Source organism: Ananas comosus, linkage group 3, assembly GCF_001540865.1.
Source record: "Ananas comosus cultivar F153 linkage group 3, ASM154086v1, whole genome shotgun sequence".
Lineage (NCBI taxonomy): Eukaryota > Viridiplantae > Streptophyta > Magnoliopsida > Poales > Bromeliaceae > Ananas > Ananas comosus.
In genome coordinates, this window is record NC_033623.1 from 8929875 (window position 1) to 9001963 (window position 72089).

At 39.3% G+C, this 72089-nt stretch overlaps 1 protein-coding gene and 1 long non-coding RNA gene across 2 annotated transcripts; one reads left to right on the forward strand and one right to left on the reverse strand.

Annotated features, from left to right (window-relative positions):
* LOC109707787 (trans-resveratrol di-O-methyltransferase-like) lies at nucleotides 48849-50746 on the reverse strand. The gene is made up of 3 exons (XM_020229320.1): nucleotides 50060-50746; nucleotides 49713-49817; nucleotides 48849-49260 (listed from the first exon to the last, which is right to left on the reverse strand). The coding sequence occupies exons 1-3, from the start codon at nucleotides 50678-50680 to the stop codon at nucleotides 49063-49065; spliced, it is 924 nt and encodes a 307-aa protein (XP_020084909.1). The 5' UTR covers nucleotides 50681-50746; the 3' UTR covers nucleotides 48849-49062.
* LOC109708176 lies at nucleotides 66639-68102 on the forward strand. The gene is made up of 4 exons (XR_002215679.1): nucleotides 66639-66724; nucleotides 66822-66889; nucleotides 67009-67070; nucleotides 68068-68102. It is a non-coding gene; the product is annotated as an uncharacterized LOC109708176 (long non-coding RNA).

Below are 72089 nucleotides of genomic sequence, written 5' to 3' on the forward strand. Positions count from 1 at the left end.
TAGTCGCGAGGATCTTAATAGTCGGTCGCGACTGTTGTCATAGTCAACGACGGTTGAAACTCCCAGGAAAAAACTTCGAATTGGGAGGGCGATCCTCCCGGTGAACTGACCGTACCCCAAACCGACACAGGTGAACAAGTAGAGTATACTAGGGCGCGTCGAGAGAACCATGTCGAAGGAACTCGGCAAAATGACCCCGTAACTTCGGGAGAAGGGGTGCTCTCCTATCTTTTGATATATATATATATATATATATATATATGCAAAAGAGGGTGAAAAGAAATTTCATAAGTTAATTTTATTAGTTTTTGTTTTTATTGGGAGCTCTCGATTTGTTGTCATGTATGAGTTTATTTTTATTCAAAAATTATTATCCTCCTATTTAGAAATTTTTGGATGGAAACAAAACTGACATGTGGCAGCGAATCCAGGACTCTCCAAAAAGACGCTGTTAGGGAGCGACGACTCACTGAAGTATTTTTTCCGTATATAGAGAAGCCAAATGAAAATGGTTTTGTTTTTGCTTTTCTCCGGACACTCAAATTGAAAACATTTCATGTTCTGGGAGTTTTAAACATATATGGTATAAGATCTTTAATAGAGCCACACCAAGCAAGACCTGGATCCTCAATTTTTTTTGGTTGGTCCTGCCTGCCCTCGCCAAGATTTTATCCTTATTTTCAGACACGCCCTACTACGCAGTCTTGACCTTGTTTGGTCCAATCTTTGCTTCGGTCTTTGTAATGCATGCACAGAGAGTGGCAGCCGGGTGTCGGAATTGATATAGCTTTGACACCAATTATGGATACTAGCTAGTATTTGGTATAATACTTTTTTTTCTTTGAGAGAGATAGGTAGCACGCTATCCGGTTCGTTTATTTTATTTAGAAATAAACTTAGTTAGAAGTGTGAATCAACTAGAATTCGAACTTGGATCTCGGATACCAACCACCAAGCTCTTTGCTACTTGCTCTAGGGACAGTCAGTGTATCTGGTATAATACTAGTCATATACTTTATGATCTAAATCATAATAAAAAATTACATAAAGATAGCATAAGAGATGAAGAAAGACGATTCACCGATTGACAAGGTAACTACGGCAAAGACGGTTAAACTAAGGGCGCGTTTAGTTCAAGTTACGTTATATTACAGAGTATTTCGATATATCCAGATATCTTGAATTTCTAAATAAGATTACTGTTAGGATTTGGTTAGATTTGTAGTTGAATCCTATTTTGGATTAGGATTAATATTTAAATCTGTTGGAGATAAATTAAAATTTAAATATTAATTAGAGTATGAATCTAACTAATTAGAATAAATATTTAAATTTATTAGAGATAAATTAATTAAGATTTAAATATTTATTATAATAGAATTCTAAATATACTAGGATTGAATACGTTTTAAGTTGAGCATTATAAATAATGCATTGTGGCTAATTAATTAGTTGAAACAAAAAAAAAAAAGAGGCTGAGAAGGTACGGCTCGCAGAGAGCACCTTGGGTGTGCCGTACCACAAAGAGAGAGAGAGAGAGAGAGAGAGAGAGTTAATGAGTTGATACACCTAGTGCACGGGTGTACCAACAAGAGAAGTCTTCTTTTGGGTTTATAGAAGACGAGAGAAGAATAGAAAAGATTCAGAAAGGGGGCTCGGGTTTTAGCTACTCTGTTACAGAAAATGAGTCAGGTGTAATCTTCTTTTATTTAATGAATCTTATTTTACCTGCATATTTTTTTCTTTTATAATTGTATCAGCTTTTGCTGACGAGACGGGTTTATGGTAAAAACCCGATTTGATGCTTCCGTTGCGGAATCCCAACAATTGCATATCGATACCGGATCCACAGTAGTCGATATCGGAGAGTGTTGCGGATTCACAAGATCCAGTACCGGGGCGAGTACCGGATTTCCAACAATTGGTATTAGAGCTGAAGGTTACCGATTTGCGGGAAAGATCGACGGAGATGACCACAAAATTCGAAATCGAGAAGTTTGATGGCAAGAACAATTTCGGACTATGGCATATTAAAGTACATGCGATCCTCGTACAGCAAGAGTTAGATGAAACGTTGAACGGGAAGAAGGCGAAGTCGGCGAAGGTCACGAATGCGGCATGGATGAAGATGGAGCGGAAGGCGTTGAGCATGCTTCATCTATCATTAAGCCAGCGAGACGACACCGGCGGAGGTCACGGATGAGGTTCTTTACAATGTAGCCAGCGAGACAACACCGGCAAAGTTGTGGAAAAAATTAGAAGATCTGTACATGACCAAATCCTTGACGAATAGGTTGTATCTGAAGCAGCGACTGTTACGCTGCGGATGCAAGAAGCGGCGAACCTATACAAGCATCTGAACGAGTTCAATGAGGTGGTGGCCCAGTTGATCAGTATCGGAGTCAATCTGGATGATGAGGATAAGGCACTGATTTTACTATTTTCCCTAACGGTGACATATGAGCATCTGGTGACCACGTTGTTTTATGGCAAGGAGACCATAAGCGTGGAGGCGGTCATAGCGGCGCTTCTCTTGAAGAAGATGCGGTAGATAACTCAGGAGTCCGGCATGCAAAGTCGAGATGTAGGGCTGGTGGTGAGTGCGAAGAAGGAGGTGACAACATCGGCGATCGGAGATAGACAGAAGAAGCCGCTATCCGAGGTGGAGTGCTTCTACTGTCATAGGAAAGGACATATAAGGCACAATTGTCGAAAACTTTAGGATGATCTGAAGGAGTTAAAGCGACAGAAGGAGAAAACTGTCGTGAAACAGGATGAGACGGTATCAGCGACGACGCAGGCAGCAGAATCGAAGATGATCGATTTTGATGTGCTGTATGCGGCAACCAGAGGTACGAATATTTCGGATGACGCGTGGGTGCTCGATTCAGCATGTTCCTTTCACGTATGCCTGAAGAAGGAGTCTTTTACCACCTATAAAGCGATCAAAGGTGAAAAACTCTAATGGGGAACGGGACGGCATGCAAAGTTTTGGGAATCGGCACGGTAAAGATCCGAATGCACGATGGGGTTGTGAGGATGCTGGCAGGTGTGCGACATGTTCCTGGTTTGAAGTGAATTTTGATCTTGTTAGGCGCGTTGGACTCGAAGAGTTGCGATATTTCAGCTTCAGGTGGAGCTATGAAGGTCCGAAAACGAGATCGGGTCGTGTGCGAGGCGAACAAGCATGGAAACTTGTACGTTCTGAACGAGAGCATAGTCAGAACGGAAGCAAAGACGGTTTGGGTTCCAAAAGTTCGCGGAGGTGCAGTTGCTCGAGGCGGAGTGGCGGATGCGGCGACATTGAGTGGAGGAGACAAACTCAAGGTGAAGCTTGCATGGTGAGCTCAAAGCAGTGGTTGAAGATTACAAATCAAACCAAGGTGGAGAATGTTAGGATTTGGTTAGATTTGTAGTTGAATCCTATTTTGGATTAGGATTAATATTTAAATCTGTTGGAGATAAATTAAGATTTAAATATTAATTATAGTATAAATCTAACTAATTAGAATAAATATTTAAATCTATTGGAGATAAATCAATTAAGATTTAAATATTTAGTGTAGTAGAATCCTAAATATATTAGGATTGGGTACGTTTTAATTTGAGCATTATAAATAATGCATTGGGGCTAATTAACTAGTTGAAACAAAAAAAAAAAAGAGGCTGAGAAGGTACGACTGGCAGAGAGCACCTTGGGTGTGCCGTACCACAAAAAAAAGAGAGAGAGTTAATGAGTTGATGCACCTAATGCACGGGTGTACCAACAAGAGAAGTCTTCTTTTGGGTTTATAGAAGGCGAGATAACGGTAGAAAAGATTCAGAAAGAAGGCTCGGGTTGTAGCTACTCTGTTACAGAAGAGGAGTCAGGTGTAATTTTCTCTTATTTAATGAATCTTATTTTACCTGCATATTTTTCTCTTTTATGATTGTATCAGCTTTTGTTGAGGAGACGGGTTTATGGTAAAAACTAGATTTGACGCTTCCGTTGCGGAATCTCAACAATCGATATCGGATCCACAGCAGTCGGTATCGGAGCGGGTTGCGGATTCACAAGATCCGGTACCGAGGCGAGTACCGAATTTCCAACAATTACTACTTATGCTGCATTAGCGCGTTTGGTTTAATACAGTAACGTAATGCTTTATTGCAATGTTTATAGTTTTACTATATTTGGTTCTGTGTATAAAATTCAGTAATCTACATAATAAATTTTAGTCTATTCCAAAATAATCCTTAGCCATATTTTGCAAACTTTATTTTTACTGTTTACAAACAATATTTTTTTACTAAATATTTTTTTAGATAATTTATTTTTTAAAAATTTAAAATTTAAATCTTAAATTTTAAATTTGAACAAAAATATAAATTTAATATTTTAATTTAAAATATAAATATGAAATTCATAAATGTAAAATCTAAAATATAAATATAAAATTTAAATTTAAAAAATCTAAATTTAAATTTTAAAAATTAAAATTTAAAAAAATTAAATTTTAAAAATTAAAATACAAATTTGAATTTTAAAATTTAAAATTTAAAATTTAAATTTGAACTCTAAAAATTTAAAATTTAAAATTTGAAATTTAAAATTAAAATTCAAAATTTAAAATTTAAAAGCTAATGATTCAAAATTTTAAATTAAATTTTTTAAAATGACGTATTGAAAAGGTTTCATGAGTTAGAGGGGTAAAATTGTCATTTTAGATAATATGTAGTATTACTGACTTTTAGTTATCTAAGATACACACTTTCCTCTTGTTAATATTTTTGGTTTAATCCTGTGCCATTTGTAATGCTACATTACCAACCGGATTACATACCGGATGAACCAAACACAGTAATTCTGACAAGATTGTCCGTAATCCTGTCAGGATACCTGAATCAAATGCACCCTAAAAAAATTAATGTGCCAAAACATATTAGCTTAGGAGGTAAAGAATTTTATAGTAGAGGCATAGCTTTTGGGTTTGGTTTGCAACAAACATCTGACTCGTAGTTGGCCTCTCCGCAGTTGAGTCAATGGACGAGATTTTTTCGATGGGATTGTTTTGAAAATTGCCAGTTTTTATATATTTATATTTATAGTAGAGGCAAAGCTTTTGGGTTTGGTTTGCAACAAACATTTGAATTTAAATAGTTATTGATAGTACGAGTCTAACTATCATTTGATTTTTTTTCTAACTTCATTTTACATTCAAATAAATGTTTATATATTTTCAAGTTAGTCATACCGTAAATACNGCAACTTTGCAATCCTTGGCTAATTGTGGGTATTAGTATAGAACACGGTGAACCAGTCACCGTGTCTAAACGCGGTGAACAATTCACCGTGTTTAGACACGGTGATTGGTTCACCGTGTTCTATGTATTATTGGCCCCTTCGATATGGGATATAGAATACATTGAACACGGTGAACCATTCACCGTGTTTGAATACAGTGAATGGTTCACTGTGTTCAACTTAAATATCTGGCCCCAGCCCGGCCTGCGTGGCGCTGACGTGGCGCTGGCGTGGCAGGGTCAGGGCCATTTTTGCAAATAAATTTTTAACGGGGCTAGTTTTGAAAATAAAATTTGTTAGGGGGCTATTTGCAAAAAAAGCCTTTTTTTCCTTTTTTTTTCCCCTATTCCTATTTATAGAAAGCCCCTCCTTTTTCTCCAATATTACAAGGAGATTCAACTTCCAAGCACAATATTTCCCATTTTGCGGCCACATTCAATAGCTCAAAGCACCAGGACGTTTTTGGTCATATCCAAATGGTAAATTGTAGGGAGAAACCCTCAACAACAAACGATTTTGAAATGGGTCCTCTACTTTTATTTTATTCAATTAGATTGAAAAAAAAAATTTATGCTAGTTATAGTGCACATAAGATGCACGTCATATTTAATTAAATTAAATTTATATTTATATTTTGAATTTAAATAGTTATTGATAGTACGAGTCTAACTATCATTTGATTCTTTTTCTAACTTCATTTTACATTCAAATAAATTTTTATATATTTTCAAGTTAGTCATACCGTAAATACTTTTTATATAAAACTTTTTTTTTAATGTATATCTAAATTTTAAAATTTTGAATCAATTCTAAATTTTAAATTAGTAAATTTAGATTTAAATTTATGAATAAACTCAAAATTTGAAGCTAATTTGTAACCATAATTTAAATATAAATAGTTATTGGAGACATAAATTTATTTATCAACCCATATATCTTTCAAATTTGATATATTTTCAAGTTAATTATTTTTTTTTGAAACGGTCTATTTTTGACCCAAATATAAAAATTTTATATTAATCTTAAATTTTGAATTGAAATATGGATTCACGTTTGAAATTATGAATCAAACTTAAAATTTAAAGTCGATTTGATAGACTTATATTTATATCATTCTATTTTTCAAACCTAATTTGTTTTTAGTTAGTTAGTTGAAAGATAGTGGATACTATGGTTATTTTAATGTGCGTTTCATCGTGATTTTTTTTTCAATGAATATGGAATATTCTTTTACGAGGCGCTTGTGAAAAGTATTGTATAGTAAGTATCCTTCGATTGATAGAAATTTAGATAAGTATAAATACTTTTTTCTATTTTCGCAAATAGGATGCAATGTTTTTTTCTTGCTAAAAACTTGGTGTGTCAACAACTATTTTAATAGTTATCTCAAATAAACATAAATTTATCAATCATATTTATCCAAAAATTTAAATTTTTAAAAAGTAAATTCATCTATTATATTTTATTCGAAATTATCTCATACCCTAATTCAAATTTAAGTAATTGGTGCCTACAATAATTATATGGTTCTATTTTTATATATATACATTAAATATTTTTCTATATTTTTTGAATTCTGACAAATTTAAAATTTAAGTATATCTTTTAAACTAAAAGTGTCAAAATTATAATTAATATTTAATTCAAAATATCACATTCAATTTTAAATTAATTTATATTTATATTTTAAATTTAAATTGGCCCTTGTGGTATGTGCCTATTTATTATTTGATTTTTTTCTAATTTTAAAATATTTGAAAAATGCATAGATGACGGATATTACGTATGGGAAAATATGATAGTAATGCGAGGAGATTATGTTATAAACAATGACAGATACTTTTATTTTCAACTGATTAATTATTATTATAAAGATGACGATATTTTCATAAAGGGTAGAAAAAAGTATTATCAGATAAGCATGAAACGTAAAGAGAATTATTGTTAGATAAGATATTAGATAAGATGGAATAAGAATATTATATAGGCAGTACTTATTAGGAGATAGTTTTGTTTTGTTTTGTTTTTTTTTTTTTGAGGAAAAGGTAGCATGCTATCTGCTTTATTCAATGGAGAAGTGAATTAAGCTACATGAATGAAGCAACATAGGCCTCGAAAGGGGCGAAAAAAAATCCCACGTTACTGATATGTTAGCTGATTAAACTTACTAATGTCTAGAAAGAAATTCCACCCATTGATACGTTAGCAGATTAATCATACGGATTCCAAGAAAAGGGTCTGGTTTGGTCATTCTGAAAATCACACCATTTTTAATCTTCCAAGTGACCCACCAGCAGGCAGTTAAGCCTATTATCCCGGAGCTTGACGGAAGCGAGCTTTTCCTGCTCATTCATCTATCCCAGACCAAAATCACGTCATGGGCCAAATCTCTTAGCTGTATATTCTCCAATGCCAAAGCCATTAGATATCTGGAAAACACACACCGAGTAAATAGGTGGTTCACGGTTTCTTCTACCGTCCCGCACAGTACACAGGTCGTGTTACCAGTCCATCCTCTCTTAAGAAAATTATCTGCAATCATGGGCTTTTTTTTGAGAATGAGCCACCAAAAGACTTTCACTTTTAAAGGTATACGGAGTCGCCACAGCTTGCTTGCACGAGCGTCCCTCGTGCCCCCGTCACATAACGCCATGTAGGTTGCCTTCACTTAGAAACGCCTGGCCGGATTCCAACACCAGTGCGCACAGTCAGGCCCTGGTCAATTCGGATGTTACTGATCTTTGCCTTAAGTGCTGCAATACTAGCAGTTAAACCGTTGTCATTAATATTTACACACCCCAGAATCTTGCGCCAATTCTATCCGTTATTCCTCAGGCAATCACTGATTTTCAAGTTTTTTTGAATTGAAAAATGTAACACCTCCGGGAATAACGATTGTAATGTAGATTCCCCACACCAGTGATTTGACCAGAAATCGATATTACGACCATTTCCCAACTTGTGGTAAGTTCCTCATTTGAAGATATCCTTTTGACCTAGAATTTCCCTCCACCAAAAAGAGGGAGGTTTAAAAGATCTTCCCTCCTTCAGTGGTCTCTTTTTTTAATAAAACAATGCGTGAATTATCTTGTTCTAATGCAACTATGGCGAAGTAAAGAATTTCCTCCACTATTTGACAAGAAGAGCTTGGTTGATCATGCTAATATCCAGGATGCCGAATCCCCCCTCTTTCTTACTCCGACAAACACTTTTCCAAGATATTAGACAATCCTTACTCGGTAAGTTGTGTCCTCTATTCTAGAAGAAGTCTCTCAGCAGTGCCTCAATACATTTAACGATTCATTTAGGTGCCTTTAACACCGAGAGGAAGTAAATGGGAAGGTTAGAAAGTACAGCTTTCACTAGAATGAGTCTGCCCCCCCTGACAGAAGTTTTGCTTGCCATCTGTCGATTTTTCTTTGTATTTTACGCATGATCCCTCGCCAATCTTCCTTTGCAGGAGCTCTGGTAGACAGCGGCAAACCCAAATACCTGGTAGGTAAACTGCCAATTCGACAACCAAGGATAGATGCCAACCTTATCGCTTTCCCCTCGATCCGGCCAATATAATCAAGCTCCGTCTTTACCCTATTGATCCTCATTCCGGACGCCGATTCAAAAGGTTGCCACAAGAATTTTAGGTTTTTCACGTGTCTCTTTTTGGTCTTCATGAAGAAAAAAGTATAATCCGCAAATTGGATAAGAGAAATCCTGGATGCATTATTAGGGCCAAGGCCTTTAAGAGATTGTTCAAAATTGCCTCATTCGTCAATCGGGCAAGACACTCTGCTACCGATAGGAAGAGAAAAGGGGATAGTGGATCCCCTTGTCTTATCCCCCTCTTCATTTTAATCCATTTGGTTGCCTCACCATTAGATAATACGTCAACTTTGGCATAACAGACGCATAACTTGATCCAATTGCATCACTTATCATTGAAGCCCCACCATTCTAAAACACGAAAAAGGAAAGGCCAATAGATTCTACCATAAGCTTTTTCAAAATCCTCTTTAACCCCAGCTCCCTTTACAGATTGCATATTTCCCCAACCAATCAGTTCACGTACAGCTGCAGAAGCATCAGTGATGTTCCTTCTCTTAAGAAAAGCTAATTGGGAGGGGGATATTAGATCACTCATAATGCACTCCAACCTATTAGCTAAAACCTTTGAAATAATCTTCTGTATTCTATTCAGGAGACTTATAGGTAGGAAGTCATCCGCCCACTTAGAACTTTCGGGATTAAACAAATGAATGCGTAATCAATTGGGCTGGAAGACAGCTTTCCAACCTTCATCTCCTGGAATAAATTCAAGATGTCCCTTTTAAGACTGTCCCAGAATGTTTGGTAGAAACTTAACAGGAAACCATCGGGACCCGGAGCCTTTTCACTCCCTAATTGGAAAACTGCCTGTTTTATTTCATCTAATCGGAAAGAACTCGTGGCGTGCGCTAACTTGATAGGGTCCGCACGGTTCGAACTGAAAAGCCTGCTCTAGTCCCCAAAGGAAGTTGGGGTCGATTCGTCCGATGTGAAGAGGTCCCTAAATTTTCGATAAAGGTAGTTCTTCTTGTCCTCTTCGGATCGATACACAATATCACCCTCTTCTAACGTATCGATCATATTAGATCTCCTTCGACCATTAGTTATAGCATGGAAGAATTTGGTATTACCATCGCCCTCACGTAACCAATGTTGCTTTGCCCTGGTTTTCTATAACACTTCTTCGTCTTTCAGTACTCTATGTAGTTTACCCTTTATCTCCTCTCTTTTATTAAGGACTTCCTGCTCTAGCTTCCTCTTCTCTTCTTCCCTATCGATCTCATGTATTTTCTCCATAAGTTTGCTCTTTGCACTTCTAATACTTCAGAACTCATTCGTACACCACTCTTTAATTCTCCTCTGACAGTGTCTCAGTTTAGCCGTAAACGTTTGAACAACCTTATTTTTCTTTCCCCTTCCTACCAACAGCCAGGCAGTTTGGAGATCAAATCCTCATGGTTAAGCGAGGCATGTTCAAACTGAAAGATCTTCTTTGGTCTAGGTGTATTTCTCTCTACGGATAAACGGATAGGACAGTGATCCGACGTTACTCTAGGCAGACTTTCAACCTTTGAGAACGGAAATTCCTGTTCCCATTCGTTTGAAATGTGGAATCTATCGAGCCTAGCAAGGGTCGGGTTCCTTTGCAAATTGGACCACGTGAAGGCTTGGTTTATCATGGGTAGATCAAGTAGTGCTAGGTCCTTAATAAGAGTGTTAAACAAATCCGTCGCTCTGGAACTCTATGTCCCNCCCCCCCCCCCCCCCCCCCCCCGCGCTCCTCTTAGCTTCTAGTGTTGTTGAAGTCTCCACACATAATCCATTTGCCTTTACAGCTATCCTCAACCGAAACAACTCCAAATAAAAATCTTACTTGTCGTCCCAGGTGGTCGGCCTGTAGACATAATAACATAGAATCGTGATCCGTTGTTGACGAGAGAAAGGAGAACAGTGATGGAATAGCGTTGCACGATGACCTCGTGATAGAGAAAAATACGAGAACTCCAACATGTAGTCAAAACCCCTGAAGCTCCTTCGGATTCAATAAAGACACATTTGTTTAGAGAAAAGCCGCCAAAACTGCGTAAGATGGACCCTAAAATACTATGAACTTTCGTTTCCTGGTGACAGACCACTACATTACGTAATATAGAGATTACATCCCGAACAACAAAACGTTTAGAAAGGTCATTAGGCCCTTGAACATTCCAACTATAGGCTCGAAACATCACAAACAAAGTGACACTGACCCCCACCAAAAAGCGAAAAGGTGTCCACTCTCCCAAGCACCTATCCAACAGTCGCTCATATCTTCGCGAAATCAACGAATTTCTTTATCTTGGCACCCTCCAATATCACCCCATAGCTTCAGCTCATTCGAACGATCATCTTTAAGGTGGACTCGTTTGGGAAAACCATTCCACCTTTACGCTGTTGCACCTTCTTGGACATAGCTTTGCTTAAGATTGAGATCTTTGACCTCTTGGCGGTGCGCGCAAGGCACACACTGACTCGTGGAGGAGTAGGAGTTGTTGTCGGTGGCGGCTTGATCGTCGTCATCATCAGGAATCCCCAGGTCCTGTCCCTTTTCTAGATATCTGCACCAACGGCCAATTCAAGTATAGAGAGAGATGATTCTTTGATCAACCGACCCGGATGCGGCCCGCTGCCATCCAGATCCCATCCACCCATCTCGCGTAGTCACATAGTCACCATAATGGCCCGCATTACCTCCTCTGGGCTCTACAAGATGTGTCCCCAACCCGAAGTAGTCCACCTTAAGCCCCGACCCATCTCCCATCCGTCAACGGTATGCCGTTTCCCCAAAAGATTCAAACCTGTAGTTCCAGGCCCAGGCCCAAGTCCAAGTCCAACTACCATTCTCCACCTGGGCCCAGTCACAAGGTATAGACGTTCCCCATACCCATTGAGTACCACATGGTCACCCCGAAAAGTCAAAAAAAGCCTGGCTGGCTTTAAATGCTGCAGCTGATGGAATCCCAAGGAAACTTTCGAATCCTCTGGAAGCGTGGAAGCAAGGATCGGGAAACCCACTTTCCTCGACCTCCTCCCTGGCAACAGAAATAGTTGGGGTCTTTTGTATAGGGCAAAAGCCTTGTTGTTCGCCAATGCATCCTTCGAGTCCATTCCCAAATCCGTGCAAACCTTCGGGCTCACCTTCATCTCCTCGGTCCTTAGCTCCCGGCGTTGCACCCAACGCATCATAGACTCGGGTTTCCCGATGCCCTTGTTCGTAGAGAAAAGAATCCGCCGGCTGTACGCCGATCTGCATCCCTTTTTCGACAAAATGCGCGCGATTGTCGTGGTTTGTGGCACCTGATTCACAAATTGATCGAATCTATCCTCGTCCAACTCCCCCGCGTCCTCGCCCATCACCTTGTTGGCGATCGCACGATCCCCATTGCACTGGGGTTTATCTTCTAAGCACCTCAATACTTCGTTACCGTTGTCGGGACTACCGCGCGGAGGTGCAGGAGGATTCTCTTTTTTTTTTGAACTGAACTGTTCTATTTTGTTATATATTTTGTTTGATTCAGTTTTTCACTTCTTACTTGAACCGAATTGGGTTCTTCTTTTATTTTTTTTTTAACTGAACCAGTCTACTTTGTTATATATTTTGTTTGATTCAGTTTTTCACTTCTTACTTGAACCGAATTGGGTTCTTCTTTTTAATTTTTTTTACTGAACCAGCCTACTTTGTTATATATTTTGTTTGAATCTGGTTCTTCACTCTTTACTTGAACCGAACCGGCCTTTCTTATTTGAACCGAACCGGCCTTTGCTGAATCGACGTATTTTGTTTTATATTTTGTTTCGAATCCGATTCTTCACTGAACCAGCTCATCTCTTCCTTTTTTTTTTTTTTGAACCGAACTCGTCTACTTTGTTATATATTTATATTTTGTTTGAATCCAGTTCTTCACTCCTTACTTGAACCGAACCGGACTTTTCTTCTTTTTTTCTTTTTTTGAACGGAACTGGTCAACTTTGTTATATATTTTGTTTGAATTCGATTCTTTGCTCCTTACTTGAACTAAACCAGTCTTTCTTATTTGAACCGAACTGAACCGGCTGTGAACAAGGTTCTTCTTCAGTGTGAACCGGCTGTGAACATGATTCCTCTTCAATGTGAACCGATCTACTTTCTCTCCATTCACTAATTAAACTAAACCGGCTGTGAATAGGATTCTTCTTTGAATCTTGTTCATCTTCATCATCAGTAATTTTTTCTCTTCAATGTCACCGTTTCCTGTGTGAGATTTAATCAGGAGAAGATGGAGAGGCAAAAGGTTAGCGGAAGGAGAAGAGATTCACCTTCTTCAGAAATTTCTCTTTCTTTGGCCCTCTGTGCACGATGCGCTCTCTTCCATAGTGTCGTTTGCTATGCGGGATTTAAGTGAGGAGAAGATGGAGAGATGAAAAGTGAGCGAGATGTTGGAAAAATCTTTCTGATCTTTTATTATAATATTCTATAAAAATCAAATCGAAAATTAAAATTCAAGTTTAGAAAAATTCCGAAACAAAATTAAACAAAAATATTGAAAAGATAAAGTTTAGAAAAGGCCTGTGGATCGAGGTGTGCAGAGCACTGTCCTAGAAGCGAAATTGCCCCTCCACGTGCGAGGCTTTCCGGCAATTACTCCTAGCGATACAACGACCACGTTCCACCCCGTCGGCACGCTTCCAAGGTAGCGCAAGATGAACCCAATGAGCTTCAGATCCAGCAACGAAAATTCGGCGAAAATTAATAGCGAGAAAGTAGAAAAAGACGAAAGGGTTTAGGTATGCTCGGATTATTATTATTCATTAAATAACTCGTGCACCCTCGCCCCATATTTATAATCAAGGCCAGAATCTTGTTCTATCGCCTTAAATTCGAGTAGAACAAGATAAGCCTAAGATTATACCTAAAAAGATTAGGATTAGGATAAATATAAAGATACGAATTAAAATAAAGATAAACTGAAAGAATAAATCATAACAAACCCAATAAAGAAATCCAATCAAATGGTTTTAATAAGTTTTAAATCATAACAAACCCAATAAAATCCAACATTCTCCCACATGATTTAAAACTTGAAATAAAAAAAAAAAAAAACCGAAATTCAAAATAATTCAAAAGAATGCTGGATCTTTTATACCATGTATTCGGTAAAGGTACCTTTCGGGTTTGAACCTTCACTTAGCGCTTGTCAATGTACATCCGAGGGCACAATGGTGGACTTCGCCTTGAACCAAGACGGTGAATCAGATTTCCACGAACAGTATACATGGTACAGCCGTTTAGGTTCTAAGCGGGTGAGCGCTTTTATGGCCATGTGCTAGTATCGCTTCGTGTGTGTTTTAGGGAACCGCCCTCTTCCCATAGTCGCGGCCTCACGACTCCACACATATAGTAGGTCCTCAAAGGGTATCTGCAAGGTCATACCCTGCCTTATAGGTCTCAGAGCCATTCAGAGCCAATGCTCTTCCTATCCGCCTGCATATATGAGCACTGTCGCCATAAGGATGAGGATATAAAAGCAGTGCTCCTCACAGCTACCTGTTCGACTTATTTCTACCCATTGAACTTGCAACAGGTTGGGTTGCCATCGCCGGTAACTTCTATTATCGGCTCAACCCTATCCCCCTCGACGAATCTAGGATCACTATCCTAGATAATCTCTTCGTATGCTGATCAGACAGATTTTTTGTAGATTTCACAAATTTCAATCCAATCACATTCATGTTAGCACAAAAAAAAAATTAAGATATCATCAACATATAAGTATAAAATCCCTATCTTGTGCATAATCCAGAAAAACTGTATCCACAGTCTTAGGTTCAATCTTTCTCTTCTTATTCTCCGGTATCTTTACTTTAGCTAGGCACCCCCATATTAAAATAATTCAGATTAAACTTCCTATCTTTCCAAAGCTCATAGGGAGACATATTAGAATTCTTGTGGGGAATTCTATACAAAATCACACATGCAGAAATCAAAACTTCCCCCCACAAGTTTTCGAGTGCACCTAAACTAACAATCATCGAATTCACCAAATCCATCAAAATCCTATTTTATGTTCAACAACTCTATTAGATTGATATATATATGGATAATCATTATTTATTCTAAATGAACTAACTGTCACGCCCCGGGGTCCCTTTTTGTTTGGAAAAACAGCGGAAACGACTGAAATTTTTTTTTTTTTTTTTTTTAAACACCTGACCCCAGGGTATGTCAGATCCGCCACAAATACAGGGAATCCACTGTTCACACGGACAGAGTCTCCCCTGTATTTGCACGGCGTCGCACAAGTACAATTTATACAACCAGAGTACATCCAGAATACAACCACAACCATATGAACATACAACCTCATCCGCACATACAGACGTCCATACATTCACCATTCACAACACGACGGTAATCATAGTTTTTAAACATAAATCCAAATCTATCATTTGAGACGTTTCCTTCCCGAAAACAAGTTTTGAAATGCTAAGTCTCAGAAATCCATTGAAAGCTCCTTTTAAAATTGTTTCTCACACAGAAACCTTTATCTTTTAAAACGCTACCACGAGGAGTAGAAAAACCATTGAAAACTGTATCGAATATGAAAACTCTTTTCTTTTAAAAAAACAAGCGCTACCACGAGGGGTAGAAAACCATTTTACTTGAAAAGCCCATAAATCTCTTTTTATCACGAAAACCCAGCAGAAAACTGAATATTCAAGTACCGAATGAAACTGAACCGTAATGAAAGTTTACTANGATCGCACCAGCGCGATCAGCACGACAGAGGCCTCGAATCTAGCATCTCGTTTCGCCCGAAAAGATTCCCGATTTGCGACAAAACCTTCCTTCCTAGGTTCCACCAAAAACCACATATAGACAACTATATGCAAAAACCATTAAACCCCTTTTTCTCGAAATTCGTGCATCCAAATCCAAATCTGTCAGTGCCATTGGGTCCAGGATAGTTGAGCGGTTGAAATCGAGCTATTGGAAGGCTATATTCGGAGTCCGATACGCGTTGAAAGTCCACTTTACTCCGCGGCCTCTCCGAAAAACCGGAGTTACTATTCACTTAAGTCAGACTTCCGGGTCGCGTAACTTCTCCGTTTTAACTCGTTTTCTCCTGAAATTTGACGGGTACACTTATAATTATATTACACACAAGAACATCATCAAACAAAAGGGTTTAATCAATAAATCAAAAATCTCAGTTATTACACTAACATAAACAGAATATATAAGGAAAAATTCTAGAGTCCAAAAAAAAACATATAGAATAGAATAAAATAAAGAAAAGAGAGAAAAATATATCATTAGCATATACAAAGCCAGAGCAAATTAAATACCTTGCCTAATAGATTCAGGAGATGATTATTCAATTGCAAAAACCTAATAATGTGCAATCAATAAACATACCAAACTAGGGGATTTTAGTTAGCACGCCACAGATTTCTTATTGTATCTAATTTTTTTTCAACTCATCCCTTTTCTAACCAACCAACTAGTAGGCTCAGCAACTATACAAGAAAATTTGGAGACTCAAATAGTGTTCAAGTAAAAAGTTCAAGGACCAAGATGTAACGAGATAGTACAAGGAATAACCATACAGTTTTACACAGTCGATAGGTTCAGTCAGAGCTATAACAGAAGGGGGAAATAACAAATTAGCAAATTAAAAGTATGAAGTGCTGGTATGATTGCATCTAAACAGTTGAAGCAATAAAATTAATCTGACTTAGTGCTGCATGATTAGCATGAAAATTATCCGTAAGCGTTACTTTAAAGTAAATTAAATTATTATTTTTTTTAATTAGGGCCGCTTTGGCATGCACCTAACTAATCGAAATAATAAATTAATTCAACTTAGCGTCGAACATTAAATAATCGGAAAACAATTATAATTATATGATTTTCATGTTTATCCGATCAAAATAAGAATATAATTGTGATAATTTAAAACATGATATCGCAATCAAATTTTAAACTTTATATATTCTAATTTGACCACAAATATAAGATAAATAAATCTATAATAAATTAATATTACATGACAGATTAAATTCTTATATGAGCAGATTCTTTATGATCACAACACTTTAATAAATATGCTCATAACATATTTGCAGAGCATAACTGCTCTTACTCAATACAAAAGCATTAAAACCAGAAGCTATGTACAAATCTGTTGTACCAAACTCCGGTACTCTTGCAAAATAATCTCAACATTGGTGGGATAAAAAGTAAAATACTTTTAATTTAATTCCGAGTCAAATAAGGCGATATAAGATAATGAAGCGAATACAAAAATAAAAGTGGGTCGATGTTAAACTTACCAAGCCCAGATATAGTTAACAAAATTGATAAATACGGATTTTGAGTGAACATATAGGGCACAACTAATTATAACGTGATTGAGCCAAAATTAAAAATTCACATGCGAAAGAACATATATCGGCATCAATTAACTGGTCCATATATGTACAACAACCAGATCCAAATTAAACGCACGTTATTGGCCGTCACGCGGCAATGCAACGGAGGTATACATGCATGCAGCAATAAAACTTTATGCATGTGAACATGTGACACCCCAATAGTCCCACATCGGATGGGAATGGGATTATCATTGGGTTTATAAGAGATTTAAACAGTAGTAATAATAACTGGGCTTAAGCATTTTGGGCCGGTTGTTGGGCCCAACGAGTTATTGTTGCTAGTGGGCTGGGTCGTTACATTTAGTATCAGAGCCGGTTCACCAGCTGGACATGTGTGGCGAGTCTCGGCTGATCCAGGGTTTGGATGACGAGCTAGCGAGACGAGTCTCACATCGCTTGGTGATCTTGGGCTGTGTGTGATTGGACTGACGAGGACGTCAGGGCCGGGGGGAGTCTGTGACACCCCAATAGTTCCACATCGGATGGGAATGGGTCGTTACACAACACGCCGCAGCCGCCGCTAGATCAAGCCGCAAAGGATGAAAAACATTAGACGTTAGCGTAAAAATTAATATGCTCAGCATGTGAATAATAATTTTATATGCAATTAGATATTGTGCAAGATACTTATCAATTTTAATCTGTTTCTGATATCAATTTATAGATCTCTACTCTAGATTGGTAAAATAAAAAAAATAAAATAAAAATTAAATACATATCAAGATTCAGGATCAAAATAAAATAAAATAACTCACAGAGCGCCATAGAGAAGAAATTCTTTATCAATCTGCGGAAGCGTGAAGTCCGGCTATGATCTGAAAGTCACGAACCGAACTTGGGTGATTTGGTTTCTCCTCCTACCTAAGGCACTCTACCGTAGGGTGTGGAACCGATGGTAATTATTCACCAGAATGCGTATAATATATTTTAATAATTATAATAAAAGAAACAGAAAGATAAAATCAACAATTAAATAATTTCACTTCTAAATTATTGGAAAAATCTTTCTGATCTTTTATTATAATATTCTATAAAAATCAAATCGGAAATTAAAATTCAAGTTTAGAAAAATTCCGAAACAAAATTAAACAAAAATATTGAAAAGATAAAGTTTAGATAAGGCCTGTGGATCGAGGCATGCAGAGCACTGTCCTAGAAGCGAAATTGCCCTTCCACGTGCGAGGTCTCCCGGCAATTACTCCTAGCGATACAACGACCACGTTCCACCCCGTCGGCACGCTTCCAAGATGGTGCAAGACGAACCCAACGAGCTTCAGATCCAGCAACGAAAACTCGGCAAAAATTAATAGCGAGAAAGTAGAAAAAGACGAGAGGGTTTAGGTATGCTTGGATTATTATAATTCATTAAATAACTCGTGCGCCCTCGCCCCATATTTATAATCAAGGCGAGAATCTTGTTCTATCGCATTAAATCCGAGTAGAACAAGTTAAGCCTAAGATTATACCTACTACCGTTTGGTTCGGGGTTAAGGAAAAACTAGTTATTCCAGGGATAGGGTTAAGTTTAGGGTTAAGGTGGGATTAGAGTATGTTTGTGTTTGGTTGGGGATTGGAGTTAGTCCAGGATAGTGAAAAATAGTGTTTGGTTGGAGTAGGTGGTATAAGAAGGATAGTGGGTTATTATGAATAGAAAATAGTGTTTGGTTGGGGTTTGGTGGGGTTAAGTGGGGTTAGTTAACCCGGGATAACCCATTTGAGGTGGGGTTAGCTAACCCCACCCATTTTTAGAAGTGTTTGGGAATAAAATGGGGGTTTAGGGTTATTCCACCCCTTAACCCCCAACCAACGGAGGACAGGATTAGGATAAATATAAAGATAAGAATTAAAATTAAGATAAACTGAAAGAATAAATCATAACAAACCCAATAAAGAAATCCAATTAAATGGTTTTAATAAGTTTTAAATCATAACAAACCCAATAAAATCCAACACGAGAGGGGGAAGATAGATATGCTTATATAATAACATTGGCATTTGCTTTATTCCAGGATATTTTCCAATAATATTTTCTCGACGGTAGATGGTGGTTACTCTTTTTTTTCACTTTACTATTATAGAATTGTAGATGTACAGTTTTTTTTTTGACGTTTTTGTTATTTTTTCTCAGAAATCCATCGACGATCTACTAAGTTGATTGATCTTTTGTTTGGTATTGGCTTCCTTCGGATCTCCGGTAAGTCCTAATACCTATGTGCTCATATTACTATTACTATGCACGGATTTTATTTTTTTTGACGTTTTTGTTATATTTCCTCAGGAATCCATCAGCGATCTACTACATTGATTGATCTCCTGTTTGGTGTTGCCTTTCGTTGGATCTCCGGTAAGCCTAGTGTTGGGAATCTGGTACTCGCCCCGATACCGGATCTTGAGAATTCGCAACCCACTCTGATACCGACTGGTGTTGATTTGGTACTGATTGTTGGGATTCTGCAACGGAAGCGTCGAATCAAATTTTTATCATAAACCTGTCTTCTCAGTAAAAATTGATACAATAATAAAATTAAAAAAGAGAACAACCAAACAGAAAATATGCGGGTAAAATAAGATTCATTAAACAAGAGAAGATTACACCTGACTCCTCTTCTATAACAGAGCAGTTACAACCATAGTTAGTTAATTCGGATTCGGCAAAAATTCGGTACGCGTATAATTCGGATAAAATTCGTTTGCTAATTTTTAAATTCGTTAAAAAATACTGCTAAAAAACGGATTCGTCAATTATTCGGATACGTGATTTATACAGATATTATACGTTCATCAATTAAAAATTCAAGATCAAAAATTCGGCTATAATTAAGTTTTTTTTCTCTCAAAATTTATGTTATTAGCATAAATACTCATATTTCTTAAGAATATAAGAATAAATAGTTACAAAATTAAGTTAATTAAGTAAAAAAATTGAAAAGGGTTTTTTTTTCTGTAATTAAATTAAGATTTTTTTTCTGTAACTTAATTAAAATAAGTTAGTTAATTCAGTACGGCCGTATGGGCGCTCGAGGCGCTAGAAGCGCACGCGGGCCTCGCGCGCACCGGCCTCACAGGCCTCGCAGGCCTCGCGGGCATAGCGGGCGCGCGCGGGCCTTGCAGGCCTCACGGGCCTCGCGGGAGCGCGCGCGGCCCGGGGGCCCACACGGGCCGTGTTTTTTTGGCTCCGAATAATTCGGCCCCCGTATAATACGCGAATAAGTCTTTTTTAATCAAAAAAAGGCATTTTTTTCGAATTTTTGGGAAAAATACAAATTCGGTTGTTTAATTCGTTTTTTCAAAAATTCGCGAATAATTCGCGAATAATTCGCGAAGTTACTAACATAGGTTACAACTCGAGCCCTCTTTTTGAATCTCTCCTATCCTTCTCTCATCTTCTATAAACTTAGAAGATATCTCTTTCATCACGAGCACCCATATACAAGGTATACAAATGACCAACGGCTACGAAAGCCGCTAACGTCCTCTTGCACCCATACATTAGGTGCATCCAAAATCATGACAATCTTGGCCATGCCATATGAGTGTGGCTAATCCGCACCACCACGACTATAATAATAGCACATATGGTATATTTATAGCTTACATCAAAAGCTATCCAAATCCTAATCCAATTAGATTTCTACTCTAATTAATATTTAAATATTAATTTATCTCTAATAGATTTAAATATTAATTCTAATCCATTTAGGATTCAATTACAAATCTAAATAAATCCTAACATTCTCCACCTTGATTGGATTTGTAGTTTTCAATCGTTACATCGAGCTCACCATACAAACTCCATCTTGAGCTTGTCTCCTCCACTCGATGTCGCCGCATCCGCCGCTTTGCCTCGAGTGTAGTATCCCAGATGTTCAGCTTTTGAGGCTTGTCGACATGCCGTGAGGATGTCGGGACGAGTCCCAGTTTCGTTGGCGTAAAATAGACGCAAAACGGACTCAGTATGGATGCGAGAGCATGAGTTAGCATTGGAATATGCAAATTGCAGATTTTTCTTCTTGTTGTACCGGTACAACATCAGAGATGTACCAGTACACTTTCTATATTGGTACAGAATCGAAAGTGTACCGGTACACTTCGCCTGTTTTCGTGCAGCTACTCTCGGGTTGCCTTTTGTACCGGTACACATGCCCGTGTATCGGTACACATGAGTAGGTAAGGGGCTTTTTGGTAATTTCTTACCTCGTGGACTTCACCCTTATCCCTCCTTTTTATACCAGTGTAGAGACGATGAGATGGAGGATTTGAGTAGTTTTCTTTCCCTCTCTCTCTTTAGCTTGGTCCGGTGGTGGAGGAGCTCGGTTGGAGTTCGAGTGTCGCCGACGTCGCGCCGCGGTGCCGTTCGAGTGTGCATTCGTCATCGTAGCATCGCGAGGAGGCCCGGCGAGGGTGCGATTCCGCCGTTCTCGACGTCGCGCCGGTTTAGGTTTAGCTTTTGAGGTGGGTTAATCGTCGGTTTCTCTTCTAAGTATATAGAGATAGTCGGCATGTGTCGTTGTAGTTGTTTTTGCATATCCTATTTGCTCAATTCATGGATTTGATGTTTCTTTTACAAAAAATCAGAAGTGGAGCCTAGTGTTACTAAATCTACTACACATGTGGGACTTGGATATGACTTAGGAGAAAACTGCGATTATGACCTGTCATATGCTTAAACTACCAGATTTAGCTATAGGAGCCGTTGTTATTTTTGTATCGCCGCAGAATCAACGTGGTAGATATCCCAGATAGTTTAGGTTTCAGTTACGCTCGTACTGGAATGCCGAGTGTACTTTTACAGTAGCGTTCAGGCTGTTCCGGATAGTTGGGTGTCGTCGGGATTGACGATGGACTCAGTTTGCCGAGTTGGCATCAGATTGTGCCGAAGGCACGTGACTTGTTGGTTGCTAGACCAGTTGGACCCTGTTTTCTTGACTTTAGCCTGTGAGAGCCTGATTGAGTTCGACAGAGATACGCTTGCATACTCGTTTGGGTCGCGCCCACGAGTGCCACTCCGGAGTTGGGCTTAGTGCTTTTGCGTTGGTGTCGTTGCGTCCTGGTTGGACTTGCTCTCCACTAACTACCCAGCGTGGTGGTTGTTAGTGTAGCTTCGACAGGCGGGACGGGTGTATCACAGTCTCTGATGAGATTGGGTTAGGATTTACTTTTACTACAGTTGGTTAGTGTAGAGCATGATAGTGTAGTGACATGTAGCTGTAGATTGTCTTCCAGCTTTTCCTACTATCTATGCTTCCTTCTGTAGACTTAGTAGGTGGACCAATGATGTTGAGGGCGGCACCCACTGAGGACTACTTGTTTTTACAGTAGTTCTCATGCTCAGTTGTTACCCTTCTTTTGCAGAGCGCTCGGTTCCGGCTGCTGCATCTTTTGGGGCTGATTGTGGCATGGGCGTTGCGAGCTAAAGCCCTACCCGACGAGTTACTGAGTTAGAGGATCCCTGCTGCAGGTAGATTTACTTTTGTGTGAGTTCATGTACATACTGATGTTATAACTTGCTGGGGCGAGTCATTTTGTACCTGGATATAATGTATGTATATGGAACTTGCTTTTGTTTTATCTGTTCTTTGTTCTAGCAGCTCAATATTACTGGTTGTAGTGTTGTTTGATTACAGTTTCAGTACAGATTCGCTTCGTATACAGGAAAAACTCCTTCGTATACGGCGGGTCTGTTGGCGTGCCCCGAAAAACGTGTAATCCGGGGCGTGACAGATTAAGTTGGTATCATAGCTTAGCATTAGGTCGTTGGGACCCAGGAAATCTATGTTTGCCAAACCTTCGGAAGGTAAGACGCGATAGGCGTGATTTATCGCGAAAGTCAATGATTAATTATTTTAACTACTCCTAGAGTGGAGTGAGTGACTGGAGGAGTGCTTGTTTTGGCCTAGAAAAATTATGTTGGCTGCAGACGATATAATTTTGAGGAGAAACAGGGGCCGCCTTCTAGACTTTTGTTTGATTGGGTCGAGAGTGATTGTATTTTATCTGACCCCGTTCCGTTCTTTACTGTTACAGCTATATATCGTCGTAGAGGTCGACCGTTGTTGCGGGGGTGTGCGCAGTTGTCACAGGATCGTACCGCACCTCTCGGGATGCCCGAGCAGGCGGAGCAGAGTGCCTGGCAAGAGCAGAGTGTTCGACTGGAGGCGAGTGCATCCCCTGACTTGGGTGCACAGATAGCCGCTCTGACAGAGGTGACGAGGCGGTAGGGGGAGTTGTTGGAGAGATTGTGCAAGAGAGTAGCTCCGCCACAGAGTATAGTACCGAGAGCACCAGAGCCGGCTGTTCCACTTTCGACTACTTCAGCCGCAGTACCAGCCGCAACAGTACACCCGCCAGTGGATATTCCCGCAGCGCCCGTTGCGCCTTCTATAGGGCTAGGACAGTTGACCGAGGCCGAGCAGGAGCAGATGACCAAGAGGCTGGCTCGTTTTCACCGTTTTGATCCGCCGACCTTCGATGGTAGTGGCACTGAGGCCTGGGTCGTTGAGGGCTGGGTCAATGTGATAAAGAAGTTATTTGAGGATCTGTTCATTCCTTAGAGGGAGCAGGTATCTTTGGGAGTCCTTTACTTGGCAGGCGATGCACATGCTTGGTGGAGGAGAGTGAGGCGAGATCAGGGACTGGTAGCGTTGCAGCTGAGATGGGATGAGTTCTGTGGAATACTGTATGGGATGTATTTTTCCAACAGTGTGAAACAGAAGCTCAAGGAGGATTTGAAGAGGATTCAGTAGGGGGATCAGCCAGTGCAGGAGTACATTCGGGAGTTTACTCGACTCCTGAATTGTGTGCTGTTTGTGGCCAGGGACGAGGCACACAGGGTTTATCTGTTTGAGCAGAGGCTGAGACCCGACATCTTCAGGTTTGTGCAGACGCAGAGGTCAAGGACCCTGTAAGCATCCATAGAGTAGGCCTTATGGGTGGAGAGATGTGAGGTGTCACTTAAGGAGAAGACTCAGGCAGTAGGACAGAGTCAGGACAGGAAGCGCCCAGCTCCTGACGACGGAAGATAGTCGAGCAGCAGGCATCCGCCGAGACCACCATGATCACGCTCTCTGGGTCATGGGTCTTCGGGGCGTCAGCATTCTGGGGGATTCCGTCAGCAGAGGCAGTCGCAGGGGTTGCCATAGTGTGTGATTTATGGGGGACCACATGGGGCCCGACAGTGTGAGAAGCGTGAGGGCCGGTATTTTGGATGTGGACAGCCAGGGCATATGAGATCAGTTTGTCCCCTAGCTGCATCTCCAGTACCATCTACGGCCTCAGCGTAGCCAGCATCTCAGCAGCCTTTTGGAGCAGCTCTGAGTTTCCGCCAGGAGGACAGATTGTCTGTGCCGCGTCAGAGTGAGCGGCGACAGCAAGCTCCGAGTGGCAGGGTCTAAAGTTAGGGTCATTGCCACAGGCACAAGAGGTGCAGATCCTCGACCATGTATTACAGGTTGCATAGTGTTGTTCGTCATGTTCGGTGCANGTCCCCTAGCTGCATCTCCAGTACCATCTACGGCCTCAGCGTAGCCAGCATCTCAGCAGCCTTTTGGAGCAGCTCTGAGTTTCCGCCAGGAGGACAGATTGTCTGTGCCGCGTCAGAGTGAGCGGCGACAGCAAGCTCCGAGTGGCAGGGTCTATGCAGCCCAGGTGGAGGATTCTACGGCAACCGACCGAGTGGTGGCAGGTATCATTTTGATTACTGGCATTAGAGCTCATATCCTTTTTGATACCGGTGCATCGCATTCTTTTGTTAGCCGAGCATTTGCATTGTTGCATGGTCTAAAGTTAGGGTCATTGCCACAGGCACAAGAGGTGCAGATCCTCGACCATGTATTACAGGTTGCATAGTGTTGTTCGTCATGTTCGGTGCAGTTGGATTCGTGGATCATGCCCGCAGACCTGTTGGTGTTAGTGCAGCTGCAGGACTTCGACGTAGTGCTCAGTATGGACTGGCTGGCGCGGTTCTATGCTACTATCGATTGTGGAGCGAGGACGATGACGTTCCGCGAGCCAGGCCAAGAGAAGTTCATTTTTAGGGGTTGCAGGAGCACGTTGTTTGCCACTTGGATATCTTCGGCGAGGGCTCGACAAATGATGAGTAGAGGGTGTGTGGCATTTCTGGCGACTGTTGTAGAGGTACCTACGGCGGCACCGGGACTCGAGGATATTCCTGTAGTCCGCGAGTTTCCGAATATGTTTTCCCCAGAGTTGACGACGATGCCGCCGGAGGGAGATTGAGCTCGTGATTGATGTAGTTCCTGAAACTGCACCAATCTCGAAGGTACCGTATCGAATGGCATCGGCGGAGCTGAGAGAGCTAAAGGCGCAGCTTCAGGATCTGATGGATAAGGGGTATGTGAGACCCAGCCGTGCATTGATGATCTATTTGATCAGCTGCAAGAATCTTGTGTCTTCTCGAAAATTGACCTCCAGTCCGGTTACCACCAGCTGCGGGTGAGGGCCGAGGATATTCCCAAGACGGCTTTTCGGACTCGGTACGGGCATTATGAGTTTACGGTCATGCCTTTTGGATTGACGAATGCCCCCGCTGCATTAATGGATTTGATGAACATAGTGTTCAAGTCGTTCTTGGATAGATTTGTAGTAATCTTCATTGACGATATCTTGATTTACTCCCGGAGTGATGCAGAGCATGAGGAGCACTTGAGTACTGTGCTACAGTTTCTGCGAGAGAAGAAGTTGTATGCCAAGTTGAAGAAATACGAGTTCTGGTTCCGGGAGGTTGCTTCCTTAGGCCGCGTGATTTCTGCTGAGGGAGTAGCAGTGGACCCGAAGAAGATCGATGCTATTCGGGATTGGCCCAGACCGACGACGATGACTGAGGTGAGGAGTTTTCTTGGACTGGCAGGATATTCCCGTCGGTTTGTGGAAGGCTTTGCGAAGCTTTCCACACCCCTCACTCGATTGATTCGAAAGGGGATTCAGTTCATCTGGAGTGAGGATTGTCAGAGGAGCTTTGATCAGTTGAGACTGAGGTTGACGTCAGCTCCTATCCTTGCCCTTTCTTTGATGGGTGAAGGATTTGTGATCTTCAGTGATGCATCGCACAGCGGGCTGGGCTGTGCGCTGATGCAGTATGGTAGGGTAATTGCTTATGCTTCACGGCAGTTAAAGAATTATGAAAAAAATTACCCTACGCATGATTTGGAGCTTGTCGCAGTAGTCTTTTCTTTGAAGTTGTGGCGGCATTACTTGTACGGCGAGCACTGCGAGGTTTTTACCGATCATAAAAGTCTCAAGTATCTATTCACCTAGAGGAAATTGAATGTAAGGCAGCGCCGGTGGTTGGAGTTACTGAAGGACTATGACGTCAGTATTCAGTATCATCCCGGCAAGGCGAATGTGGTGGCAGATGCGTTGAGCAGGAAGGCAGTGCAGAACTTGAGTTTGATGATCACATAGTAGAGGTCGTTACTCGAGGAGCTGCAACGGCTGAGGCTCGAGATAGTGTCCCCTGGGTCTACTGCGAGACTGATGTCTTTAGTCTTGCAGCCTACTATGTTGGATAGGATCCGAGAGAAACAGAGTGGAGATCCACACTTGTTGAGGATTCGAGAGCTATTAGATATGGGACAGGCGGAGGGCTTTGTAGTAGACAGTTTGGGAGTACTATGGTACAGGGACCGACTGTGTGTGCCTATGGATTTAGAGATCCGAGCGGATATTTTGAGAGAGGCTCATTGTGCTCCTTATACGGTTCACCCTAGTGAAACCAAGATGTATAAAGACTTAAAGGCACAGTTCTGGTGGAACGAAATGAAGAGGGACATTGGCGGATTTGTGGCTTAGTGTCTGACTTGTCAACAGGTGAAGGCCGAGCATCAGGTACCTGCTGGCAAGCTTCAAAGTCTGTCAGTGCCCGAGTAGAAATAGGAGCAGATCACGATGGACTTCGTCGTAGGATTACCAAGAGCACAGGGTGGCTTCGATGCTATTTGGGTGATAGTGGACAGACTAACTAAGTCTGCTCACTTCCTGCCAGTTCAGACCACCTGGTCCAGAGAGAGGCTCGTGCAGCAATACTTGGATGAGATCGTCAGGCTGCATGGTGTGCCGATGTTGATTGTATCGGACAGAGACCGGAGGTTTGTTTCGTATTTTTGGCGGAGTCTTCAGACAGCCTTGGGTACACAGCTACATTTCAGCACGGCGTTTCACCCACAGACAGATGGTCAGTCAGAGAGGACCATACAGACTCTAGAGGACATGCTGAGGGCATGCGTCCTGGACTTTGGAGGAGGGTGGTATCGACATTTGAAACTGGCTGAGTTTGCGTATAACAACAGTTATCAAACGAGCATCCAGATGGCTCCGTTTGAAGCGTTGTATGGACGCAGATGTCGATCCCCTTTGTTTCGGAGTGATGTGGGTGAAAGGAAGACGCTAGAGCCTGAGATCTTGTTAGAGGCTGAGGAAAAGGTGAGAGTTGCTCAGCGACACCTTTTGACAGCCAAGAGCTGCCAGAGGAGCAACGCCGATACCAGGAGACGAGACTTGGAGTTCCAGGTTGGAGATCCTGTTTTTCTCAAAGTCTCGCCATCCAGAGGAATTCGCAGATTCGGAGTGCGTGGAAAGCTCAGTCCACGTTTCGTTTGCTCTTTTGAGGTATTGGAGCGAGTTGGACCGGTTGCCTACAGGATTGCTCTACCTCCACGACTAGCAGGCATCCACGATGTTTTCCACGTCTCGGCTTTGAGGAGATATGTTTTCGATCCTTCTCACGTGATCGACTTCACTCCACTCGGGATTGGCGAGGATTTGAGATACGAGGAGCGACCATTGCGAATTCTTGCTCGGGAGACGAAAGAATTGCGCAATCGGGTCATCCCGTATGTGAAAGTACAGTGGAGTAATCACGAGGAGCGGGAGGCGACTTGGGAGCCAAAGACGGTGATGAGGGAGTCCTATCCCTATCTGTTTGATGCTTTAAGCTGAGATACGCTTAAGTTTCGAGGACGAAACTTTTTATAATGGGAGAGGGTGTAGTATCCCTGGTGTTCAGCTTTTGAGGCTTGTCGACACGCCGTGAGGGTGTTGGGACAAGTCCGAGTCTCGTTGGCGCAAAATAGACGCAAAACGGACTCAGTAGGGACGCGAGAGCAGGATGAAGCACTGGAATATGCAAAATGCAGATTTTCTGCTTGTTGTACCGGTACAACATCAGGGATGTACTGGTACACTTTCTGTACCGGTACAGAATCGAAAGTGTACCGGTATACTTCGCCTGTTTCCACGCAGCTGCTCTTGGGTTGCCTTTTGTACCGGTACACATGCCCGTGTACCGGTACACCTGAGTAGATAAGGGGCTTTTTGGTAATTTCTTACCTCATAGACTTCACCCTTATCCCTACTTTTTATACCAGTGTAGAGAGGATGAGAGGGAGGATTTGACTGGTTTTCTTTCCCTCTCTCTCTAGCTTGGTCCGGTGGTGGAGGAGCTCGGTTGGAGTTCGATGTCGCCGACGTCGTACCGCGGTGCAGTTCGAGTGTGCATTCGTTATCGTAGCATCGCAAGGAGGCCGGGCGAGGTTGCGATTCTGCCATTCTCGACGTCGTGCCAGTTTGGGTTTAGCTTTTGAGGTGGGTTAATCGTCGATTTATCTTCTAAGTATATAGAGATAGTCGGCATGTGTCGTTGTAGTTGTTTTTGCATATCCTATTCGCTCGATTCATGGATTTGATGTTTCTTTTACAAAAAATCTGAATTGGAGCCTAATGTTACTAAATCTACTACACATGTGGGACTTGGATATGACTTAGGAGAAAACTGCGATTATGACCTGTCATATGCTTAAACTACCAGATTTAGCTCTAGGAGCCGTTGTTATTTTTGTATCGCCGCAGTATCAGTGTGGTGGATACTCCAGGTAGTTTAGGTTTCAGTTACGCTCGTGCTGGGATGTCGGGTGTATTTTTACAGTAGCGTTCAGACTGTTCCGGATAGTTGGGTGCTGTCGAGATTGACAGTGGACCCAGTTTGCCGAGTTGGCATCAGATTATGCCGAGGGCACGTGATTTGTTGGTTGCTAGACTAGTTGGAACCTGTTTTCTTGACTTTAGCCTGTGAGAGCTTGATTGAGCTTGACAAAGATACGCTTGCATACTCGTTTGGGTCGCGCCCACGAATGCCACTCCGGAGTCGGGCTTAGTGCTTTTGCGTTGGTGTCGTTGCGTCCTGGTTGGACTTGCTCTCCACTAACTGCCTAGCGTGGTGGTTGTTAGTGTAGTTTCGACAGGCAGGACGGGTGTATCACAGTCCCTGGTGAGATTGGGTCAGGATTTACTTTTACTACAGTTGGTTAGTGTAGAGTATGATAGTATCGTGACATGTAGCTGTAGATTGTCTTCCAGCTTTTTCTACTATCTATGCTTCCTTCTGTAGACTTAGTGGGTGGACCGATGATGTTGAGGGCGGCACCCACTGAGGACTATTTGTTTTTACAGTAGTTCTCACGCCCAGTTGTTACCCTTCTTTTGCAGAGCCCTCGGTTCCGGCCGCTGCATCTTCTGGGGCTTATCATGGCAAGGGCGTTGCGAGCTAGAGCCCTACCCGACAAGTTGCTGAGTTAGAGGATCCTTGCTGTAGGTAGATTTACTTTTGTGTGAGCTCATGTACATACTGATGTTATAACTCGCTCGGGCGAGTCCTTTTGTACCTGGATATTATGTATGTATATGGAACTTGCTTTTGTTTTACCTGTTCTTTGTTCTAGCAGCTCTATACTACTGGTTGTAGTGTTGTTTGATTACAGTTTCAGTACAGCTTCGCTTCGTATACAGGAAAAACTCCTTCGTATACGGTGGGTCTGTTGGCGTGCCCGGAAAAACGTGTAATCCGGGGCGTGACATCGAGCAACTGCACCTCCGTGAACTTTTGGAAACCAAACCGCCTTCGTTTTCGTTATGACTGTGTACATGTTTAGATTATACAAGTTTCCACGCTTATTCATCTCGCACACGACCCGATCTCATTTTTGGACCCTCATAGCTCAACCTGAAGCCGAAAAATTACAACTCTTTGAGTCCAACGTGCCTAACAAGATCAAATTGTGCTTTAAAATCGATCGCTTCAAATGATTGGTAACACCATGCAATGACGTCGATCTTCTACAAATATTGGTAACCCAATGTTTTGACGTCGATCTCTCCCAAAGATCGGTAACCTTTAACTTTGATACCAATTGTTGGAAATCCAGCACTTGCCCCGGTACCGGATATTGAGAATCTGCAATCCGCTCCAATACCGACTCCTGTTGATTTGGTATCGGTTGTTGGGATTCTGCAACAGAAGTGTCAAATCGAATTTTTACCATAAACCCGTCTCCTCGGCAAAAACTGATACAATCATAAAAAAGATAAAACAATTAAACAAAAAATATGTAGGTAAAATAAGATTTATTAAATAATAGAAGATTACACATGATTTTTCTTCTGTAATAGAGTAGTTAAACCTGAGCCCTCTTTTTGAATCTCTCATACCTTTCTCTCATCTTCTATAAACTCAGAAGACATTTCTCTAATCCTGTGCACCTGTGCACAAGGTATACCAATGACCAACGGCTACGAAAGCCACTCACGTCCTTTTGCACCCATACATTAGGTGCATTCAAAATCATGACAACTTTGGCCATGCCATATGGGTGTGGCTAATCTGTACCATCATCACCATAATAATAGCACATATGGTATATTTATAACTTACATTGAAAGCTACCCAAATCCTAATCCAATTAGATTTCTACTCTAATTAATATTTAAATCTTAATTTATCTTCAATATTTTTAAATATTAATCCTAATCCAATTAGGATTCAATTACTAATCTAACCAAATCTTAGCACATAGTGCCTATGTGCTTTATATTTGCATGAAATTAAGTTAAAAAAGAAGTTATAAAAATGTGATTATGAGATTATTTGTATGTGCATGTTTTTATTTATGATCAGTATGTCTTTAGATTAGTAATTGAATCCTAATTGGATTAGGATTAATATTTATGTCTTAAAAAATATTCAAGTTGAGNTACTTTTTAATATTTTTCTTATCCTTTGTTATTTAATAGAATATGTACGTGTTTAAAGTAAAACACATGTCAAAACTAAAATAAAAGTTCTGCGTGTATTCTTCGACAGTAAATAGCATCAACTATTAATATAGACATCAACTTTCGCTTATGATTTTTTTAATGAATCTACTACCTCAATAATATTTATGTCTTAAAAAATATTCAAGTTGAGATGGAAGAAGACAATAATCTTTTGTTCTTGCAAGAAGAATCATGAAAATATATTTGTTAGAGGTCAACTACTTCATCTAATTTAGTCCTTTTTTAAATTGATAATATATAAATTCTAAACATAATGCAATTTTATAGTATGAAATTTAGAATTTGGTAAAATTATGAAGTAAGTTTCTAACTACAATTATTGAAGAATAGTGCTGTTTTGGAACAATATAATTTTCATTCAAAATTTTATAATTTAGAAAAATTAGTATTTAGCATTCTAATTATAATTTTGTTTTTAAAATTTTAAAATTTGATTCTATTATCTATCTGTCGCATCGCGCGGGTCTTTGCACTATTTTAGAATTAATAGGATGCGCTCGATGGAAAGCATGCCTTAAAAGCCGCCATGTGGAGTTATGTACATAGGTCATGAAGTACTAGGGTAGTAGTCCACGTGATGTGGCGGATATAATCATATTTGATTAAATTTAACAATATAAAAATATTTTAAAACTTTTAGAATAGAATTATAACTCAATGAAAAACAACGAAAGGTAAAAAAAATTATAGGAGAAAAAAATTTGTTACATAGAAATTGGACCCTTTCGTACTGTCATTTAGGGCATTCTCTACTAACACCGATGATTTCGTGAAGTACCACAGTGCCTTCAACCCTTTTTCAGCAAGTCCATATCTTAGTCGATACTTCTCATCCTCCGAGGCCATTAGAGGAGGGGGATACACACCCTTTGCATAACTATATAATACAAATTTAAGTAGTCGAGATCAAGGGAGAAGGGTTGGGGTGCTACACCCAACGTTGACGGCGAGGGCAAGGGCAGCGCGTTTGCGGGGACGTAGTAGGCGAGGTCGTTGTCGAGGACACCGTATGCCTTGCCCACGGGCTCCTCGGGCAACGCTTCGTAGAAAATAGAAACTAATGAGGCGGGAGCAGCGACATTACAGAGAAGGAATTATGAGACGAGAAGCCAATGGGGCATACGTTACGAAAAAGGAATTAATGAGACGGAAAGCTGAAGAAGCAGAGGTTACAGGAAAGGAATTAATGAAATGGAAAACCGAAGAAGCAGACGTTACGAGGAAGGTGAGCAATCGCAATGATTGGAGAGTAGAAATTTTGAGAAGGAGAGACTATGATGTTGACACGTGACAAAAGCTTATGAGAAATAATGTATGTGTATAGATGTGTGTAATTTCGAAGGTATCTATGAAATGAATCGATCAAGCATTAAATGCGTCCTATAGAATTTTTGTATTTTCCAAAATTTTCCTATGAAATTAATCATGTTTTTATTAAGCTGTGAATAAGTCATGAAGCACGTGTGTCATCCAGTGGTTTTCTATAAAAATGCGTCGAACATAGGGCACTATATATAAAAATGCGTCAAACATAGAGCACTTCGTACATGACTTTTGTCCTTCTTTGATTGGGATCATCCAATCCGAGCCCATCTATCATATTAATTGCATCTATAGAAAGTTTGGTAATCCAAATGGAAAGGAAGAAAAACACGAAGAAAGGAAAAGTAGATGTCCAACCCAAAATGAAAGGCTTAGACTTTAGTCTACTTGAATACATCAGCAACAAAGAAAGATGCTTACTTTTTGGTCCCAGATGACATGGTGCCACATAAGTAGTAGGACCCACTTTATCCAAGCTAAGGCTTAGCCTATTGTGGCTCCTTACTCTTCTCCTGACCCTTCATGAACCAATCTTGGAGAAAAGCTTGTTTCTAAGCCACACTCATACCATTAATCTTTTCCTGAAAAGTGACAACAATTTCTTTTCTATCTATCCTCCTTTTTGTGCAATCCATTACTGCTTTTGCTTTGAAAAATCAAATTGATAAAGGAGTTGCAATTTATAAGCCATGTGTGCTTTTATCGGCAAGTCATTAGATTGTATACCCGTTGATATTTAGTGTATCTGATCTATCAATAATAATTGTTGAGGTAGGATAACGCAATCTTCATACGATGCCTGCGTCAAACGCTTGCAGAGAGTTGATGAGACAATAATAGGGTTACAAAGTTTTGTCAAAGTTGTTATCTAATATATTAATCTAGCTTATAAATAGTCTTAATTGTTAGGACTTCCATATATTGTGGCCCAATTAATTATATTTAAATTAGAATTTGCTATAGGTATATTTTATCCCCATCCCATCTATTTTAAGTGTAAATAGAATCCTAATCAGACTTTGATGGGAAGTCGATCTGGACTCTATATAAAGGGGTATTAGTCCTGCCACCTTCTCATACGCATTTTGGTGAAGAATTATCATCGGTTCCACACCATACGGCAGAGTGCCTGAAATAGGAGGAGAAACCAAATCACCCAAGTTCGGTTCGTGACTTTCAGATCATAACCGGACTTCACGCTTCCGCAAGTTAATCAGAAATTTCTTCTCGATGGCGCTCTGTGAGTTTTTTTTTTTTTTTTTATCCTGAATTTTGGTATGTATTTAACTTGCTTCTTGTTTTACATACCGTAAAATTCTATCAATTGGTATCAGAGCCAAGCGATAAGTTGATATTATATGCATTAAATAGTTAGATCGAATTATGATGAATTTTGGATTAATTAAATACCCGGCCTTGAGCATGTACGGCGGCAGCAGCAGGGGGCGCATGAAGGCTTAATTAATTAGCATACCGTAAGGCTAATTGATTAAGGTGCCCCAAGTGCACATCCGTACGGCAAGAGGAAGTGCCACGGTCTCGCCTGCGACGTCTAGATCGGAGTCGGCAATTAAAATTTTACAAGTTACGTGATCTTAATTTGTGGGACAATTAAATTTGATAGCATTCTTTGATCACATGAGGCGTGGCGGTGACATGTGCATGTACGGCTGTCGTTAATCCTATGGAAATTGGGTTGATAGTAAGGTGCGGCATTCGACTGCATGTGGTTTTGTACATGCATTGTGGTCAAACATGCTTTGTGGATTAATTACCTGGCTTCTTTTCAGATTAATATTAGCCAATTACAAATCGGCTTTAATTATATGCATTATCTTGATGTTGCATTAAATTAGAGCTTGTTTCTTGTTTTGAACCTGGCTATGATATTATTTTGATTTATTCTGTGTGATGGATTGCTTAATTAAGATATAGACAAAAGTTGAACCTATTTAGATTGAACCTGTTATTAATCTATTGGGTTCCCTTTACCAATTAGTACTAGGTAGGTGTCCGATTTTAAGCCCAACGCACTTAAATTCTTCATAATTCGATCCTTGGAGTCTTTATCTTTTATAATGCGTTCGTGAACATAAAGAATTCGTTCACATAAAGTTTTAATCTTGCATATAATATTAATTTATCATAAATTTATTTATCTTATTTGTGGTCAAATTAGAATATATAAAGTTTAAATTTGATTGCGATATTATGCTTTAAATTATTGTATCTATATTCTTATTTTGACCGGATGAACATGAAAATTAAATAATCATATTTGTTTTCGATTATTTAATATTTAGCGCTAAAGTTGAATTAATTTATTATTTCGATTAATTAGGTGCAAGCCAAAGCGGCCCTAATTAAAAGAAATGATAATTTAATTTACTTTAAAGTAGCGCTTTTAGATATTTTTCATGTTAATCATGCAGCATTAAGTCAGATTAATTTATTGCTTCAACTATTTCGGTGCAAGCCAAAGTGGCCCCGACCGGAAGAAAAGATAAATTAATTGTTTTAAAGATGTGCATGCAGAAATTGCACCATAATATTATGTTTAGTCTGCTCCCAAAGGATGTCTAGACATGAAGGTACATGGGGGGTGCAAGATGGTAATTTTCTTATAACTCGTTTGGAGAAATTTGCCTGGCCAAAGCTGACAATTTCTTCTCATGGAAAATTTGAAATTATCACGATCTGTAGAAAGTTTAAATTAATTTCTGATAAAGAGATTGTATATTTATGCTCACAACTCTGCTCCTAAAGGAGCGGTTGTGATGTCATATAAAGTATATGCATAAGGAATGAAAAATGCTTATGCTCATAACCCTGCTCCCAAAGGAGGGGTTGTGATGTCATATAATGTGTATTTTTCTAATTTTGGTGTCGTAATTTATGATGTGGTATTTTATTGATAAAACATGCATTTCAGCTATGATCCCATTTTATGTTCCTATTGTTAAATCTGTTCCTATACTTAATGGTTCTAATTATTCGGAGTGGAAAGAACATATTATTCTTACATTAGGGTGTATGAATTTAGATTTGGCTCTGCGCGTTGAGCAACCGCCTAAGGTAGTGGGATCAATAACTCCACAGAAGGAATCTGCGCAGGAAAAGTGGGAGCGATCCAATCGCTTAAGTTTCATACTCATAAAGTCAAGAGTATCAAAAAGGCATAAGGAGATCGATCTCAGAATGTGATAAAGCCAAAGATTATCTAAAGGCTATTGAGGAGCAATTTGTCAGCTCCGATAAAGCCTTAGCAAGCACCTTAATGAATAAACTGTCTTCCATGAAGTATTCCGGAAATGGCTCGATTCGCGAGCATATTATGGAAATGCGAGATATTACAGCGCAACTCACCGCACTTGAAGTAACCATCTCTGATTCATTCTTAGTACACTTTATTTTGAACTCTTTGCCATCTGAATACGGACCATTTCAGATCTCTTATAACACACATAAAAATGAATGGTATTAATGAATTGCTGACCATGTGTGTGCAAGAGGAAGGCAGATTAATACAAGAGAAACAAAATGTAGTCAACTTTGTTTCTCAAAAGAGACAAATAAAGCGTGCAAAGAATGGCAAGGGCAAGAATGGCTCAAAAAGGAAGAACAAGGAAGTTCCATCTGGTTTACAAGGCCAATCAAGTAATTGGACTCCCAAGTGCTTCTTTTGTAAGAAAAGGGGTCATATAAAGAAGGATTGCCAAAAGTATCAGAAATGGCTCTAGAAAAAGGTAAATTTCTGTTTTTTATGCATGAGTTGCATTTAGTTTCTGTTTCATCTAATACTTGGTGGATTGACTTTGGTGCCACATGCCACGTGGCGAATTCCGTGCAGGGATTTCAGAATCGCAGAAAACCCAGTAAAGTTGAAGCGACTATCTATACAGCTGAGGGAAATCCAACTAAAGTAGAATTTGTAGAAACATTTAGATTAATTATTTCTAATGGTCACATTTTGGATTTAGCTGATACATTTTATGTTCCAAATTTTTCTAAGAATTTAATTTCTATTTCGAAACTTGTTGGATTGGAATATAGTTTTAGTTTTAATAATAAAGTTTTTTCTTTATCCTATAAATCTCAGATAGTTGGCTCTGGTGTTTTGAAAAATAATCTATATAAAGTATTTTTAAATGATTCATTTAGTGAAATCCTTCTTACCATGCACGAAAATGTTGGATCAAAACGTGGCATTAATAATGAAAGGTCATCCATGTTGTGGCGTAAGAGGTTAGGACACATCTCGAAACAGAAAATCCAAAGGATATTTAGAGAAGGCATTTTAGATGATTTGGACTTCTCTGACTTTGGAATGTGTGTGGACTGCATAAAGAGAAAGCAGACCAAAACTTCTTCTAAGGGTGCTAAAAGATGTGATGGAATATTAAAGTTGATTTATACTGATATATACGGACCTCTTCCTATTTCAATTACTGGCCATAAATATTTTATCACATTTACTGATGACTACTCTCGATATGGCTATCTCTACTTGCTTAAAGAAAAATCTGAAGCATTAGATGCCTTTAAGGCATATAAGGCTGAAGTAGAAAATCAACTCGAGAAAAGGATAAAAGTAGTCAGATCAGATAGGGATGGTGAATATTTTGGTAGACAAACAGATAAAGGCCAAATCCCTGGGCCTTTTGTTAAGTTTCTAGAGCAGTGCGAAATTGTTCCACAGTACACCATGCCAGGGACACCTGATCAGAATGGTGTTGCTGAAAGAAGGAACAGCACATTAATTGATATGCTCAGGAGTATGATCAGTAATTCTACCCTTCCGATATCATTGTGGAGTGAGGCACTTAAAACTGCCCTGTATATTCTTAATTGGGTCCCTACTAAGGCTGTTACTAAGACTCCTTTTGAGCTTTGGACAGGTAGGAAATCCAGTTTAAGACATTTTCATACATGGGGTTGTCAAGCTGAGGCCAAATTGTATGATCCACAAATAAAGAAATTGGATCCTAGAACAATATCAGGATATTTTATTGGTTATTCAGAAAGATCCAAAGGGTATAAGTTTTACTGTCCATCACTTCCTATAAAGATTGCAGAAACTAAAACAGCACGGTTTATTGAGGATAGTGCAATTAGTGGGAGCTCTGAACCTCGGTTCATTGGATTTGAGGAAATTAAAGAACACTCGGATTCTGTACTTGACAGACCCATTATTGTCCCTCACGATTTGATGGTTCCTATTCCAGTAGAACAACAAGTCATTTTGGAACCACAAAGTGATTGTGAACCTATCATTGATAATTCACATAAAGATGTACAAGTGAATAATCCATATCAAGATGTACAAGTGGATAATCAGATAGATTTAAGAAGATCCTCAAGACAGAGAAGACCGGCTATATCCAGTGATTATATCGTCTATCTTTATGAGAATGGCCAGAGTTTAGATGATCCTCTTAGTTTTTTCGAAGCCATAAATAGCAATAATTCTACGGAATGGTACAATGCCATGAAGGATGAGATTGAATCAATGAACCACAATAAGATATGGGATCTTGTTGAGTTACCTAAAGGAGTTAAACCCGTAGGATGCAAATGGGTTTATAAAATCAAATGGGACTCCAAAGGTAACATAGAGAGATACAAGGCCCGTCTTGTGGCAAAAGGTTTTACTCAGAAAATAGGCATTGACTATAAAAAGACTTTCTCTCCAGTAGCTAGAAAGGAATCTTTTCGTATTATTATGGCTCTGGTTGCTCATTTTGATCTTGAGCTACACCAGATGGATGTCAAAACTGCTTTTTTAAATGGGGATCTCTATGAAGAGGTCTATACGAATCAACCTGAAGGATTCTCGCAAAAGAAAAATGAGCACTTCGTATGCAAATTAAAGATATCAATATATTGACTAAAGCAGGCCTCCCGACAATGGTATTTAAAATTTAAACAAACTATTTTGACCTTTGGTTTTAAGGAAAATATTGTTGATCAATGTATTTATCTAAAGGTTAGTGGGAGTAAAATAATTTTCTTAGTTCTTTATGTTGATGATATTTTGCTTGCCAGTAATGATCTTGGGCTATTGCATATAAGCCCAGTATTGCTCATGTCCAGAAAGAGGATAAGCTTATTTGAAATTGAACAGATGAAATACATACCCTATGCCTCTACAGTTGGTAGTCTTATGTATGCACAGAAGTGCACACGTCTAGATATTGCTTTTGCCGTTGGATTACTTGGCAGGTATTAAAGTAATCCAAGCATTGAGCATTGGAAGGCTGCTAAAAGGTTATGAGGTATTTGAAAGAAACTTTGGATCATATTGCATGTTATGAGACCACATTACAGGCTATTTGGCTTAGGAGTTTTATCACAGACTTAAGAATTGTGGACTCCGGTGTTTATCCAATAAAAATTTTCTGTGATAGTTCAGCTGCGGTTTCCTTTGCCAATAACAACAAGATTACAGTAGGGTGTAAACACTTGGACACCAAATATCTTGTTGTGAGAGAGAAGATAGATGAAGGTTATATTGCAATTGAGTACATCAGTATCAAGTGTATGATTGCAAACCCATGACCAAGGGGCCGGCACCTGGGTCATATACAGATTGTGTTAAAAGTATGAGTTTGATTAGTTCTTTTGATGTATAAAATTGTAACATCTATCTTTTTTCAATAAAGTTTAATGCAGCTGTGTTGGACTATTTAATAGACATAAAATTTCGTGTATTAACGAATGAGCATACAGTTTAAGTTCATTCATAAAGTTGTGCCATATAAAGTACTCGGCTAGGAGGTGAAGATGATACAGTAATTATGGAAGAAAAATTTCGTTATAAAGAGGTGAACCGCCATAGTTCCTATCATTGTAGTCTTTTAGTTTGAGCTAAAGATCAAGTGAGTTCTAAGGTATTTGACCATAAAGTTTTCAATAATGCGCAATAAAGATTGGAGCATAGAAAATCCGTTCATGGAATATAATTAATATGAGCCAAGTGGGAGATTGTTAGGACTTCCATATATTGTGGCCCAATTAATTATATTTAAATTAGGATTTGCTATAGATAAAGGTCAATCCTAACAGATATAGAACTACTTAATATGGCATATTTTATTCTCATCCCATCTATTTTAAGTTTAAATAGAATCCTAATCAGACTTTGATGGGAAGTCGATCTGGACTCTATATAAACGGGTATTGGTCCTGCCACCTTCTCATACGCATTCTGGTGAAAAATAATCATCGGTTCCACACCATACGACAGAGTACCTGAGATAGGAGGAGAAACCAAATCATCCAAGTTCGGTTCGTGACTTTCAGAAAATAGTCGGACTTCACGCTTCCGCAAGTTGATCAGAAATTTCTTCTCGATGGCGCTTTGTGAGTTTTTTTTTTTTTTGATCCTGGATTTTGGTATGTATTTAACTTGCTTCTTGTTTTACATACCGTAAAATTCTATCATTAATCACTTGTCAAAAATTAAAACCATTAAATGGCAAATGCTTGGGAGAACTGATCAAGGCCTTTGGAACAGAAGAGGTTTAGAATGACACTAATAGCATATATTCAAAAGATTGATCTAATGGAAATTTCACTACCTAGGAATTAATAAACCAATTTATTTTGTAATTTAATTTTATCCCTAACTAAGTTTAACCGATATAGACCATTCTAATTAATGAGTCATTTTCTTGTGAATTTGTTTCTTTTTATTGTTGTTAAATGGTATATGCATGTATGGCCATTACAAGAAAGCTTCTCCCCCAAGTGAAAACTAATTAAACTAATATATCATATGTTAGAGATAAAAATATGATGTTTGCTACTGAGGCATTTTCACTTGTAGTCCCTTTCGTGGCCCTTACCTAATCAAGCTTATGGCAATCCATAAGCTAACACAAACACCAAGTAAGCCTACTCTAGCTAATCTATGGTTAGTTCATGAGAATTCAGCGGCGAAGCTTCGTCGAGGCTCTCAAATGAAGAACATGTGTTGGTTTTAGGCCTAATTTTCTCCCCTCTAAATCTACGCTCTATTCCTGTTTCAGAGATTCACTAGCTAAATGCGTAATTTGACCTCCCTCTTTTCCTCAATTAATGAATATTTTGATTTCTCTAATGCAGCAGCCTTTGCAAATGGGCCCTGCTATTAGATGGTGACTTATTCTAGATAAGATCGTGTGTTTAATTAGTTCCGAGAACAACATGCATGTTGAAAATTGTTGGAGGTGCATTTAATGGTGTTTGTTGAACGGAGAATAAATCTTAGTCAAGGTAACTAAATTGGAATCCAAGGTACGTAGATGATGTCGATCTATTGGCCGGTCAGCAAATTGAATCTTAATGTGATCCTAGTCATGGATTTGGCCCGAAAAGTTGTGTTATGTCGGCCACTTAGCGCAAAATTTAGTCAAAATTATGCAACTAATTGGAATCCAACTTCAAACGACAAATAATTTGACTTTTGCAAGTGAATAGGCGGAGCAATTGAGAGGGGTCGAGTCAGAGTGACATGGACTCCTCTATGGTGAAAGTAATTTAATTAATATCTATCTATGTTGAGCTCGTTTTCGCTGATTGTATAAAAGCTTGACTTTTTTTAGAAAAGATTGTTTAACACGTCGGATTGTAGTAAGTATATATATTTGTATGACGCGAAATGACATGTGATAAAGGTGTCATAACATCAGGATGATGTGTGTAGGGCCACATCAAGTTCATATCATTTGAATTTGAGGTCACGTGTTATGTTGGGTCTCGCTGTTAGTATTATTATTATTATTATTATTATTATTATTTTTAAAATAAAGGTGGTATGTTATTCCTTTTGTCTATTATTTTTAAAAATAAATTAGCTGGAAATGCAAATCAACTAAAATTCGAACTCAACATTTTAGATACCAACCATCAAACTCTTTGCCACTTGCACTATAGTAATATTCGAAAATACGTATGCGATATTTATGCGATAATCTATCGAATAAGACATATATAGTATGTAGACGTATCTGTGATCTATCTATTAAAATATTTATGATTTTAAAAAATATATATAAATATTTTAACTAAAGTAATAATTCAAAAGTTAAACTAATTAATTTCAAGCAAAGAATTTCATCATTAAACTAACAATTAGTAATTTACTGTTAATTATTAAATAGAAAAATAGATAAGATTTCAATGCAAAATTATAAAAAATGTCAAAGAAAAATTAATATTCCAAAGAGCGGTATCCTATACTTTTATATGAGGAATAAATTTTTTTTGTACTAAATTTTCATTCACATTATTTGGGAAGACAACACTTAAAAAAGAAATAAAGTGTAATATCATCTAACAACTATTATTTATCAATATTTATAAACATATTATTAGATAGATTAGAAATAATACCTAAAAAATAAGAAGAGATATAGTTAGATTATATTTATATAAAAATAAATGCATTTATTATAATTAAACCTTTATAAAAATAGCCATATGTATATGTATATCTATTAATCAAACAATATCATTCAGTATTGTATTTCAATTCCGCCTTGAAAAAAAAAAAAAAAGACCACACACGCGGCCGCATATTCGATCGCATGCAGCATATGTGTGGTTTGTTGCATACTAGATCTTCGCTTACCTTCATAAAAATAGATTTTAAAATATGAAAATGATACAAATTTTCATATTTTATCTTCCTATATACTTTTATGACTTTAATTCATGATTTATTGGATTTTAATCCATACTACAAAATAGATTTGAATATTTCTAGTAAANTTTGAGAGATAGGTAGCACACTACCTGCTTCGTTTATTTCATTTAAAAATAAACTTAACTGAAAATGTGAATCAACTAGGATTCAAACTTGGGTCTTGGGTATCAACCACCAAGTCTTTTGCCACTTGCTCTACGGACAGTAGGTTTCTTATGCATTATCAGTTTCATAATAATATATAGTACTGAGTAATATATAGTCTTGGTTCCAGTTCTCATGTATGCACTTAAATACGGGAGCTATGCTTTTTCATTGCGGGTTCAATTTAAGGCCTTGTTTGGATGCGTATTGAAAAAAAATTATGGAGTTCACATTTTATGGTTTTAGTTTGAATGAAATAGAAAATTCTTTAACTATAAAAAATTCTATAGCTTTGTTATGAACTGTCTGAATATAAATCATACAATTCCACATGATCTCGAACAATCACAATTCCAATTTTAAAATTCAAAAATTTAAAAATTAAATTTGAAAATTAAAATTTAGAATTTTAAAATTTAAAATTTGAAAGTTATTTGGAGCGGTTTCCGCTAGCAGGGGTGGAATCGGGCCTTAACCTCGTTTGTCCATAATATGATTTTGGGCTAGCGTAGGGCTTCAAAACTTAGGCCCAAAAGAATTTCGGGTCTATTTGGTCCGAGGCTGACCCAAATCCCAAACGTCCGTGCGAGTTTGTGGGTGCGTGCGGTATATGCGCACACGTGTGCGGGCAAAGTATAAAAACATACATATAAAAATCTAGGGATAATTGCCTGTATACCCCTGATACGTTTGAAAATATCTGATTTATTTCTATTTTTTTTTTTTAAATACCCCTCATATGTTCCACCGTTATTGCAAAATACCCCCGCAGTTATCTCTTATAAATTAACTTGGGTTAAACGTGAGTTAAATATCTACCACAGTTAAAAAAATTTAAATGTCAATTTTGCCCTTAACTTAACAGCAAATAGGAAAAGTTGGTGACGATAGAGGGTTATATTGGAAAAGACCAAAAGTCAAAATAGTCCCTGACTTTAAGGGCAAATAAGAAAGACTGTGATGGTGGAAGGGTATATTTGAAATGACAAAATAGTAATTTTAAAGAGATAACAGAATTAATTATTAGATTTTAACTCTAGGGGTATATTAAAAATACGTTGGAACGTAGAAAGGGTATTTTCAATATTAGCTTTCTAAAAGAGGTAAATCGGAAAGTCGGAAACTTTTCAGAAGTATATAAGCAATTGCCCTAAAAATCTACATACATGTATATTAATTTTTCCATTTGGTGAGCTTTGTTACCGGAACACTCCAAAGTGAGATGTACATCATGCATCTTCATCATACAAGAGCTATTATTTTCTAGGGGCAATTGCTTATATACTCCTAAAATGTTTCAAATATATTTTTAAAGTTAAAATTTGTTAATAAACTCTGCTATCTCTATAAAATTACTATTTTGTCCTTTCAAATATATCCTTCTACCAGCATAGACTTTTCCTATTTGCCTTTAAGGGCATATTTGGTTGGCCGAAAATGAAGCACAAAAAATAGCAATGTTAGAAAGTGACATATTATCGGTTGTTTGGTTAATGAAAGTAAAAATAAAAGTCACTTTACAAAAGTTAGCTGATAAAATGAGTTATAGCTAAATATTACTCTTTTGACTTTGGCTCAAAAAATACAGAAGCCACCGAAAGTGAAAATCTTAGCTAAGATATTATATTTGGTCCTAACTTTAATTTTTGAATTTATTTTTAAAGTTAAATTTTACTATAAATTTGAATTAAAATCATGATAACATTTTGAATTTTATTTGTAAATTCAAATTCAAAATAAAATTTTTTAAATTCAAATTTGTGACTTTATATTTTAATTTAATTATTAAATTTTTAATTATATTTTAACTTGAATTTTAGAATTTAGATTTAAATTTAAATTTTAAATTTATATTTATATTCAAATTTTTAAATTTAAATTTAGATTTAAATTTTATAATTTAAATTTTAATTAAATTACTTTTTGCTAACAACTTCAATTTGAACTTTGAATTCAAATTGTTCCAACTATAAATTCAAATTATTGACTAAAAATTTAAATAAAAATTTTAAAATTTTAAGTTAAAATTAAAANGGTGTACCGGTACACGGGATTGCGTACCGGTACAGGAAGCAACCCGAGAGCAGATTACGCGGCATCAGTATAGTGTACCGGTACGCCATGATGGCTGTACCGGTACAACAAGCAGGAAAATCTGCTATTTCGCAGATTTCTTCGCTGAAGGCTGCTCTCGCGTCCGACGGAGTCCGTTTTACGTCTATTTGACGCCAACGCGACTCGGGCTTGTCCCGACACTCTCCAGAGCTGTCGACAAGCCTCCACAGTCAAACACCAGGGATCTCACAATTCAAATTATAATTCAAATTCAAATTCAAATTTACATAAATGTTTAAATTTCTATTTTGAACTTTTATTTCAGAATTTAATTTCAGTAATGAGATTTAAATTCAAATTATAAATTTAATTTATATATTAAATTTTAATTATAAATTTAACTCTGATTTAAGTTTAATTAAAATTTTGAAATATACTTTTGAATTCTAAATTTAAATATAAATATAAAATTTTAATTTAAATTGCTGTTATAAGCCGTTTATTTATATTTTCACCTTATTATATATAATTTAACAATCAAAATATCAAAATTACAGTTTTAATATTTCACTTCATATCCAATCAAACAATCGAACTAAGAAGTCACTTTTGCAAAAGGTACTTTTGCACAAGTGACTTTTTCTCACTTCACTCACTACCGGACAACCAAACATGCCTTAAGTTAGGAGCACAAAAAGTATTTTACTTTTTGGTATTTTCAAATATACCATTTTACCATCACTAATATTTTTTATTTGCCCTTAAGTTAAGAGTAAAAGTGGCATTTTAATTTTTTTAAACTGTGGTAGATATTTAACTCACGTTTAATCTAAGTTAACTTAACGGGTGATAACTATAGAGTTATTTTGGAATAACGGAGGAATGTATGAGGAGTATATTAGAAAGAAAAAAAAAATAGGGATAAATTAAATATTTTTGAAGTTTTGAGGGGTATATAGGCAATTGTCCCTATTTTTTAACTCATCACATCAATTTTTTTTTTTTTTACTATAATTCAGTGTAAGATCTACACCCCTTGAGACGTATAAGTAGAATTTTTATTATCTAACTTTTTTTTTATTAACTGTCCAATTACATTTTGGCACGGAGTGGGGCATAGTTATTAGCCCAATCTGTTATCTATCTGCTGCCCTAATTTGTAATTGGGCCTTCATTTGCCAATAATTTTGGCCCGACACGGGAAAATTAAAAGGACCATTCCTAGCACTAGTGGTACGTTTGAAGCCTGTCACTTCCCATTTCCAGTTAAAATTATTTTTATTTTAAAAAAATAAACGAAGCAACAATGTGCAACCTTTATCTCAAGCAAAAATAAAAATAAAAATAGAACACAACGTAGTGTAGTTCCAATTTATTAGATTACATCAAACTGCGGCTAGGGAAATAAATTATGCGGTGATACCTGTCCCTAGCGATGTAAAACGGGCCGGACAGCACTTGGGCCACCCGGCTAGTATATATATATATATATATATATATATATATATATATAATTGAGCTCCTATACTTTTAAAAATACCAAGTTATCGTTGCTTATAGATTTTTAGCCATTGGATTAAGAGATATGCGGTTAAGATGATGTGGGCCCCCTAGGGTTGAATAGTATAATCTAATGGTTGAAAATAATCCGAGGAATAGATTTAACGGTAAAAAACTTACAAGCACCAAGTGCTTGGTGCTTTTACAAGCACCATAACCGGACTCTATATATAAATATAGCTAGGCTCCTATGCTTTCGAAAGTACGGGGGCCTCCGTACTTGTAAGTTGTTTTCGATGATGGGACGTCTGATTCGATGATCGGTTCCGCTAGACATGATCTACGTTATTGGAACTATCTAGAAACCAAATTTCATAATTTTTTGACTTCGTTTGCCCAGTGAACGAGTAGCCTCAAAATGAACGGCTGAAAATAAAAATCTTATAAAAAACAATGATAAAGAACTCAAATTTTAAATCGGAAGTATTGATCTTGCTATTGACGTTAAGTAGAATTTTCTATTAACTTTTCATGTAATTTGGATACTTCTACACCGTTGAACTTAAAAACGTGCCACATCGGCCGTTAAAATAGTCATTTTTGGGACCTTTTGATCGCTTAGTTAATGATGTCAAAAAATTATAAAATTTGATTTCTAGATAGTTCCAATATGTTAGATTATACCTAATGGAGCCGATCGTCGAATCGGATGTCCTATCATCGAAAACAACTTACAAGCACGGAGGTCCTGGTACTTTCGAAAGTATAGTAGACGGATATATATATATATATATATATATATATATATATATATATATATATATATATATATATATATATATATATTTTATAGAGTCCGGCTACTATGCTATCGGTATCACGGNGCTAGAAAGTCAGAAACACCAAGTCTTTTATTCTTAATATATATATATATATATATATATATATATATATATATATATATATATATATAGTAAAAAAAAAATTTAGAAAAATATTTTAAGGGGCCGACCTAGAGCATGGCCCGGAGCACGGCCCGTACATGCTTTCCGGGTTGAGGGGCTATGCGAGGCCAGAGGCTAGGGAGCTCGGGAATAGCACGGCCCGACCAGGATTTGATTCGGGCTGTGCCGGACCATCCCCTAGCTCATTTCCGCAAGGATAATGTGGGATGTGCTGGCCCGGCCCGACCCACATTACCCCCCTATCAGTTAGGACCTTTTACATTTTTTTTTTTTTTCCGTAGTGGTAGGAGCGCCGGTGGTAGTTAGGTGCGGCCGGCCCAGGGGAGGCGGTGCGCGGGTCGGCCGGCGACGGAGGGTGGCGGCGGCGGCGCTGGAGCAACTCAAGCCCGCGCAAGCTCGGCTCGGGCTCAGCTGCCCGCAACGGCAACAGTGGCGACCGGGGAGCTGCGGGGCGACGGCAACTAGTTACCGGAGGCCGAGGGAGGGCAGCGCGGCCGACGGTAGGTAGCGGCGGGGGCGCAGAGACTGTGCGGGCCCAAGCTTGGCCCGATCCTGCATCGAGTGGCGGCAGGGAGACAAGGTGGCGGCCGGGGGCCTACGAGGACGGCGGCGTCGGCGGCGAGGAGTCGCCGGAGGCCCAGGAGGGCGGCGCGGCAAACCTCGAAGCGGCAGCAGCTCACGGCCGCGAGCTGGCTCAAGCTCTGCCTGAGTTGCCCGTGGGTGGCCGCAGATGGCCCAGGCAGCGCTGGCGGCGCACGCGGACCGTAGGGGCCGGCGGGGACGGCGCCGAAGGTCGGGTTTCAGCCGAGGGACGGGGCCCAACTCCTGTGGTTGGTTCCCCGGGGTCGACGGCCAAGATGGTGAAGAGAAAGGTGGAGGGAGACAATGTAGGCCTTCTTCGACGGCCGCAGAAGCTCGCCGGCGGCCGGGGTGCGCGCGGCGAGGGAGAGGGAGGTGGTGGAGGCTGCTGGGGGCGCAGCTGAGGTAGCTGGTCAGCTAGGGTTAGGGTTTCATGCATGAAACCCTAACACCTAAATATAAATAAGGTGTAATTTTTGTAGAAAAGTCCTCCAGAGCTGCATATTTACAGTCCAGCCCCCCACAGCGCGAGTGTTTCGTGCATACGCACCTCAACGTTCGAAATCGCACAAAACAGTACATAAAATATTGGGCTTTTCTCATATTTTCCATTTTGTCAATTTCAATCCTTCAATGAACATTATGTGATTTTCGGAGATCTGTTTGTCGGATTTTTTATCGGATCGTGCCAACGCGTTCAGCACTACTGGAGCATTGAATTTACAATTTTGTTTCACTAGATAAGGTCGTCGATTTGTGACGGAATCCATCCCCTCTCTAATTACCAAAAACCCCTTTTTGCGATAAAATCCCTTTTTCTCGAAAACCATGCATCTGAACCGAAATCCGTCAGTGCCATTGGGTTCAGGACAGTCGAACTGTTGAAAACGAGCTATTGGATCATTATAACCGGAGTCCAATACTCACCAGAAGCCATATCCACTGATTGGCCTCTCCGAAAAATCAGAGCTACTATTCACTTTAAATGATTCGTATAGGTCGCGTAACTTCTCCGTCCTAACTCGTTTTCTACTGAAACTTGACGAGTGCTTATGTAATTAAATTACACACAAAAACATTATCAACAAAGGATTTATCTGCATAGTAAAAATCTCAGTCCTCACACATGTACCATATTATTTAGAAAAAAAGAAGAAGAAAGATTTGGCAACCAATGCAAGCGGAAAAATGGTGCTAAATATTCCACACTTAATTATGAACTTTTTTATTTTCCCATACAACTGTTTGGGCAACACATTTCATATAATGCGTCGGATTTTCATTGTGATATCAATTGAATACCAAGTCTAACAAGTCAAACGGCTAACATGTTGTCACCCAATAAAAGTGACTCATCAAGTACATTTTATTAGTACTAGTTCTTATAGTGGAGAATTTGATGATTAATAATAAACCTCAATAACAGACCGTAAGCCTAATGCATTTAGTATCTTATACTCCTTATAACCTGCGTCAGTAAACAATTTGTTCCATTCCTTTTCATTTCTCTGTTTTCCTGAAGTTACAACCATCATGAGTACGTATATAGAAGAAAAGTTGTGTTTCACGCAGTCCTCGTCACTCCAATCGTGTAAGATCCACTGCAAGAAATTAAACAATAATTAATTTGTATACTTGAATAAGCTATCATCTTTAATTAGAGTAGTAATTTTGGCACTAAAATAAGGTAAAGTGTACGAACTAATTTAGTCCCTCGTGCTGCGGCGGGAGTGACGAGGATTTGTTAGAAGCTCGTGCTTGTGGATTAAGGAGCGAGAAGAGTCCCATAATCCACAAGCTAGATAAAGTGCAAGTCCTTATTGATAAGAGATATATCTTTCGTACCAATATGGAATACACAGTAGAATCCAAGGATTTGTTAGAAGCTCAATCCCATGTGTTGAACCACATTTTTAACTTCATAAATTCTATGTCCCTAAAATGTGCCGTGGAGCTTGGCATCCCCGACGCAGTGCACTCGAACGGCGGCAAGCCTGTCTCGCTCTGCGAGCTGGCGAACAAGCTGTCCATTCCGTCGACTCGTATTGATGACCTGCGCCGCCTGATGCGTCTCCTCGTGCACTCCGGCTTCTTCACTTCTCAAAAGATTGAGAAGGGCGTAGGTGACGGTAAGAGGGACGTGGAACTCTAAAGTGAACTTTACAGCGTAATAATGGGGAAAAGGAAAAAATAGATGCGAGCAGTGTAAAAATTTACTCTATTCGATGTGCCCTCGTGTTACTTCAACTTGCCCCATTCTCGCTACCCAATCCTCATTTCTCAACCCACTCTCCCATTCCCTTTTGCCCTAGCTTTCCTAAATCTTCCGGTCCCTTCTCCTTTCCCTCTTCTCGTCTTCTTCTTCACGGGCTGCCTCTGCGATCCAAGAAGACGTCCTCACCCGCAGCGGCGCCTCTGCAGACAAGAAGCTCCCGCCGCCGCAGCACGAGGCGCTGTGGCGACCAGTTTGCCCACCAAACTGGCGTCGCTCGCCATCCCCTCGTTAAAGGAGTCACCGAAACTTGCATTTTTGTTTGTTACTCCCCACAAGTGATCTCCGTGAGCTATTTCAAAGGCGGTCGGCACCATTGACTGCCGAAACCACTCGCCAAGGCTATGCCATGGCAATGCAAATATACGGTCGAGCATGGCAAGCACGAACGGCGAAACACTAATGTCGTTTTCCTTCAAAAGGAGGGAAGAGTTGATGGTTGGGAGAAAGAGTTCCACGTCCCTCTTACCGTCGCCTACGCCCTTCTCAATCTTTTGAGAAGTGAAGAAGCCGGAGTGCACGAGGAGGCGCATCAGGCGGCGCAGGTCATCAATACGGGTCGACGGAATGGACAGCTTGTTCGCCAGCTCGCAGAATGAGACAGGCTTGCCGCCGTTCGAGTGCACTGCGTCGGGGATGCCAAGCTCCACGGCACATTTTAGGGACATAGAATTTATGAAGTTAAAAATGTGGTTCGACACATGGGATTGAGCTTCTAACAAATCCTTGGATTCTACCGTGTATTCCATATTGGTACGAAAGATATATCTCGTATCAATAAGGACTTGCACTTTATCTAGCTTGTGGATTATGGGACTCTTCTCAGCTCCTTAAATAGCCAAAACACATTGAAAGGCTTACTATCTTCAGCATCAGCTACAGAGTGTGTGATTACAAATGAAGTGACAAACAAAAATGAGCACAACAAAAATAGTATATAGCGATATTTTTAAATATCGGCATAGATAAAAAAAAATTACCGCTAGGTAAATTACCGATACTTTTTAAAAGTGTTGCTATATGTGGAGTAACTGTAGGTAGGGGCGCCTTGATATTTGGCGCTCACTCCTCCAGCGACCTGTGGCGGAGAGATATGTAGCGATCGTAACCTTCTACGGTCTCTACGAGATTCTCGGGGCCAAACTCCAGCCTCCGGAATTTTACCTCGTCGGCTAAGGCAACAGAGGAGGAGAAGAAGAGATAGTGATCAATCTTTTTTTTTTTTATTTGTAATCGGGCCGAGGGGGTTGGGTGTGGTTGCTGAGTAGAGAAATTTTTTATTTTTTATTGGATTGGGCATTATATTTAGCCTTTAGTAGATTTTTTTAAAAAATATTGGTATAAATGAGACACTTATATAAAAGTGTTCCAAAAATGCGTCCCTATAACCTAATCTGTTGTAGTGACATATAAGTTTTTTTCGTGTGAAAAATGTATTATTGTCTTATTTAAGCTTGTCTATTGGCCGTCACACTAGTGTGAGATCGAATGCCGATCTATTTAGTCGGTAACCAAAATATCAACCAATTTCATTAGACATTGGTGGGCAAAAAAAATCTTTCGAATAGATTTTAGACATTGGTGGGCAAGAAAATATCAACCAATTTCATTAGACATTGGTGGTCGCCAATTTCTCTATTGACTCTTTTATCAATGCACATGGCATGATTTGCCACATGAATTGATAGAAGGAACATGGGTATAAATGTAAGCAGAATGTCCAATATAAAAATTGAACACATATAGAACCTCTTTACTATATCAATCACATAGTGACTTGCACTACCGGTGCATAAAAATTAGTAACATAATATTTATTTTAGTCACTGACCGTCCCTACAGCAAGTGGTAAAGGACTTGGTGGTTGGTACCTGAGACCCAAGTTCTAATCCTATTTGATTCATATTTCCAGCTAAATTTACTTCTAAATAAAATAAACGAAGCGGTAGCGTGCTACCTATCTCTCAAAAAAAAAAAAATTTTATTTTAGTCTTTGGACATTCTAATTCGATATTTGAAATCCTGAACTTTTGACAATGTTTTATGCTGGTCTGTACGTTGTCACAATACTCCTGCTCCATTCATAGAGAGTCCATGGATCCATGATTTATCTCATTATTTAAGTTACATATTCTAATTTTTAATTAAATAACAAAGATCGCACCTTTAGGATGGAAAAATTAATCAACCATCCTAGTGCAAGTTGCAATGGACTTGAGTAGTTGATATTTTCAAATTCGATAGTTGATATTTCCAAATTTGAAGTTTGATTGATTCATATTTTTAGCCAAATTTTATTTTTATAAATAAAATAAAGTGACAGTATGTTATCATTCTCTCTCTAAAAAAAAGGGATAAAATTATGATATGAGATTAAAAAAAAAAAGGATAAACGTACAACCACTACATGAATGTACCGATGTGTTGTGTGTTAGTACTAATTTACACTTTAATACCCCATAAAATGCAAATTGCAATAAATATTTTAAACTTTTCTAGATTATGAGGCGGGACATCAGAATCTTCATACGTACGTTTTGGGTCTATTTCAATAATGCTTGTTCAAAGGAACTCGAAATTCTAGTCGATGGAAATTGATTGGAACCAATAGTAGAGCAACTATTGGTGATATTTTTAGTTAGCCGTCAGAGCGAGAGATTTAGGATAAGCGGTCTAAATTAGCCGTCAGAGAGAGAGAGAGAGAGACTCTTCATTTGTGATATTTTTAGTTAGTGGTGGTGGTGGCCTGGTGGGGTGTATTTGTGGGATTTGGTAAAAAAAACATGATGTAATAAAATTAGGAGAGAGAGAGAGAGAGAGAGGGGTGGGGGGATTAAGTGGGTCCACATTAACGAGTGTGTGCTGTGGCTGTGTGGTTTGACTGTGTCTCCCCTTTGAGATGAAATGAAATGGAATTGTTCTTAGAACAAAATATCTAAATATAAACAAACCAAAGAAAAAAAAAAAAAAGAAGAGCGGTTTTGTATTTGTTGCGCACTGTTTCTTGTGGGGGCCTCATCTGACAATCTGGAATGGTCTGGAATAAGCCCAATATGAGCTGGTTTGATACCACCTGGAAAAATATGACCAAACAAATGAACTGTTTGGATATCTCTGGATCTCTTGTAATTACATTTTTAATGTTAAAAATATATTATATATCATTCTTCCCACAATAATAGAAAGAGAATGAAATGAAAGTAAAAAAGATCGAAAAAATTAATAAGGAAAAAAAAAAGAAGAGTACTAGCTAGTTAATCGTATCGGTGGCACCATCCCATCATCTTTATGCCAACTATTGGAGCACTTGGAATATGTCGAGTTATCAAACAACCTTCTAACAGGAATGTTTCCTCCATGTTTGGCGGACCTCGAGATGGCTGGCTTAGCAGGAGTGCCGATTTGGACGTTAAGCCTAAGCAACAATAGCCTCGTCGGTACGTACATTCCCTTCATTCCTACGAGACAGCAAATATCTTGCTGTACTAGATCTAGCCAATAATAAGTTCTCCGGAATCTTACCAGCATGGATAGGTGAGAAATTGCAATCTTTGGCATTCCTGAATTTGAGGAATAATATGTTCTCTGGCTCCATTCCTTTTCAACTAGCGAAACTTGACCGACTTCGAGTTCTAGACATCGCACACAACAAACTCTTGTTTGGGTACAAGTTCTTAAACTTTAATTTATTATATATAATTTTTTTGTTCAAATTTTTTAGATTGCTATAATAAGGTCCAACAATACAATTTAGTTGGCTGAAAGAAGATTTGCCGCTAATATGGCCATGATATGGCATCTTAGCATTTTCATCTCGTCAACCACAATAACAATATTTTTATACCAATGTCACATTAGGGACACATATCTATTTGGCCAGTTAAATTATACTTGCCAAAAATTAAACCAAAAAGTAATATTAGAGAGAGAGAGAGAGAGTGAGAGGGAAGAGAGAGCGGAGAGACGACAGTTTTAATTGGAGAGTAAATACATGCCCCCTGGACAAGAGGCCATGTGAGCCCATGTGTGCGTATGTGTTGGGATAGAAAGAAATATAGAGAGAGAGGGAAGAGAGAGGGGATAAAAAATTGGCACGTACATGGCCTATGGATATAGAGTCCATGTGGAACCATGTGGAAGTGAAGAGAGGCCATGAGAGAGAGAGAAAACTCATATAAAAAAATGACGACGTGGCTCGACAGAGGGACGTCGTTTGGTTTCTCCTTTAGTATAGACTTTTATTTATCTGGTCAAGTCAGCAGTTCTCAACATGTATCTTGTTGGTTTTTAGAGTTTAAGTTCATCTTTGAATTTAAGTATGTCACTGCTATGACAAACATGGCATTCAATTTCCATACCGGCTGTGCCGATCTAAATTTTTTTTTCAGATGAGATTGCTCTACAATTCACAGCAGATATTTACTTGGGTGCGCTTCTAACCTCCCCGAGTATTGCCTCGTCACATTATGCTGGAAGAGAAGAGAAAAAAAAAGAAAAGAAATGTCAACTGTGCCAAAGAAATTAGAAGACACAATATAAAATATTCACAGTAACTTAAACTTTAGATTTAGAAAAAAACAGGCGATGTGGCTTAACGACGGAACACCGTTTTTCGACGAACTATTTTTCTTCACCAAAATCAAAACAAATTTAGCGAAAAATTTCATCCGAAAAAACTAAAATATAAATAGCCCGACAATGTTAAAGCAACGTAAAATAATTAGAATAATTAAAACTTCAAATTTAAAAAAACAGGCGATGCGGCTTCACGATAGAGTGTCAAAACAAATTTAGCGAAAAAATAGTTCAACGAGCTATTTTTCTTCACCAAAATCAAAACAAAAGAGAGCAAACAAATTTTCTGTTTCTCTTGACCACCCTGTTACTGCTTCACTCTCTCATTTTTTTTTTCCTTCTTGAATTCCTTTGTGTTTGCGTGTCTTGGGTTAGGAGAAAATCTAGAGAGAGAGAGAGGGAAGAGAGAGGAGAGAGATCATGACAATTTTAATTGGAGAGCAAATACATGTCCCCTGGACAAGAGGTCATATGAGTCCATGTATGCGTGGGTGTTGGGATAGAAAGAAATGTAGAGAGAGAGGGGAGTGAGAGGGGATGTAAAATAGGCAGGTACATAGCTTATGGATATAGAGTCTATGTGGGACTATATGAAGGGAAGAGAGGCCATGTGAGAGAGAGAAAACTCATATGAAAAAATGACGACGTGACTCGACGGAGGGACGTCGTTTGGTTTCTCCTTTAGTATAGAGTTTAATTATAAGGTAAATTTCACCGGTCCTTCCTGTGTCAAATTTTATTTAAAGTACTTGATCTTTTTTTTTGATAATGTAAAATGCATGACATCCGAGCCAAAAAGTTTCAATATGGTTTCAATTTGAACCATAAATGTTTAATAATGTTTCATTCTATATTGAGGACTACCATGACCTTGTGCAACAATTCGGGGACTAACAGTGTAATTTACTCGATATTAATATCCAATTAGATAATTTCTATGCTAAATAAAAGCATACAAAAGGAAAATCTATCACTGACGAAAGCAAATCTATGATTGACAACTTTTTAAAATTTTTAGGTACGTTTTCGCCATCTCACATGCATGTTTCAACAAAATTGATTAAGTATACGTAATTTTATATAGAATCTCCGTGCTGTGCTAGATAAAACTCTCTTATACGAGATCCATAGGAGTGTTTTTTTTTTTTTTGTTTTTGAGAGAGATAGTTAGCACGCTACCTATTTTGTTTATTTAATTTAGAAATATACTTAGCTGGAAATATGAATCAACTAGAATTCGAACTTGGGTCTCGGATATCAATGACCAAACTCTTTATCACTTGCTCTAGGGATGGTCAGTGATCCATGTACTATCGATAGTACCAAGCCGTTGGTACTATTGAGTTTTCTACCGTTAGATCTGTCCTTTGATCATTTCCACCCGTTAGATTATACTATTAAACCAACCACCCACTCAACCCTAGGGGACCATTATCAATTTAACCGGGGACAACTATCATCCTAACCGCACATCATTTCATCCAACGGCCGAAAACTCAATAGTACCAAAGGGTTGGTACTATTGATAGTATAGTAGCATAATTATATATATATATATATATATATAATATATATATATATATATATATTATATAGACGAGGAGAGAGAAGAGAGAGAGATCGATGACGGAGAGAAGGAGATGAGACCAATAGAGTAGTGTGTCATATTCTACTTATAATTCAGAATTATATATATATATAAATATATATATTATATATATATATTAAAAAAAAAGAAAAAAGAAAAGTATTCAAAATAAAGGTATAATTAGTTGAATTGATGCTTTGTTTTTCAATAGGTTGATTTTTTAACATTATTCCCAAATAGGAATCACCTTGGAACCTTATATAAAATAAGCTCCAAATTTTGAAAATGGGTTGGAGAGAATTTTTTTGAGAAGAAGAAAGAGAGGAGAATATCCGAAAGGAGAAGAAAGAAAAAATAAAAAAAATAGAAAGGAGAAGAAAAAAAAAAAGGTAAAAAAAAAAGAAAGAGTTATTTTTTTTATTCTCTCTCCCTCTCTTTCTCTCTCTCTTTCTTTGGTACATGCACGAAGGGCGGCCCTTGTTGGGCATGCTGGTAGAGGGGTGCCATGTGCACCCCTCCTTTGTCCGTACACAGCACAAAAAAAAAGGGATATCGGCTCTCGCATTCGACGACAATAGGGATAACGACAATCGCGACGATTTTTATAATAATAGGAGATACGCATGCATACGCATAGCGTAAGTGCGATCTTTTTGTTGATTTGATCAACCCGACCATCTTCGTGATAGGTTTCGAACCGATTAAATCTGACATCAAATCGTCACTTCCGCCGTGCATATGTATTGTTACTCTCCAAACCGTGCGGGCCATCTTCATGATAGGCTCGACGTGGTCGAAAAGATTAATCGAGCGGCCTTCTTTGTGATAGGCTCGACACGATTAAACTCCACATATTTGAACAAAACGTGACAATAAAAGAAATTGGACGGGTTCTATTTTGATTCGTCATTTTCGTTCGATTCAATCGTTTTACTTGACATGATCAATTTCGTATATTTAGACTTAAAAAAAAAGAGAGATGAATATAAAAATAATAAAAAAAAGGAGTTATCCCCTCTCCCCATCCGACAGTCAACAAAAAAAAGTAAGAAGAAAAGAAAAGAGAAGCAAGAAAAGAAAGAAAAAAAAATAAAAAAAAGAGTTGTTGGGTACCAACTCTCACTCTCTCTCGGTTTCGCACACACACAGAGAAAGAGAGATGGGTCTCTCTCTCTCTTCTGGAAGTCAAAAAAAAAAAAAAAAAAAAAAAAAAAAAAAAAAAAAAAAAAAAAAAAAAAAAGAAAAGGAACAAAATTTGAGGAATTGGGTTTGAATTATTTTGAAAATGGTTCCACCCATTATGGACCCAATGAAGAAACTCTATAAGCAGTAAAAAAAAAAAGAGGCATCAAGCCCACATGCAAATTTAGGTCCACAACTTATAGAGCCTGAAATTCAGCCCACATACAGATCTGGGCCCAGAATATTAAAGCCCGAACCCGTTTCAGCCCACATATAGAATTGGGTCCAGAACATATAAAATCCAAAATCTATTTCAGTAAACCTGCAAATTTGGGTCCAAGGCCCAAAACGTGTAAAGTCCAAAACTAATCCAAATCTATATACAGATTTGGGTCCATGGCCCAGACTCTGTAAAGCCCGCAGCCTAGCTCAACCCACATTCAGATTTGGGTTCAAAACCAATAAAAATTCATATGAATGGATTTCTTAACCCAAAACCCAAAGACCCAAAACCCAAAGTTCACAAATAAAATTCCAAAAATTTCAAAGTCCACAAATAAAATCCTAAAAATCCAAAAGTCCACAAATAAAATCCCAAAAATCCCAAAGTCCACAAATAAAATCACAAAGATCCCAAAGTCCACAAATAAAATCCCAAAAATGCCAAAGCCCACAAATAAAAATCCAAAACCCAAAGTCCACAAATAAAATCCTAAACCCAAAGTTCACAAATAAACTCCCAAAAAATCCAAGGTCCACAAATAAAGATCCAAAACCCAAAGATCCAAAATTCAAAGTCCATAAATAAAACCCAATCAAATCTACCAAGCCTATGTCATCAAAATACCTCCAACCCAAACTGAATTCATGGGCTTTCTAAATGAGCCCTTTATTATGAATTAATCCTATGAATTAATTTCCTGGATTTTCCAAATGACCACTTATCATAAATTAATTCTACGAATTAATTTCATGGGTTTGCAAAAATAGGCCCCCTTATCATAAATTAATTCTATGAATTAATTTCATGGGCCCTTCTTATCATAAATTAATTTCATGAACTAACGGGCCTTCCAAATGACTCCTTGTCAAAAATTAATTTTATAAACCCAATTCAATGGACTTTCCAAATGGTCCCTATCATGAACTAATTTCATCAATTAATTCAATAGACTTTACAAACAGGCTCCCAGCATGAATTAATTTCATGAATCAGCTTCATGAACATCTCAATTTCAAACCCAAATTCAAATGACTGAAATGTCGCTAAACTAAACCCATATTCAAACGACCGAAACGTCGTAAAACTAAACCCAAATTCAAACGTCCGAAACGTCGCTAAACTAAATCCAAACCAAACGACCGAAACGTCGTTAAACTAAACCAAATGACCGAAACGTCGGTAAACTAAACCAAACGACCGGAACATTGTTAAACTAAACCCAACGACCGGAACGTCGTTAAACTAAACCCAATGACCGGAACGTCGTTAAACTAAACCCAGCGACCGAAATGTCGTTAAATTAAACCCAACGACTGGAACGTCGGTAAACTAAACCCAACGACCGGAACGTCGGTAAACTAAACCCAACGACCGAAACGTCGTTAAACTAAACCCAACGACCGAAACGTCGTTAAACTAAACCCAACGACCGAAACGTCGTTAAACTAAACCGAACGACCGAAACGTCGTTAAACTAAACCGAACGACCAGAACGTCGTTAAACTAAACCGAACGACCGGAACGTCGTTAAACTAATCCAAACGACCGAAATGTCGTTAAACTAAACCCATATTCAGACGGCCGAAATGTCGTTAAACTAAATCCAATTCCAAACGATCGAAACGTCGTTAAACTAATCCCAAATCCAAACGACCGAAACGTTGTTAAATTAAACCCAAATCCAAATGACCGAACGTCGTTAAACTAAACCCAAACTCAAACGACCGAAACGTCGTTAAACTAAACCCAAATTCAAACGACCGAAACGTCGTTAAACTAAACCCAACGACCGAAACGTCGTTAAACTAAACCCAAATCTAAACGACCAAAAAGTCACTAAACTAAACCCAAATTCAAACGACCGAAACGTCGTTAAACTAAACCCAACGACCGAAACGTCGTTAAACTAAACCAAACGACCGAAACGTCATTAAACTAAACCCAACGACCGAAACGTCATTAAACTAAACCCAACGACCGAAACATCGGTAAACTAAACCCAACGACCGAAACATCGTTAAACTAAACCCAATGCCCGAAACGTCGTTAAACTAAACCCAAATCCAAACGACCGAAACGTCGCTAAACTAAACCCATATTCAGACGACCGAAAAGTCGCTAAACTAAACCCGAATCCAAACGACCGAAATGTCGCTAAACTAAACCCATATTCAAACGACCGAAAAGTCGCTAAACTAAACCCGAATCCAAACGACCGAAATGTCGCTAAACTAAACCCATATTCAAACGACCGAAACGTCGTTAAACTAAACCCAAATTCAAACGACTGAAACGTCGCTAAACTAAACCCAAACCAAACGACTGAAATGTCGTTAAAATAAACCCAACGGCCGAAACGTCGGAAAACTAAACCCAACGACCGAAACGTCGTTAAACTAACCCAACGGTCGAAACGTTGTTAAACTAAACCCAACGACTGAAATGTCGGTAAACTAAACCCAACGACCGAAATGTCGTTAAACTAAACCAAATGACCGAAACGTAGGTAAACTAAACCCAACGACCGAAACGTCGTTAAACTAAACCCAACGACCGAAACGTCGGTAAACTAAACCCAACGACCGAAACGTCGTTAAACTAAACCCAACGACCGAAACGTCGGTAAACTAAACCCAACGACCGAAACGTCGTTAAACTAAACCTAAACCTAACGACTGAAACGTCGCTAAGCTAAACCCAAATTCAAACGACTGAAAAGTCGTTAAACTAAACCCAAAACTTCAATCGACTACCAAGTTGCTAAATTGAGTACCTAGTCTTATAAAATTTATGTACAGTGGGGGAATGCCCCTGCTTAAGCCATGTACACGGCAGATCATATTAATGAAATTTTATTTGCCTGTTTTGCCTTATTTATTATCAGCATTTATATTTGGTCTCTTAATCGAGGGTTCCTTAACACCGAAAGTGTTGGGTAATTAACAGCAGATTCTTGAATCTATTGGAAGCCATGAACCTATAATCCTGATTTCAAAATAAAAATTTATGTAAACTCAACCCCTACCATGAATGACCACTCGCCCTAGAAACACCCTACGGCGAGGCCGGTTCGTTCGCGGCAGACAAAATGACACGCCCGGTGGAACATGGCTTCACCCTCCATCTTTGAGACCTAATTAATAAATACTGATAAAAGACCAAAATTTATTTATGTGCACGACTGACATCTGTTGTCTTGTATATGCAGAGCAATGGCATCAAACAACACCATGGTCAATACAGCGCAAATTCGCTTTCCTGCTTCTATGATGAAGATAGAGGCTGCCGGTCTCACCATCCAGTTCGGCACCATCACTGAGGACATCCTAGCTACTGTCATGCCCCAACCAGCCACTCAAATTGGTAGGGGCAGGACTTCGATAGACTAAGCTAATCCAGTTCCTAACAGCCGCGTGATTTCTCGCCGTCCATCACGTGGGAGGCGCCCGAATGTCATTACCCCGAATCCTCCTCGTAGGCCCGCTAAGGAGCGACTAGCTGTTCCCTCTGCCACAACAAGAATGGTGATGGTGGGTCGACTCAAATTTTCGGATGGCCAGCTTGCAAGGACATCTGTTTTCAAAAGATTGGCCCCAATCAATTCTGAAACCATTGATCTGAAAGCTCCAAGAAAATCAGTTTTCGATAGACTGACGACCTCTACGGGTGTAGTTGCCGAGATGACACTTCATCCAAAATCCAAATCTTTTAAGAGAAACGCCCGACGTTCCTTAAAGAGAAGATAAGAAAGAGAAGACAAGGGGACTGAAGCATTACCGCTGACCAAAGTTGTAGTCGAACCGGTAGGTCTCATGTACAATAAGTTCACCCCACTTTAGTCTGTCAGGAAGAATTCATCCACTGTTGTCCTTCGTCCTGAGAAGGAAATGGACCACCCACGGCCTGTCGACAAGGCCTTGACTAGAGAAACAACTATATTTCAACGCATTTACGAGGCCTTGAAAGAGGTCAAAAGGCGTCGTATGGGCGAGAACATATCTGCAATCAGGGGGCAAAAGCAACCATTGCAGGCGAACAAGAAAATCGCGAAGCGGTGGAGGGTAAAGAATACTGTTAAATCACTCAATGATCAGGAGAAACAAATAAAAAACTCCAAAAGATCGACTGTTCACACGGTGAGGATGGTCAATCATACAGAAGGAGATAGTGATGATGACAATCCAACGCTAAGGGAGATAGCTATACGAGCTGCCCTCCTGCTCAAAGGGAAGAAGGCTCCTAAAACAGGAAGATGTGATTCCTCTCAAGAGATAACAGAACATCCCAACACTGACTTACCTCAGCACCCTAATATTGACTTACCTCTAGACCCGTTTAACATGGAGGAGAATGAAGAGGAGCCCGCTTTTCTTCCCTCGGATCCTAAAGATCTCCTAATCGATTCAATGAAAAAGAAACTGGAGGAAAGTGATAAAGATATATCAAACCTGAATAGAAAGTTAGACGAGGTATTGAAAATGGTCATCAACATGCAGACACACATGGGAGTGCAACTGCGTAATCCTGAAGTTCAAGTTATACCGCCAACTTTGAACTTATCCACACCATCCACCGAAGAAAATCAAACAAATCAGTTGACTGCAACAGCTCGCATCCAGAAAGATACTCATGATCTGACTAGAAATGAAATATCAGAACTCATTGCCATTCCACTGAAAGCACAAATTTCGACGAGTTTTTATCCTTCTAGATCTCGGAGGGAAGATGAAAAGGAAGCTGAAGCCAAAACCACTCATCCGATAACCGCCTACGCTAACAATATTGAAAAAGAGAAGAAGCCTAATACCTCAGTTGGGCCAACGTCTAAGCCAATGTTGAGCGGTGGTACCTATAGGATGACCATAGAGGAGAGAAAGAATAAAGTCTACTCCTTTAAAAGAGACAAAGTGAAGAAAATACTCAATGATGCTATCAAAAGTGGTCTGCAGTTACCAAAGCCGAAGAGACCAAAAGATGTCGGTAAAATCGATTACTCAAATTATTGTCTCTATCATAGAATAGTTAGTCACCGTATTGAAGACTGTTGGGTGTTTAAAGATTGGGTTGAGAAACAATATAAAACCGGTGCCATCACCCTCTCTCATTCAGTCTTGACAGATCCACAAGTGGCGGAAACTAATGCAATTAGTGCAGGAACTGAAGAAACGATGGGGCTCGACAACCCTCTTCCTCCAGAATTTTGGAACACTTCTGTAACTAAGGAGACTCGAAAAATAGAGCAAAGAGAAGCACAACTTCGATTTTCTCCGAGCCATCAGGAGTGGGGACATAATATAGAACAATATACAAAGAGAAATCAAATGTAACCCTCAACTAGTAAAGGCTCCAAGAAGAATCAAGCTACAAGGAACACAAGATCCCTGAGAACATATCTATCATATGATGAGAATGAGTCTATCATCTGCAGCTTCTGTGGAACTAATGGCCACTCTTATAGAAGTTGTCAACGTTTAAAAAATCTCGAAGAAAAAAACTCTCAACGGGGAGTCTTGTAGAGTGATCACAATTTTCGAAGATCACTCTGAAGAATCTGTTAATAAACGGGGATGAAAGAGTAAACAACTAGCAATAGTGAACGAAGAGGCTGACAGTGCATGGCTGGCATACGAATCTCCTTCCCAAAATCAAAAATTAAAAAGAATGAAAACTAGTATCGTGGAGGTAGGAAACGATGTGAAAAGACTGCATCTAGACGTCCATTCTTTAAAGTTAAATCTAGACTATGTTGCTACGACAGTAGAAAATATAAGCTCTCAGACGAGGACGATAATAGGTATGCTTCACTCCCATGAAGGCGAGGGCTCAAAGAAAATTCAGAGTGAGGTTTTCAGGGCAGTCGATGTTAGTACTGATTCAAAAAATGATGAAGGAGATACCCCGCAAATAAAATTAAGGTCTGGAAGAGTACTACCACAAAGACAAGGTCCAGTTCAGAAGAAGAATGATCGATGCCACCGATCAATGGATGATTTTTGAAAAAAAATACTATTCGTAAAAAAAAAAAAAGAAAAAGAAAGAAAAGAAAAGAAAAAATCCGGCTGTGAATAAATTTCTCAGGCAAAAAAAAAAAAAAAAAAAAAGAATCCCCGCTGTGAGAAAATCATCTGCATTTGGCTCCCAGGCAAAAGTTAAGGAAAAGGTCTCTAGCGAAGAACCTCATGGGCGCTAGTTTTCAATAAACCTGAAATTCACACATTTTTCTGCCTACGATGGAATGCTAACTCACCCTTTGGGATCGGTTATGCGCAGCAATCTCAATACCGAGTTGCTTTCGGAGGCCAAACAAATCAAACAAAACACATTTCTCGAGAAATGAGGAAATGCTAACTTATCTTTCAAAACTGAATAAAAATAAGGGGGCAGAGAAGAGTATGAAAGGCAGAAAGTTACTACTGTCTTGAGATAGAATCATAAATAAAGGAGAGTTCTAGTTCTTAAAAAAAAAAAAAAGGGTCCTGCACAAAAATGGAGGCTCATAAATCAAACTCCTTGCAATGATGTTCAAAATCCTTTATGAGATTAGAAAGGTGATTGAATTCCACCGTCATGCTATGACTACCTTCAGTCGCTCAAAATTCTTCAATTGCTCCTTCCATCATTGCCACTGCTTTATCCTTGCCCGAGTCAAGCCGAAAAATGCATTCGTTTATAGTGTTGACCTCGTCGTTCAGTTTCGCTTCCTTTGCTCGCGCTGCGGTGAGAGTCCTCTCTAAATCCTCAACCTTTTGGCGTTGCTTATCAAGTGAGGTCAAAGCTTTTTCCTTAATTTGGGTCAGAGAACTCCTCTTAGAGTCATAATCTTTGAGCTCCTTAGTGATTTGACGCATGTGCTCCTTAGCCTCCAAGATACGAGCTGACGAAGAATAAGAGGGATGAGCTGCAACCTCTCGAATAGCTTCTGCTTCCCTGAATAACTTCTGGAGACGCGTATTCAAGCCAGAGATGTCGACCCCTATACGGGATAGAATCTCACAATACTCGGTAATTTTTACTTGGATGATGGGATAAGTGTGATAACTGGAGGTCCTCACTATCTCGATCAAATGGTCTATCAAGGTGGGTCTACTTTCCTGTCCAATGCCATGGTCGGAAGATATTGGATGACCTGTGCCACCACCTTCTTTCAAAAACATGTTCTTCGACGAAACGCCCACAGCCGCAATAGGATCATCTCCGTTTACAGACTTAATCTCCAAATCTCTTGTTGTAGCTGTATCATCAACATTAACCTTGGACTCATCTCCTATTAGAGTGTGCGCGGAAACTGCTATATTTGTATCTGAGACATCTTCGTCGACCACCCACTAAAAAGGGGAAAATGAGAGCAAATCAGTCATCATTATACTAGAAGCACATGAGTGGTCTTCATATACAGGTCTTATGAGATTACCGTATCTTGAGGCAAGTCCGAATTATCCTTACCAACCAATAGAGTCGGTTCGTAGTCGACTTCAGGGTTATATCGAGAATGAATACTGTCTTCGATCTCTGCAAACAAAAAAATGGGTAGTTAGGAGACCTGCCCATACTTCAAGATATTCAAAAAAAGAAAAAAGAAAAAAAAAGGAGGCACCTCATGGGGAAGCGATGCCCTGAAGATCCGCCACAATAGACCTTGCATCAATTAAGAGATTATGGTTACGACCTACATGAGCAAACATAAGTGAATTAGTAAGAAAAAAAAAGAGAGAAAAAAAAAACGGAGAAGAAAGGCTCACCACCCTCTTCAAAAGAAGCAAAAGCTAGAGGAGGCTCTACTTCATTGCCAATCATGGGAGAATAAGTATTCTCGTTAAGATGGTCTGTAAAAAAAAAAAAGAAGGGAATAATAAAAAAAAAAAAAGAAAGAAAAAGAAGAAAAAAAAGAGAGAAATAAGATTGGATACCTCCAGAGGGTGTTGGTGATGGCAGTTTCTCCTTAGGAATCCACTTTGTATGAATTGAGATGCTTAAAAAAAAAAAAAGAAAAAAAAAGAAAAAAAAAGAGAGATATAAATAAATAAGAGAAAAGAGGAAGAAGAAAGGACAATGCATATAAGTGCTTACCTTTTTCTCTTGTAACGCTCGTCGTGGCCATTGATGCATCAACACAGGGTCTTTTCAGGTATCTGCGGCTCGAGTCTTCGGGAAGCCCTCGTTTTGCAACGGTCTGATCGTTTACTATATTGGGTCGAATCGATTATGCACAAGCAAAGATGAATTAGGGACGTCCGGAATCTCGTGCGTCTGCTGAAGAGAAAGATGAGCAGATTCTACCAAGAGATTTTGCTTAGCTGTATGAGCAAACGGACTTATATCATGAACACCACGTTGAGACTCCACAGGCAAAGACCTAGGAACCGATTTTGTAATACACTAAACTTTTGCAAACTGTGAAGTTCGAGTGTGTGGAAGGATATGTAGACCTATCCCACATGTTTTAATGGGCTTGGGCAAGTTTTTGTATAAGTTTAAGAGTGATCGGATTGTCGGAGACGAGAAAGTGCATTGTAATTTCGAAATCAGCATTTTTCTGCATTGTGTACCAGTACAGCCATCACCCTGTACCGGTACAGCAAGCAGCAGCAGCTGCAGCTGCGTGGCAGCATGGATATTTTGGTCATTTCACTTCATTTATCCATCCTTATCTCTCCCAGCTCGACCCTGAGGATGCTTATAACCTGTAAGCTCAGGGGAAATAGGGTTTTAGCTCTCCACTTCTTTCTCTCTCTAGAATTTTCTCCCTCGACATAAAAGTCGCCTTTTTGCGCCGTTTCCGCGTCGCATTCGTTGCTCGCTGATTGGAGGGCTCAAGGAAAGTTGTTGGCACGTGGAGAGGAGTTTTGCTGTGTTGCTGTGAGATTACTACCAGAAGAAGCTAAATCCCAGCTTTAGAGAGGTAATCGACTCGATTTCTCTCTAGTTTACGGTTTAGTATTGAATTTGGGCGCCTTTTAGTTCTGTTGCTTCCAACTGAGTTAGAGGTTGTTTACAGCAGTAAAGAGAGGTTATTTTGATTGTGAATTACCTACTTTAGCTCAGAGAAAAGTTGTTTTAAAACTTGATGAAGATAAATAGTGAGTTATGACTCTAATTCGAAGCTATATGCGGATTAATGGAGCGAATTAATGCAGTTTGGATTTGTTCCTTCGCAGTAGGTTTTTGAACCACTTGGGACTAATTTGGTGACCCGGGAGACTAGTTTGGAAGGTGTTCCAACTGAGGGTAAGCTGAAATTTCTGTGAGAAAACTGAATTTACAAGATTCCGACTATATCTATTAGTATCTAGCGATTTTGATGCCGTTTCGACGTTGTTCGCAGCGAGAGTGCGATCGACTCTTGGAGTGACTTTAGCTGACTTGTGAGAACTCTTGAAGACTCAACTTGAGGTAATGAACTGAACCAAATCAAGTAATTAAGCTTCCACCTTGTATCTATTAAGAATTTTGCCGAAATTGGAATTGTAAGTAATCGGCTCGGCGCGGTTTTGTTACCTTGTTTTCAGCAGGATTGGGACCTCGTTGAGCTGATTATTGGGACATCTTGTGACTGATTTGAGCTTAGTACGAGGTGGGTTTGACCTAACCAGAGCAAGTGGAGCTTCCCTATGTTCTATATGTGCTATAGATTTAATACAGTTATATGATTCCGTGATTAATATAGAACTTGAGACGAGTTACTAGATTTTAGTGTTGATCTATATAATTGAATTGATATCTCTATGAAGTAGAGAACACTCATGCATATAAGTCTTTATATACATGTTTAATTTGGTTGAGTGATTAATGGACAAGTTATCATGTTTCTAGAAAATAGAAAACCGTGACATCCTTATGACACTTTCTTGACTCTAACGTAGAGAATGACGACATGCTTATGCTTATGCTTATACTGCCAGATGTAAAGTAGCATTACTCTTGCATGTTTATTAATCTAGTGGATACTAGCTGTTATCAATACTTGTTATATTGAGATTCCGATCTAAGGATCGAGAGCAAGAACAATGTCAGTTGGAAAGTGATGAGTGAGACGTATTGAGCTTTAGATTTGCTTGCTGCCATTGTGCTCATTCGCACACGCTTGTGAGGGTCGCTCCCTACAAGCCGGCACTCCGGAGTTGGCCTACGCGACAGTTGCTCGCCCGTGCGGGATTGGGTGCCGAAGTGGATTGCCGTGGGGAGTGTATACTACCACGGGGCCATTAGGCGCGGCGCAAGCTGGACTACCTTGGGTAGGTCCCTGTGAATGAAAGGACAGTAATGAATGCTTATTAATTGAAGTGTACAGTAGTCACTTACATGTTCGTGCTTATATTCATGTCTATATTCATGATTATAGAGATTGCCATATCCCTATTATGCAAATGATTCATTACTGTAGAAAGCTATTACATGTTAATTACATGCTTATTACTTATTAGCATCATGCTTATTAATTATGCAATTATCGTTATTGCTTTCAATTAGTACATCATGAGCCTAGTGGTGTAATTCGCCGAGGCTGGCGGCTTACCCACTGGGAACTATTGTTAATAGTTCTCACGCCCTTTTGGTGGTTGTTTTTACAGAGCCATCTACAGGAGAGGCTAGGGATCGTGGCAAGGGAGTCGCGTCTAGCTAGACATTGCTAGGAGCATGCTAGTCGATCACCTTGCTACTCGGGCTACGGCCGAGGGTGATGTCCCTATGTATAGAGAGACCACCGTTGTACCTATTCTTTTGTTTACCCCGTGATGTATATGTACTTTTGGACCGTCACTATAGTTGTGATACTTCTCTTCTGTCGAGATTTTGGGATTGTACACTCTTTGTTCTTTTGTTGATATATATCGACTTGTACATTGCTCTGATATCAGGATAGGACTTTCTTTGTTTTACTTCCTATCGACTTGCTTTCTTCGTAGACGCCTTATATACTGCAGGTGTATGGCGGGTCTGTGCACGTACCGGATATGCTTCCGCTGGTACCCGGGCGTGACAGATTATAGTGGTATCAGAGCCTAGGGTTGAGTCTTAGTAGACCTCGTAAACCTTAGGCTGGTTGGACTATAAGAATAGGCTCGTGAGAGACAAGGTCTAGTCGAGGTTGTTGTTAGCAAAAGTATTTTGATTGGGTACTTATAAACTCCGAATGGTAGGAGTTTGATCGGAATGTGCACTTACTAACTTTGCAGAGAGCCACGTTGGCGGCCGACAACGTGACATCGGAAGTTAGTACGCGTTATATTTCATTACTTTCGCTTAATTAGTTGGTTTATACCTGAAGTGAAGGTTCAATAGTATAGGTTTTATTAATCTATAGTTGTTTTTGTGCTACAGCTCAAGATGCCTTTGACACGTTCGCAAGCCGCCGGGGCAGCTGAGGCGGCGGATGCGGAAGAAGTGGGCACCTCCGTTACTTCTGGATTTAGTGGGATCCATGAGTTGCAGGATCAGCTCGCGAAGCTGACAGATTTGGTTGCTCAGCAGGCTGCGACCGCGCAACAGCAGATGGATGCTGCGCGTCGGCAAGAGGATAGGATGAAGAGGTTAGAGGATTTACTACTGCGGCAGACGACTGACAGGAAAATTCCTGATTCTATACCTACAGTACCAGACAGGGATGCGACAGTAAGAGCACAGTCACCTGTACTTGACATACCCCCAGTAGCTCCGAGGGCGGAGACCCGACAGGAGACAGTAGTACCACACCCAGTATCTGTAGCGGCATCAGGGACAATGTTACCAGAGATGGTGGGGGCTGAGGAGCGAGAGCGGATGATGGAACAATTGAATGAATTTCGTCGCTGCACCCCTCGTATCTTTGACGGGGAGAAAGCAGATCACTGGGTGGTCGAGAAATGGCTAATGTACATAGAGAAGCTATTCTATGATACATTCGTCGATGAGCGATATCGAGTTTGGTTTGCGACGCACCACCTTGACGGCGAGGCTTACAGGTGGTGGGTGGACATTCGTGAGGATCCCCGTACTGATTTGTCTGCTATCACGTGGAACAGGTTCAAGGAATTATTATTGACAACCTATTTTCCGCAGAGTGTAAAGAGGCAAATGGAAAGGGATTTGAGAAATCTGAGGCAGGGGGACAGGACAGTAGCTGAGTATGAACGAGAGTTTTTCCGTTTACTGCACTGTGTTCCTTTTGTGGTCAGAGATGATGAGGACAAGGCTCGGATTTTCGAGGTAGGTTTGCGGCCTGCGATTTTCAGATTGGTCCAGGCGTCAAACCTTTCCACTTACAGGGAAGTAGTGAACCGAGTTTTGATTGTGGAGAAGGGGGCAGAAATTATGAAGGAAAGAGATGTTGTAGATCGAAGTAAAGGAAAAGGGCCAGCAGCTGAGAGCAGTGGTCAGCAACCCTTCAGGAGACCGCCAAAGTATCCGAGGGGCCAGTCAGGTCAGTCGAGGGGTCGAGGTTCTTCAGCGCCCCGTGGAGCACCCGCGCGTCGTCGGCAGCCACGTTGTGTCATTTGTGGTGGGCCTGATTTTCCACCACAGTGTCCACAACGTGGGGGCAGGTGTTTTCTCTGTGGTCAGGAGGGCCACTTTCGCTCAGAGTGCCCGAGAGGTTCTTCACCTGCACCCTCATCAGCATCAGCACCTGCATCTTCAGCTCCGAGCCAGGGGACCCCGTCAGTACCCTCTCAGTATAGACGATTAACGGGACAGCGGCCGTCTGAGAGTTCTCGGCAGGGTTCGAGTGGGCGTATGTATGCCGCCCAGACTGAGGAGGTCGCAACAGCAGAGGAGGTCGTAGCAGGTATTATTATGCTTTATGATATTCGTGTTCGTGCATTATTTGATACTGGTGCTTCGCATTCTTTTATTGATCGGCAGTTCGCCGAGTTGCATAGCATTCAAGTAGTACCTACTTTGCATCTGGGACAAGTGATCGTACCCGACTATACCCTAGATGTTCGTGAGTTTTGCCCTCACTGCCCTGTTCGGGTAGGCGACTAGATTATGCCAGTGGATCTTTTGGCACTACACAAACTGGGGGAGTTTGATGTAGTATTGGGTATGGATTCGTTGACTCAGTATTATGCCACTATTGATTGCACGAACAGAACGGTGACTTTTAGGGAACCGGGTCAGCAAGAGTTTGTTTATAAGGGGTGTCAGAGTTCATTGTTCGCAATGACTATTAGCTCTTCGCGAGCCCGACAGTTGATAAGGAGAGGTTGTGTAGCCTATTTGGCTAGCATTTCAGTGAGTGACGGAGGAGCCGTCAAGATTGAAGATATTCCGGTGGTGCGGGAGTTCGGGGATGTGTTTCCAGCTGAGTTGCCGGGTATGCCACCTGATAGGGAAGTTGAGTTTGTGATTGATCTTGTCCCTGGGACAACTCCTATCTCGAAAACGCCCTATAGGATGGCACCCGCTGAGTTGAAAGAGATGAAGGCACAGTTACAAGATCTTTTAGATAAAGGATTCATTCGACCGAGTGTGTCACCTCGGGGAGCACCGATGTTATTTGTCAAGAAGAAGGATGGATCTCTTCGATTGTGTGTGGATTACCGAGAAATCAACAAAGTCACAATCAAGAATAAATATCCATTGCCCCGAATTGATGATTTATTTGATCAGCTACAAGGATCAAAAGTATATTCGAAGATTGATTTGAAGTCAGGTTATCATCAGTTTAAGATCAAGCCTGAAGAGATTTCCAAAATCGCTTTTAGAACACGGTATGGGCATTATGAATTCACAGTTATACCATTTGGATTAACAAATGCCCCAACTGCCTTTATGAATTTAATGAACCGTATCTTTAAGCCGTATCTGGACAGGTTTGTGGTCGTGTTCATTGACGATATTTTGATATATTCTCGAAGTGATGAGGAGCATGAAAACCATTTAAAAGTGGTGTTACAAGTACTTCGAGAAAAGAAACTATTTGCAAAGTTAAAGAAATGCGAGTTTTGGCTTCAAGAAGTAGCATTTCTGGGTCACGTCATTTCAGAGGTTGGGATAGCTGTGGATCCAAAGAAGGTTGAAGCGATTAAAGATTGGCCTAGGCCGACTAATGTCACCGAGATTCGGAGTTTCCTTAGTTTGGCGGGATACTATCGAAGATTTGTAGAAGGATTTGCAAAGATGTCTACGCCGCTCACTCGACTAACACATAAAGGGGCTAAGTTTCTATGGAATGAAGCTTGCGAAAGAAGCTTTCAAGAGCTGAAGGAACGATTGACCACCGCCCCGATCCTGGCATTACCTGTTACTGGAGTAGATTATGTGATTTACAGCGATGCGTCGTTGAATGGATTAGGGTGTGTTCTAATGCAAAATGGCAGAGTAATTGCTTATGCATCTCGCCAATTAAAGGATTATGAAAGGAACTACCCTACGCATGATCTAGAGCTGGCTGCTGTAGTTTTGCCTTAAAGCTTTGGCGTTACTACCTCTACGGTGAGCGTTGCGAAGTCTACACTGATCATAAAAGCTTAAAGTATCTGTTTACGCAGAAGGAATTAAACTTGAGACAACGTAGATGGTTGGAGTTGCTCAAGGACTATGATTTGACTATCCTTTATCATCCAGGAAAAGCTAATGTTGTAGCAGATGCTTTAAGTCGAAAATCGACAGA

What these genes read in the sequence shown, in the direction of transcription:
- LOC109707787 (XM_020229320.1), bottom strand. Translation starts at nt 50,680, where the DNA reads ATGGAATACACGGTAGAATCCAAGGATTTGTTAGAAGCTCAATCCCAT. An exon ending in TGCAGAGGCGCCGCTGCGGG is followed by an intron (nt 49,818 to 50,059) that starts TGAGGACGTCTT and finishes TACGCTGTAAAG; the next exon opens with TTCACTTTAGAGTTCCACGT. An exon ending in AGACGCATCAGGCGGCGCAG is followed by an intron (nt 49,261 to 49,712) that starts GTCATCAATACG and finishes AATTTCTTGCAG; the next exon opens with TGGATCTTACACGATTGGAG.